Source organism: Lactuca saligna, chromosome 2 (assembly GCF_052625555.1).
Source record: "Lactuca saligna cultivar CGN05327 chromosome 2, ASM5262555v1, whole genome shotgun sequence".
NCBI classification, from domain to species: domain Eukaryota; kingdom Viridiplantae; phylum Streptophyta; class Magnoliopsida; order Asterales; family Asteraceae; genus Lactuca; species Lactuca saligna.
In genome coordinates this window covers 56,185,293-56,257,381 of record NC_136418.1, presented here as the reverse complement: position 1 = coordinate 56,257,381, position 72,089 = coordinate 56,185,293, and the positions used below count along the sequence as shown (strand labels likewise).

At 38.4% G+C, this 72,089-nt stretch overlaps 2 protein-coding genes and 1 long non-coding RNA gene across 10 annotated transcripts; 1 reads left to right on the top strand and 2 right to left on the bottom strand.

The window, feature by feature from the left end:
- Nucleotides 1-11,783: 11,783 nt before the first annotated feature.
- On the bottom strand, nucleotides 11,784-47,215 carry LOC145030990 (uncharacterized). Its single transcript, XM_078979422.1, has 8 exons — nucleotides 47,150-47,215; nucleotides 23,643-26,368; nucleotides 22,957-23,496; nucleotides 21,751-22,380; nucleotides 19,041-19,742; nucleotides 12,466-13,236; nucleotides 12,289-12,362; nucleotides 11,784-12,183 (listed from the first exon to the last, which is right to left on the bottom strand). Exons 2-7 carry the CDS (start codon nucleotides 26,337-26,339, stop codon nucleotides 12,348-12,350), a joined length of 5,355 nt encoding a protein of 1,784 aa, XP_078835548.1. The 5' UTR covers nucleotides 26,340-26,368; nucleotides 47,150-47,215; the 3' UTR covers nucleotides 11,784-12,183; nucleotides 12,289-12,347.
- Nucleotides 47,216-48,498: 1,283 nt separating this feature from the next.
- LOC145030989 (uncharacterized) lies at nucleotides 48,499-63,631 on the bottom strand. Its single transcript, XM_078979421.1, has 2 exons — nucleotides 57,628-63,631; nucleotides 48,499-48,683 (listed from the first exon to the last, which is right to left on the bottom strand). The coding sequence occupies exon 1, from the start codon at nucleotides 62,964-62,966 to the stop codon at nucleotides 61,818-61,820; it is 1,149 nt and encodes a 382-aa protein (XP_078835547.1). The 5' UTR covers nucleotides 62,967-63,631; the 3' UTR covers nucleotides 48,499-48,683; nucleotides 57,628-61,817.
- A 2,267-nt stretch (nucleotides 63,632-65,898) lies between these two features.
- LOC145030988 (uncharacterized) lies at nucleotides 65,899-71,749 on the top strand. Of its 8 annotated transcripts, none has more exons than XR_013676817.1 (9): nucleotides 65,899-66,159; nucleotides 67,142-67,365; nucleotides 67,750-67,819; nucleotides 68,639-68,740; nucleotides 68,844-68,883; nucleotides 69,119-69,204; nucleotides 70,086-70,189; nucleotides 70,966-71,478; nucleotides 71,588-71,749. It is a non-coding gene; the product is annotated as an uncharacterized LOC145030988 (long non-coding RNA). The 8 variants fall into 8 exon arrangements; XR_013676813.1 differs by having other exon boundaries at nucleotides 68,639-68,883; nucleotides 70,966-71,029; nucleotides 71,346-71,478; XR_013676812.1 differs by having other exon boundaries at nucleotides 68,639-68,883; nucleotides 70,966-71,029; nucleotides 71,276-71,478.
- Nucleotides 71,750-72,089: the final 340 nt, after the last annotated feature.

The following is a 72,089-nucleotide window of genomic DNA, read 5'->3' as shown; positions in this document are numbered from 1 at the left end:
CAAAATTGCATATCTTCTTCATACGAGATCCATTTTTGATGTTCATTATATCCATGCGTAATGATCGAAGCGATCTACAACTTTCATTTAGACTCCGTTATCAAATTTTTAATTTATGTAATTCACATAGTCTTAGACTTTTAAAGCACGTATAAAATGCGTAACTCTTTCTCCTGGTGTCCGTTTTTGAATGTCTTTATGTCGTTGAACTCCTATTAACGAGATCTTCAATTCTCATTTAGATCGTTTCGGCTCAAAATTGACCGATATAAAATTCGATTTCTGAGTTGTATATTGTTATGCTAAATCTTAGAAAAATCATAACTTCCTCTCACGAAGTCAGATTTGACGTTCTCTATATGCACACTCTCGGTTTAACGATGACTACGACTTTATTTTAGACCTCTTAGGCTAAAAAGTAATTTATCAAAAATTCATTTTTACGATACGCAGAGTCATGCCGATTTAATCGTGAAACTTAAAAGAAGCATAACTTCTTTATATGAAGTCGGATATTTTCGTTCTTTATATGTATGAAATCCTTGTCACATATACTATAAATTTTGTTAAGATTATTTGTCCTAAATAATCTTATATTAAAAATTCGCTTCAGCGCTTATTATATCTAAATTGACTAGCCCGAATTTACGGGCATTACAGGAGCCATATTGGCATTCAGGCTAGGACAGCTTTTGTCAGAAAGACTCTTGGTCGAAGTCTCATGTTACGGGCATGTGGGAGGCTGTTAGATTCAGTAATCAGTTGGAAGTCCTATATTTCAGTTAATTGGTAGGTAAGTATGAGGCAACGGAGATCTCGGTTAGACCGAAAATGTGATTATTAGAGATCAAGATGGGAGTGAAACATTGGTATGACACCAATGATTGAGACTTGTGTTGGGAGTCGCCTAGTTTTTGAGTGAAGGGTTCAATAGAAATGGATGGTTGGAATTCTATCTACTTTTCAGCAAGATAATTCAGGGTCGGAAAGGTTTCGTTTGGTTCATGTTGCGAAGTAGATTCATATTGATCGTGTTTTAGAATGGTTTTGTCTGTCGGGAAGTCAGACAGGGTTTTGGGTTCCTAGATTTCGAGTAGATTAGTGATCGTTATTCTTCATTGGTGAAAGTTAGTGGGTCAAGGATTCATTATACGTCAGGGTATGGGAGTTCCACTAAGTTTGGGTTTCGATTGTAGTATTAGAAGACCTTCGTATGTAAGAGTCGACTTATTAAGTCGAATCACAGTTTTGAAAAAAAATTGAACGAATCATCTGGGGTGCCTAGAATGTAGTAATAAGTGATTTCGAGGACGAAATCTACTTTAAGTAGGGGAGGGTTGTAACACACATGTTCCAGATTGGTTAAGCTTAGTTCTATCAAGGACCAAAGATGGAGTTGTGTAGGAAACTCTGTGTCACGATGTGGGGCAAGGATGCCCACGATGTGCCAATGATTAAATGATCACATTTTTTTTGGACCGCCACGACGTGGCCAAGGAAGGCCACGGCGTGGCAGCTGTTCTAGCTCAAACCCATGATCTTTTAGGTTTCCTTCGTATTTAAGCACCTCTAAGCAATTTTTAGGGTTCATTTCCAGCTTCTAATGCCCTTTCACTTTAGAAAAACACTAACCTTCATTCCTTACTTGATTCTTGACCTTTTTGGAGCATTTCTTGGCTTGAAGAAGAAGAGAACAACAAGAAGAAGGTGTTTTATTGGTTAAGCTTCCAAGGAAACATCATCATCATTTCATATTCTATTTGGACCCTTGTAAGTGTCAAATCTTCAACCATTATTGTTGTGTATGGCTAGATCTAAGTTTGTCCCATGTTCTTCATGTTTGAGCAAGTTTGGAAGGATGAGACTCATAAAGTTGGCAACTTTATGACTCTCTTAAGTCCGAAGAGCTTCATATGTTATAGATCTAGTTATTGGTTAAAGTTCTTATCATTTTCTTGAGATTTAGTCTTTCTAGTTCATTTTGACCAAAAATGGGTTCTAGACATGTTTTGGGCATACACGTCTTTAAATCTTTTAACTTTATGATGGATCTGGTATTATAAACCCTTCTGGAATGGTTGGATTAAGGAATTTTTCAGAATAAGGACTTAATGGTTAAGACATTGTGGTATATGGATTTATTTGGACCTAGGGTTAGAGTTCCTGATCTCTTTAGGTGTCTTAATGGATAAAGTTGGAAATTTTATGCATTTTGACCATAGAATGGACCAGATCTCAGATTTAGAGCTCTTAGAATCGAAGAAATCAACTTAATCCATTAAGCTGCTAGAAACCCAGCCCCCACGGCGTGGCGACTAGGAATTTCCCATTTGTTTGGTCGTATAAGGGCCACGTTGTGGCGGTTGGTTAAAGTCAATGATTGGTCGTTGGCTTTGACCATTGACTTTTGGCATGGGTTGACTTTTGGTCAAATTTCTATTTTTAGAAGGTAGGCTTAGGGATTATCATATGTGGATTGCTAGGAGGAGTAAACACCCGTCTTTTGGTGGTGAGCGTTGTTAGCTGTGGTTGGCGCGAGATTGAGTTGGGTTTAATTCGGCTTCGTGATTCAGGTGAGTCTCATCACTATACTTGTAGGTCGAACGTACCAATGTTGGCCCACTAGATTCTGTTATGTAGAAAGATTAGGTGGTAACACGTAACAATTGCATGAAAAACTTGGATATGGCTCCCGAAAAATTATATGCAAGACCAGGGTCTCGACATTGGTAGTTATCTGTAAACTGCTTGTTGTATTTGTGATACTTGCATGGAAAATCAAGAGGCAGCTCTTGTCTCTTATTTGTAAGACCACCCCCGGCTTGGCAAGGAAAGACCATGATATATACGGTTCATAGCATATTGACAATTGTAAGAATATGGTCGGCACATAGAAATCTCTATTGTATGTATTGTAACGACGTAAATTTCCAAAACAATTTTCCCTTTTTAAAACATACTTTTATTTACAAGATAATATCAAAACATAATGTATCCAATGTAATCATAACAAAACATATCCCAGAATCTCAAAACATAAAACTCCATAAGTGTGTACGGATCATGCCGGCGCCTTCCCGCGATCTTCGCTAGTACCTGAAACACATAACACAACCACTGTAAGCATAAATGCTTAGTGAGTTCCCCAAAATACCACATACAATACATACGCCACTCAAGGCCATAACTCATTGGTACCTTCCGGTCCAAGTGTCTCAGGGAACTTCCGTCCCGAAATCCTGGTAAACCTTCCGGTCTTACCCGTATCGACCTTCCGGTCCGTAACCTCCTGACCTTCCGGTCCATACCAACTTGACCTTTTGGTCCTTAACATACATAACACATATATCATATAACAGCATACAACACATACATCTCATAGCATATAAGACCTTCCGGTCACACATAGGTACCACTTCAGGTATAGTATAGTGAGAAGACTCACCTCGGATAGCTCAGTAAATCTCGAACTCGGAAATACTGATCTAGCCTCCGCCTAATCACATAAAATAATTACTCTAATCAATACGACTCTCAAAGGCTAGGCTATTCCCTCTCTAATTTCTCTTAGGAGGGTAAAAGACCATTTTACCCCTCCAACAGCTCAAAAATCCCAACATTGACTAGACCCTAAAAGTCAACGAAAGTCAACGGTCAACTTGACCAGACTCGTCGAGTGGGCATAGGCGACTCGGCGAGTCCAAGCATGTCCTCTGGGTCTATCTAAACCTCACTTGACTCGTCGAGCGAACCTTCCACTCGACGGGTTACCACTGGTCTTGAATCGCGGGGTAACCCGACTCGACTCGACGAGTCCCCTTATGGACTCGGCGGGTTCCTTCCATGGCAACACTCAAACGACCTTCTGAGGTCAGATCTGCTTCTCCAACTAGTAGATCTAACCTTCTAGCACTCAAAAGTCATGTAAAGGTTCGAACTTTAGGCCCATGCATCACACTATCATCTTTATATGCCAAAATAACTCTTAATATGATAACCTAGGCCCCAAACTCATAAAGGATTGCATAAAGCTGAAGAATAGGGACTCTCTGGACCTCTCAAGGTCCAGATCTGATAATATTGTCACAAAGGGGACATCACACACACTAGATCTCTTACCAAAAGTGAAGAGAAGAAACCCTAGATTCATGAAATCTATTACTCAAATGAAGATATACATGAATCCTTACCTCCCACAACAGCTCTGAATGAAATGATGGGAGATTTGAGTCCCACAAGTCAACCTAGCTTGAAATCCTTCCTTCCTTTTGCTAAAACACACCGAAGAATGATGAATTAGCCCTCCTCTTTCTCTACAAGCTTTTTCTCTGCTCTCTAGGGTTTCTCAGGGGTGTGGTGGCCGCAAATGAAGGCCATAAAGGCCTTTAAATAGGGCACAAGCCCAAAGATTTTGGGTTTCTGCCGCCAACACAGACTCGTCAAGTCACCTAGCTGACTCGTATACCTAGGAATCCGAATGTTACATTTCTCCCCCACTAGAATCAGACTTCGCCCTCGAAGTCTCGCTCTACAAACAACTCTGGATGCTGCTCCCGCATCTCCAACTCCGGCACCCAAGTCAGCTCGGATCCTCTCTGATGTTGCCACTGGACCTGAACCAGGGGCACCTCCTTGTTCCTCAGAACCTTTATCTTTTGATCCCGGATCGTGATCGGTCTCTCCACATAATTCAGGCTCGCATCCACCTGAATATCCTCTAGCGGCACCACCGCCGACTCATCGTCTATACACTTCCTCAACTGAGACACGTGGAAGGTATCATGTATCTGGCTCAACTCCACAGGTAGCTCCAAACGATATGCTACTCAGCCCACCCTTGCGGTCACCCGAAATGGACCAATGTACCGGGGTCCCAGATTGCCCCTTTTCCTGAATCGGATCACTCCTTTCCAAGGAGACACCTTCAGGAGAACGAAGTCTCCCACCTGGAACTCGAGCTCGGATCGTCGCCTATCCGTATAACTCTTCTGGTGACTCTAAGCTGTCAATAATCTATGTCTGACCTGCTGTATCTACTCTATCTTCTGAAGCACTATCTCGGTGCTACCCATCACTCGCTGCCCTACCTCTCCCCAGCAGATGGGAGTTCGACACCTCCTCCCATACAACAACTCAAAAGGAGGCATGACAATACTCGAATGGTGGCTGTTGTTATAGGAAAACTCAGCCAATGCCAGATACGTGTCCCAACTCCCTCCAAAGTCCAACACACATGCTCGAAGCATGTCCTCGAGTGTCTGAGTTGTTCGCTCACTCTGACCGTCCGTCTGTGGATGGAAGCGGTACTGAAATGAAGCCTTGTGCCCAAATCCTCATGGAACTTCTTCCAGAACCTGGAACTGAAACGTACATCTCGATCCGACACAATCAAGATCGGCACTCCATGCCGCAATACCACCTCCCTTACATACAACTCTGCCAACCTCTCAGCGGAAGAGCTCTCACTGATAGCAAGAAAGTGAGAGCTCTTCATCAGTCGGTCAACGATCACCCAAATTGCATCGACGCCCCTCGCGGTCCTCAGCAATTTAGAGATAAAATCCATGGAAATCTGTTCCCACTTCCACTGGGGAACCTCAAGTGGCTGCAACTTGCCATGCGGACGCTAGTGCTCAGCCTTAACCCTGCGACAGGTCAAGCACCTCTCAACAAACCATGCAACATCCCTCTTCATACAGGGCCACCAATAGTCTCTCTTTAGATCCAAATACATCTTAGTGGCCCCGGGATGGATCGAGAACCTCGATATGTGCGCCTCCTCCATCAGAATGCTACGTGCCCTGCCGACATACGACACCTAAACCCGACCTTGAAAGGTCATCAGCCCTCGGCTATCGGTAACGAACTCAGACACCTGCCCGATCACCCGCTCCCTCTTGCGGTTCTCTGGTATCACGGCCTCTGCCTGGGCCTCCCGAATGGTGTCCAATACCGAGGTCATCACTGTCAACCTCATACAAACATCTCGAATCGGGGCACCCTTTGCCCTACGGCTCAGAGCATCAACTACAACATTACCTTTGCCCGGGTGGTACAGGATCTCACAATCGTAATCCTTTACCACATCCAACCATCTCCTCTGGCGCATATTCAGGTTGGGCTGATCCATCAAATACTTCAAACTCTTGTGGTCCGTGTATATGGTACACCGAACCCCATACAAATAGTGACGCCAGATCTTGAGGGCGAACACCACTGCCCCCAACTTCAAATCGTGGGTGGGATACCTCGTCTCATAAGGTTTTAGCTGCCTCGATTCATACGCTATCACATGCCCTCTCTGCATAAGCACCGCACCCATCCCCGATATCGATGTGTCGTAGTACACCACAAAATCCTCCATTCCCTCTGGAAGGGATAACACCGGGGCTTCGCACAATATCTGGCGAAGAGTCTCAAACGAGGTCTGCTGCTCCGGACCCTACAAAAAAGTAACGCCCTTCCAGGTCAACCTGGTGAGAGGCATGACAATCTTGGAGAAATCCTTGATAAATCTCTAATAGTAGCCGGCCAACCCCAGAAAACTCCTGATCTAGGTGGGGGATCTCGGCACCACCCAACTCATCACAGCCTCAATCTTGGCCGGATCGACCAATATCCCATTTTGGTTAACGAGATGCCCCAAGAACTGGACCTCCTGTAACCAGAACTCGCACTTGGAGAATTTGGCATAGAGCCTCTCCAATCTCAAAACTCCGAGAATCTCTCTCAGATGCTCCTCATGCTGCTCTCTAGATCTCAAATACACCAGAATATTGTCGATGAATACAATCACCAACCGATCCAACATCAGTCTGCACACCCTGTTCATGAGATCCATGAACACTGCTAGTGCGTTGGTGAGCCCAAAAGGCATCACCATGAACTCGTAATACCCATAACGAGTCCTGAACGCCGTCTTCTGAATATCCTCATCACGTTCCCTCATCTGATGATATCCAGATCTCAAATCAATCTTGGAGAACCAAGACGCTCCCTGCAACTGATCGAACAGATCATCGATCCTCGGTAAGGGATAACGGTTCTTGACCGTCAACTTGTTCAACTCCCGGTAATCAATGCACATCCGGTGTGAACCATCCTTTTTCTTGATAAAAAGGATCGGCGCTCCCCACGGTGAGCTAGTTGGTCGAATAAACCCCTTCCCCAGCAGCTCCTGAAGCTGCGAGGATAACTCCTGCATCTCTGGCGGCGCAAGGCGATAGGGTGCCTTGGCAATAGGCACCGCTCCCGGAACTAAATTGATGCGAAACTCCACCTGCCTCTCGGGAGGCACACCTGGCAACTCCTCGGGGAAAATGTCCGGGAACTCTCGCACTATCGGTACATCATCAACCGAACATCGCCTCTCTGCGGCCACTCGGGTGTCCATCACATAGGCAACAAACCCACTACAGCCCTACTGTAGACTCTGTCTTGCTCTAGCGGCCAAACAAAATGCTGACCTAGAACGGGTACCCTCGCCATACACCGTAAGTACTCCCCCACTAGGGTCTCGTATCGTCACCAACTGTCGTTCGCAGTCTATAACAGCCCCAAATCGGCTCAACCAATCCATGCCCACTATGACACACACGTCCCCCATCGCAATCGGGACAAGATCTATCAGAAACTCAACACCAAAGATCTCGAGTACACATCCTCGAATCATATCCGTAGCATACACCGCTCGCTCGTTAGCTATGGAAACTCGTAGAGGTCGACTCAACGCCTCCCGCTAGATACTGATGTGCTGACTAAACGCTAAAGACACAAATGACCAACTCATACCCGAGTCAAATAACACCAAAGAAGATACAGAACTCACAAGAAAAGTACCTACGCATATCATAATATAAGCACAATATCTCAAACTCAGCATAAATAAATGAAAGAATACATACCAGCCACGACAACGGGCGCCGCGCAGACCTCCTCCGCTGTCAACTAGAAGGCTCTCCCGCGAGCCTTTGGTGCATCGGCCTGCACCGGCCGAACCTCAGTAGCTCGCACGGCAACAGGGGCAGATCCCCGCTGTGCTTCCTGTGTTGTCCACCGCAGCTGCGGACACTCGGCCTTCCAGTGTCCGGTTTGGTTGTAATGAAAGCAAACCATGAACCCCTTGGGGCAATCCTTAGCTATGTGCCTCTCCTTGCCACATTTGTAGCAAGCACCTGATCGATGAACCCCATCATGTCCCTTGCCGCACTTCCCACAAGTACAGCCCAGCCTCCAGATCTCGAATCGGCGGGCTTTGCCCGCTTGGCTGCCGGCTGAGGCTGTGCCGACCGCCGATCCTTCCCCTGAGACTCGGCCTCCTCCCGGGCCTGAGTCTCCATCTCAATCTCCCTCTTCCGGGCATTTTCCTGGAGCTCAGCAAATGTCCGGTATGACGAGTTCGTCACGAACTCCCTGATATCCCTCCTCAAAATGCTCAAGTACCGACTCATGCATGCCTGCTCAGACGACACGTGCTCAGGGCAAAACAACGCCCTCTCATGGAACATCCGTGTAATCACAGTCACTGACTCCGTCCCCTGCTTGAGAGACAAAAACTCTTGGGCTAAATGTTCCCTCTCCACAGGGGGAACATACTCATCTCGAAACATCGTGGTGAACCTCTCCCAGGTCACCGTAGTAAGCTCTGATGTAGTGAAGTCTGCTGTCACAAACTTCCACCAGCCCTTTGCTCCCAAGCGAAGTTGCAACATCCACAGCCTCAGTAACCGTTGTGTACCGCTCATCAAAGGTCTCAATCAATGTGGTCTTGATAGACCCAAACATCTCTGGAATCTCGGCTCGGATCGTTGCAACCACCTCATCGTGGATCATCTGACGAAGCTTCTCGTCACTCACGCCGCTCGTCTCAGGCCTGTGGCGTGTCCCAACCATGATGTCTCTGAAATACAACATAAAATATTAGAGACTCGCTCGATCATACTCGCACTCAATAACTCAACCCTACTTGTTCCTTAGTACCCTAAGGATTCTTACTTGGACTTCGTACTGATCCGGTGTTTCCAGTAGTACGGGCCCTTATACTACCGTCCACACCGCATAAGTATTCACCCCAATTCCTCATCCTAGGATCCCGGATCACAAGTACTCTATATCTCGCTAGCATAGGCTACCCTTCGGTAGACCCCACATAAGCTCCTCACTGCTACCTACTCACTCTCAAGCATCCCATAGCAGCAGAAATATTCCTAGGCTAAGGCACCACAAATCAGGCCACTCTAGTCCTAACATGAATACCTAGCCTACTCTAGCATGCATAACATATCATAACATATCTCGTCACACATAATGTAAGGGTATTTTGGGAAATCACCGTTCGGGCGTTGGCTGATCGTACACATTGCTTCCTTCTGATTTTCTCAAATTCTTTTACTTTTTAGAAAAACTATTTATTTTATGAAAACTTTCTCAAATCCTCAGTTTGAGTTTAAATACACCCGAAGGTGCATCCGAATCCCTCAAACCAAGGCTTTGATACCAACTTGTAACGACATAAATTTCCAAAACAATTTTTCATTTTTAAAACATACTTTTATTCACAAGATAATATCAAACAATAATGTATCCAGTGTTATCATAACAAAACATATCCCAGAATCTCAAAACATAAAAATCCACAAGTGTGTATGGATCATGTCGGCTCCTTCCCGCGATCCTCGCTAGTACCTGAAACACATAACACAACCGTTGTAAGCATAAATGCTTAGTGAGTTCCCCAAAATACCACATACAACACATACACCACTCAAGGCCATAACTCTATGGGACCTTCCAGTCCAAGTGTCTCAGGGAACTTCCATCTCGAAATCCTGGTAGACCTTCCGATCCTACCCGTATCGACCTTCCGGTCCATACCAATTTGACCTTCCGATCCTTAACATACATAACACATATATCATATAACAGCATACAACACATACATCTCATAGCATATAAGACCTTCCGGTCACACATAGGTACCACTCTAGGTACAATATAGTCAGAAGACTCACCTCGGATAACTCGGTAAATCTCGAACTCGGAAATACTGATCTACCCTCCGCCTAATAACATAAAATAATTACTCTAATCAATAGACTCTCAAAGGCTAGGCTATTCCCTCTCTAAGTTCTCTTAGGAGGGTAAAAGACCATTTTACCCCTCCAACGGCTCAAAAATCCCAACATTGACTAGACCCTAAAAGTCAACGAAAGTCAACGGTCAACTTGACCAGACTCGTCGAGTGCGCATAGGCGACTCGGCGGGTCCAAGCGTGTCCTCTGGGTCTATCTAAACCTCACTCGACTCGTCGAGCAAACCTTCCACTCGACGGGTTACCACTGGTCATGAATCCCGGGGCAACCCGACTCGACTCGGCGAGTTCCTTCCATGGCAACACTCAAACGACCTTCTGAGGTCAGATATGCTTCTCCAACTAGTAGATCTAACCTTCTAGCACTCAAAAGTCACGTAAAGGTTCGAACTTTAGGCCCATGCATCACACTATCATCTTTATATGCCAAAATAACTCTTAATATGATAACCTAGGCCCCAAACTCATAAAGGATTGCATAAAGCTAAAGAATAGGGACTCTCTGGACCTCTCAAGGTCCAGATCTGATAATATTGTCACAAAGGGGACATCACACACACTAGATCTCTTACCAAAAGTGAAGAGAATAAACCCTAGATTCATGAAATCTATTACTCAAATGAAGATAGACATGAATCCTTACCTCCCACAACAGCTCTGGATGAAATGATGGGAGATTTGAGTCCTACAAGTCAGCCTAGCTTGAAATCCTTCCTTCCCTTTGCTAAAACACACCAAAGAATGATGAATTAGCCCTCCTCTTTCTCTACAAGCTTTTTCTCTGCTCTCTAGGGTTTCTCAGGGGTGTGATGGCCGCAAATGAAGGCCATAAAGGCCTTTAAATAGGGCACAGTCCCAAAGATTTAGGGTTTCTGCCACCCGCACAGACTCGTCGAGTTACCTAGCCGACTCGTCGAGTCCAGTCATTAATCTAGTCAGCGAATCGCGATCCTACTCGATGAGTCTAGGCGTCAACTCGTCGAGTCCCTCTCTTTAACTCAAAATAAAAGGTTAAAATAAAACACCTGGGAATCCAGATGTTACATGTATGGTATATGGTTTTTTGGGAACTCAATAAGCTTTGTGCTTACGGTTTTATGTTTATGGTTTTAGGTACTTCTGGTTCTAAACGGAAGGGCCGAACGTGACCGCACTACATCCCATAGAGTTTCTGCTTTGACTACTTATGATTTTTAGTCTGATTTTTACATGATGTAATCACTTTGATTGGTTTTTGAACAACTTATTTGTATGGCTTATTGTTTTAAAAATGAAAATTTTACTCTGAAATTTTGGGACGTTACACGAACACGACACGACACGGTGTCGTTTTTTTAGCTAAAACGAAAACGAACTAACTAAAAAACGACAAACATGACATGACAAAGATAACATATTATAAAAATTAGTTTATTTAATTAATATTTAATCATACATAACACGAAAAACACGATGTACAAATGCTAAATCGTGTCAAATTCGTATCGAATTTTAAACATGAACACAACACAAAATAGTGTGTGCTAAGAAAGTTTCATCTTTAGATATGTGTTCAATTGAGGGCAATTTTATGTTATAGAAATTATTTCTTGCTTTTTTTTTCTTTCTTGTCTAGTGTGTGCTAAGAAATTTCATCTACAGATTATCATTCTATGCTCCTTCAGCCCCTTAATTTATGCACTTTTGAAAATAGTGGAGTATGCACAAACCATTGAAGAAAAAGTTGTGTAGTTATTGCTAATTTGGTCTTAACTTAATCAAATACAAGAAGTGGACACATCATACATGAGATTATTTGAAACTAGAAGTTCAATAACCCAGATTGAAAGAGTAAGCAAACAACCCTGACAAAAAGTCAATTCAATGATCAGATAAGCCTCATGGTTCAATTCAACTAGTCGGAGGCACACTACAGTTTTCCCTTCCCAAGGGTTTCTGGGGAATGGTGTCAAGTTCTATCCATGTCCAAAGCAGTGAAACCTCTTAATGGGAAACTGGGTCGCTAAGGATGTTGTTGTTATCTCTCCGGGGAGGGATAGAACCTGGGTTCGTTGGATGTTATGGCATACTGCCCTATCGGATGTCACTGCCCGCTGCACCAAACCGGTGTTCAAAAAAAATTCAGTGATCAGATAATTAAGGTGGAGAAACATGTACATGATTAGGATGAAGGAAACAAGTGTACGATGTAATCTTACCTATGCTATACAGCCAACTTCAAAATACACCAAACTGCACGTCTGAATTTGATGTTTCTCTAAAACTGCCATCCCTGTAGGAGATTTGAACAAGTTGTAAATCGGAAAGTAATGTAAACTTTTTGTTGGAGAAAACATTAATATGTTAATAACAACCGAACAGGAGACACCACATACCTCTTGTTGTTTGGTCTTTATAAAGGAGGTTGGATCTTCCGTAACATCACACAATCCGAAAGTTGTACTTATTAACTTCAGCTCCGGAGTAGTTGCTTGCCCATTTGTGAAAACTATTATTTGTGGACAATCTTTGATTTCCAAAGTATCTAATGATGGCCATTCAAAAGCCGACTTGCCCAGGCAAAATCCCTTGAGATTTGGAAGGTTGTTAAGTGTTATGGATTTTAGACAAGGGAACACAACTTCAGTCGGTGTAGTTTCGGAATCTTCAACTTGCTTGACAATCACATCCATACTCTCGCAGTCACTTATTTGTAGCTCTTGGAGATGCAATAGACTACCAACCATGCAACAAGTGAAAACGTGTCCAAGAAGTGAACAGTCATTAACAGACACCTTTGTAAGGTTTGGAAAGTTCAACACTATCCACCGATTGCTCTTCCACATATGCTTCATATTACTTATTCCAACCAAAATCACCTCTTTTAGCTTTGGAAATACCACAACAGATTGTGTTTCACTATCCACATCATCATTTGTTCCTTGTGCTACTTCAAATACCTCCTCTATTACAGAGTAATAAGCATTGGCAATAAAAAACTTTTCAAGATTCTTCAAATTAAGCAACTCGTTGCATGGAAAAATTATGCGGCTTTTCAACAATTTGTCACCATACTCATGTGCTTCTACTTCAACTAAATTTGAAAAAGACCAAGGCAACTGATGTAGCTTTATCATATCTGGAGTAGAGGACATAGGGAGTTGATTCTGCTAAGAAAAAACAAACATAAATCATCACAAACACGACAATTATAAAAGAGAAATACATTTAGTATACAAACATATTAAAGGGTTGCAAGTTCTATTATTCTTCAATGAGCCAACATGTATTTCTAATCAACAATTTAGATTTTATCTATAACTGTCGAATCTTTATATAAAATTTAAAAAAAAATCCTTTTTGTGTATGTGTGTGTGTGTGTGCGGGGGGGGGGGGGGGGGGGGGGGGGGTCAAAACGAAATAAAATGTAAAAGATAAGTGTTTTGGAATCTCCAAAAAGGTAATTTTCCATGTACTTGTTTAGTTCTAGTTGTGTTCATCTACTGAATATTTACTTCCGATTTTTGTAGTAAAAAAGATAATTATGTTATTGTATTTTTCATCTTTGGACATGGAAAAAAAACACCCACAATGCGGGAGTCAATTGGGCCTTTGTCTTTAGTTCATCTAACTTGATTTAAATATTAAGAGGTTAACTTCTGAATTAGTAAATATAACATCTTTCATAACATAAGAGACAACTTAATATCTTAGGAATGAAATATTAATTTATAATAAAAAATAAAATTGCATATTTTTACAACTTTTTATGGATATAAAAGGGAAGTGGTTATGTATCTTCATCAGGGTTTTTTGTTTCAGAATACACAGATGAGCCACCAAAATTTGTAAGCAAATAATATGTTGAATATCATATAACAACATGCCGACATGATTAAATGATGAAGTTATTGAGAGTTAATTCAGAGGTTGTTGCTCACGTGTTTTATTTTAATGTGGAATAAATCAAACTAGTGTTTGAAAGTCCTGGTCTTTAGCTTAGTGGAGTTAGTTCCTATTTTTATGTAAGTTTTTATTTTAAATAGACCTGCTATGTACGTGACTGATATGTCACTTTTCTCTGTTATGAAGTTCAATAAGAAAAGCCTCAAAAAGATTTGGTATGCTCTGTCCCCTGTTTAGTTTACCAAAAACTGTATAGTTTTTTTCCAATTTTGCCCTTCTAACTTTTTTCCCCTGTAAAGTTGCTTTCCTGTCCTTGTTTCTATTTTGGTGTAAAGTTTCTATTGGTGCTGCTAAAGTCCAACACTTGGTATCAGAGCAAAGACCTGGTGTATGCCAAAGTACCAACCACGCACAGAAATGACAGGAAACAATGGAAATGGTGAGAAGGAAGGCATGGTTACTCGCCACTATCCGATGCTGTCAAGACGTAACTATTCTGCTTGGGCCATCAAGATGAGGGTCTTCATGCAAGCCCAGGGAGTGTGGGATGCAATGGAACCCAGGACATCAAACACTGTGGTAGAAGTGAAGAAGGATAAGATGGCACTTGCAGCCATCTATCAAGGAATACCAGAAGACCTTTTACTATCCTTGGTTGAGAAGAAAACAGCCAAAGAAGCCTGGGAAGCATTAAAAACAATGTTCGTGGGAGCAGATAGAGTCAAGACTGTAAGAATTCAGACGTTGAAGACTGAATTTGAGGCATTGAGTATGAAGGAATCGGAAGGTGTTGATGAGTTTGCTGTGAAAGTGATCAACAAAGTGAGAACTTTGCGCACTTTAGGGGATACCATAGAAGAGTCCTATGTGGTGAAGAAACTACTAAGGGCTATGTCATCTAAGTTCCTTCAGATTGCCTCTACATTGGAGCAATGTGGAGACTTAGAAACAATGTCAGTTGAGGAAGTGATTGGAAGACTCAAAGTCCATGAAGAGAGGATGAAAGGTCACGGAGAGAGTGATGAAAAGAAACTTCTCTTGACTCATAAAGAATGGTCAGAGAGGAACAAGAAGAAAACAGATGGAGAATCCAAGCAAAAGTCAAATAGGGGCAATTTTGGAAACTTGCGTGGTCGAGGCAGGGGTAGAGGAAGATCAGGTGGTCGTGGAGGTCGTGGTAGAGGGGGGTTCATATCATCAAAAGGAAGGGAATCACCAAGAATCTAGTAGTCAAGACAAGAGTGGGATCCAATGCTACAACTGCCAAGAGTTTGGACACTATGCAGTTGAGTGTAAGAATCCCAGAAGAGAAAGAAATCAAGAAAACAATTTGATACAAGACCATCATGACAATGAACCTGCTTTGCTTCTATCAACTTTCGAACATGGTGAAGTATTTCTCAATGAAGAAAATGTGACCCCACAGTTAAGGACACAAGGTGACATCTTCAGTCAGTCAGGTATGTGGTATCTTGACACAGGGGCTAGTAACCACATGGCTGGAGATAAGGGCAAGTTTAGAAATCTGAATGAGTCAATTCAAGGATATGTGAAGTTTGGGAATGAAGCAAAAGTCCGTAGAGAAGGAAAGGGCTCAATTGTCTTTCAATGCAAGGATGGGAGTCAACGCAAGCTTGATGAGGTATACTATATCCCAGACTTATGCAGTAATATAATAAGTCTGGGACAACTAGCAGAGGGAGGAGATGAAATAAGAATTAAAGATCCATTTTTGTGGGTCCGCGATGTCACTGGGAAATTACTGATGAAGGTTAGAAGGTCCTCAAATAGACTCTATAAAATAGAGTTGGAAGAAGTCAAAGGAATATGCTTGATATCAAAATCTAATGACCCATCGTGGTTATGGCACATGAGAATGGGTCATGTTAACTTCAACTCAATGAAGTATATGCAGGAGAAGAAATTAATAAAAGGAATGCCTAAGATGTCCATTCCATCACAGCCATACGAAGGGTGCTTAGTGGGAAAGCAAGTAAGAAAACCATTTCCTTCACACTCTAATTATACAGCAAAGAAAAGGATGGAGCTAGTTCATGGTGATCTTTGTGGCCCTGTTTCACCTCCTACACCCTCAGGGAACCGTTACTTCATGCTAATTGTTGATGACTTTAGCAGAGTAATGTGGGTTTATTTGCTAAATTCAAAAGATGGGGCATTTGAGGTCTTTAATAACTTCAGAAGGAGAGTAGAAGTAGAGACTGGGGAGAAGTTGAAGATGTTTAGAACAGACCGTGGGGGTGAGTTCTTGTCAAATGAATTCACCCAATACTGCAATGAAACGGGTTTGGAAAGACATTATACAACACCATTCTCCCCACAGCAAAATGGTGTGGTGGAGAGACGGAACCGAAGAGTGCTCGAAATGGTTAGATGTAATCTGAAGACCATGAAGATGTCAGATGTTCTGTGGGGGGAAGCTATAACTCACTCAGTATATGTTCTGAACAGGGCACATACGAAAGCTTTAAGTGATACAACTCCCTACCAGAGGTGGACTGGAAGAAAACCGAATGTGGAACACCTTAGGGTGTTTGGTTGTATCGCTCACATGAGAATTGCAAAGAATCATCTGAAGAAGCTAGATGAGAGGAGCATACGACTTGTTCATCTAGGAATTGAAAAGGGAACAAAGGCGTATAGGTTGCTGGACCAGATACCGGGAAGATATACGTGAGTAGAGATGTAGTATTCGATGAACAGCAAGGTTGGGTGTGGGAGAAGTGTGTGAAAATTAAAATGGTACCAGGTATGAGTTTCACTGTTGAAGGTTTTAACCTAGACGAGGCTTATGATGATGAAGTCGACTGGGAGCCGGATACCTCACAACAAGAAATTGGGTCTCCTCTAAATAATGATGAGTGGGCTGAAGACTCCCATCCCATTAATTTTGAAGTCAAATCTCAGTCAAGCCCATTTATTGATACATCAGGTACGCCAAATTCACCTGGTACACCAAATACTCCAATTTTGATAGCAACTCCCAACACCGCCTCAAGCTCCACAGGCGGTGGAGCCTCGAAGCGCTATCGACTGCTCACCGAGCTGTACAAGAACACCGACGAAATCAACCTACCCCAGAAGAATTGTTGATGATCCGCAATGATGGAGAACCAACATCATACACAGAGGCGAGTAAGAGTAGCGAGTGGGTAGCTACTATGGATTCCGAATTGGCATCAATTGAAAAAAAAAAACAACACCTGGAAGTTAGTCGATCTTCCAAAGAATCGAAAACCCATAGGTTTAAAATGGGTGTACAAGTTGAAGCGAGACCCAACTGGGAAGATCATAAAGCACAAATCAAGGATTGTGGCAAAGGGGTACGTCCAAAAACACGGAATCGACTATGACGAGGTTTTCACTCCAGTGGCCAGAATTGAAACGGTACGCCTCATTCTAGCTTTAGCAGGAACTAATGGATGGTGGGTGCACCATCTTGATGTGAAATCAGCATTCCTTAATGGCGAATTAGAACAGGAGGTATACGTCTCACAACCTGAAGGTTACCAGAAAGAAGGAGAGACGAACAAGGTGTACAAACTGACTAAGGCTCTATATGGCTTAAAGCAGGCCCCGAGGGCCTGGAATGCGTGTTTGGATCGATACCTAAAACAATTGGGTTTTGCTCGTTGTGCTCATGAATATTCGGTATACACCAAGAAACACAATGGTGACATACTGATTGTTGGGGTATATGTAGATGACCTACTTGTAACTGGTAGCTGCCACAAGCAAGTTCAAGACTTCAAATGCGATATGAATACCAAGTTTGAGATGAGTGATCTTGGTCTCTTATCATATTACTTGGGCATTGAAGTAGTTCAACAGGATGGTGTGATTACACTAAAGCAAGAAGCCTATGCTAAGAATTTACTCATCAAGACCCGGATGTTAGATTGTAACCCCACCAAGAGCCCAATGGAACACAAGCTAAAGCTTCGCAGGGATGAATAAGGAGAGTTGGTGAATCCCACAGACTACAGAAGCATCGTTGGAGGACTCAGGTATCTGACCCATACCCATCCAGACATATCGTTTGCAGTTGGAGTAGTAAGCAGCTACATGGAAAGGCCAACTACAAAACACCTTCAAGCTGTTAAGGGAATACTCAGGTATGTGAAAGGCACCCTTGACTATGGTCTGAAGTACTCAAGAGGAAGAAAAGAAGTTGTGATTGCTGGATACACTGACAGTGATCTAGGGAATGATGTGAATGATAGGAGAAGTACAGGTGGAATGGCCATTTATGTGAATGGAAATTTGATTACATGGGCCTCACAAAAACAGAGATGTGTTGCCTTATCCTCCTGTGAAGCAGAGTTTATGGCAGCCACTCTAGCAGCTTGCCAAGGAATATGGCTTAGAAGACTCCTCAGGGAAATTAACAGGGCAAACTGTGCCACCTGTAACTCTGCTAGTTGATAATCGTTCATCACTTGACCTCTTGAAGAATCCAGTCTTTCATGGAAGGAGCAAGCACATAGATATAAGATTCCATTTTATCCGTGAATGCATAGAAAATGGGGAGATAACAGTGAGTCATGTAAGTAGCAAAGAGCAGAAGGCTGACATACTCACCAAGACACTGGGAAGAATTAAACATGAAGAAATGCGGAATCTTATTGGAGTCAAGAAGTTTTAAGCCTCTGAATTAAGGGGGAAAGTATTGAGAGTTAATTCAGAGGCTGCTGCTCACGTGTTTTATTTTAATGTGGAATAAATCAAACTAGTGTTTGAAAGTCCTGGTCTTTAGCTTAGTGGAATTAGTTCCTATTTTTATGTAAGTTTTTGTTTTAAATAGACCTGCTATGTACATGACTGATATGTCACTTTTCTCTGTTATGAAGTTCAATAAGAAAAGCCTCAAAAAGCTTTGGTATGCTCTGTCCCTGTTTAGTTTACCAAAAACTGCATAGTTTTTTTTCCAGTTTTGCCCTTCTAACTTTTGTCCCCTGTAAAGTTGCTTTCCTGTCCCTGTTTCTATTTTGGTGTAAAGTTTCTATTGGTGCTGCTAAAATCCAACAGAAGTAAAGTAACAACATACCTCATGTGTAACATTGGTCAAATGGAAGTTAAGGCCACATTCAAGACTATGTTTGCCTAATGCTGTGTGTATGTAGTTAAGCTTCGGAGCGTTTGAGTGACCAGATGTGAAAATCATCATTTGTGGGCAGCCATGCATCTCAACCTTTTCCAATACTTGCCACGTGAACTCATTCATCCCCAAAAAGAAACCCTTGAGATCTGGTAAATCTGCGAGTGTAAGGGACTTCAGACGAGGGAAGACTACAAATTTAGATGTTTTTGTGTGCTCTCTGTCTTCCTTCACAATCACTTGCACTGACTTGCATTCTGCTACAGTCAATTCTTTGAGTTGCTTGAGGCTTTCAAGCGTACAACTTGTGAATATATATTCCAAAAGTTCACAGTCATAGATTTTCAATATTGTTAGGTTGGGAAATTCAAGCAACGTCCTATTTGCCGACCATGGGATGGCCATTGTAGTACAAGTATCATCACTTCCATCACCAACATTACTAATACTATCAACACCATCATTATTGACTCTTTCACTTTCAAATAGCTCCACCATTGACTTACATTTTGATATTCTCAACTCTTCAAGCTTATTCAGTTGTCCCACTACATAGGACGGAAACACTCTTGACAAGGCATAACAATCACTTATAACAATCTTTTTGGAGTATTGGCATAAGAACCAAGAAGCAACACCGACTTGAGAACACTACAACAACACAAGAAAAATTATTGGAGCTGATTGAATTAAAAAAGCTTAGCTGTTTGCTACCCACATACACACTTTAATTTAGCACAATTTTTGTTTCTAGAAATGTGGTTACAAACAAAAGTGCTCCCCACAACTAAGGTAGTTAAGTAAAAACGTGGACAATGTAAGTTGAACTACAAAAGGGTAATATACAGGAACATCACTATATTTCGGCCATTTTTTTTTTGCAGTTAAAGAACTCCATTTCCATTTTTAGCTCATTAAACCTACCCAAGTTTGAAATTTCTTTCTATATTGACCACTTTGACCTACTATAGCAGGTTAAAGTGGTAATAATTGGAAAAGTTGTCAAAGTTTAGTTCAATTAATTTAGTAACGGCAATCAACTTTGACAATTTTGTATTGTGACCACTTTAACCTGCTATAGCAGGTCATAGTGGTCTGCATAGAATATAACTCCAAACTTGGGTGGCTTTCATGAGACAACTGAAATAGAGTGCCATGATTTATGAAGAGAAAATAAAAGGCATTAGACTTTTCACAAGTTCCAGGGAGTTACACCTCAGCAGAAACTTTTATATGGTTCTGGTGGTGCCAGGCAGAATCAAGAACATGAGGCGAGTGGAAGGAGCATAGGAAGCATATATACTTCAGAAAGACAAAATCAATCTGAATAGATTCAGCATAAGGATAGAAGACAACCTACGCCGCAGATGTGGGCCCACTTTTGAAAGATTCAAATGGTTTACAAGAGAAAGTTCATAGTTATGGTGAAAAAATGGATAAAAGGTCACATGCGAGAGATAAGTCTGTCATCTTCTGCTTCTCAATCTACATAAATCTACCGGATAGTACAGAAGCTTTGTCAAATGACCAAAATACCCTCGTTATATATATATATATATATATATATATATATATATATATATATATATATATATATATATATATATATATAACTACATAGAAGAAATCAGTTGTATGCTATGCTTATATTTTTTTTGGCAAAGTGAGAACTAGATGGTGGATGAAAGAAAAGGTATACTAAATAAATCATAAAAGTGGCCGTATATAGGCTTACAGGAAATTATGACCAGCTACAAAAAAAGAAAACAGAAACAAGAAAAATAAAACTGCCAAGGTGGTAATTAACACAGCTAATCAGCATTTATTCAAATTAAAACTTGAAAATGAAGAGACTTTGAAGCACTTTGATTGGCACTTAATCAACATATATTTCACGTGCAAATCAAAGTATGACAATGGAAGTGGACGTGGTGGTCATGATAATGGTTAGCCTCATCTTTGAAACTAAAAAAAGACAACAAATATGAGATATAAACACATGCAAACATGATATAAACCATAAAATATATAAATATTTCACCTATATTTATAACTATGAATTTTACTTGTGTGTACTGAAGAAGGGCATCCTAGTTTCATTTCTTTCTATTTCAGAAATGGAAATCCTTAACGACGTTGCTATAATTGGGTGGGTTTCTTAAAGTACAATGCTTTAATATGAAAAAATGAAAGTAAGATGCTTTTATAAGTAAATCAACGAAAGTAAATTGCTATTTCTAGAATTTTAGCCTTTAACAAATGACCCAAGACCACCATATATGTACTTTGGACTTTTCTTATCAGCTCATTGTAGCCACATATAATTGGGTATATTTTTCAAAGTATGATGCTATAATTGGATATACTTTAAAAAAATATATCAACAAAAAAGACATCAAGAAAGTCATTTTTATTCCATTTTTCATACATCTCTCTCTCTCTCTCTCTCTCTCTCTCTCTCTCTCTCTCTCTATATATATATATATATATATATATATATATATATATATAAAATTATATGTAGTTATTTATTTTATCTTTCCAGCGTCAGAAGAATTACCTTACTGTATTATCTAAAGCAGCTATTGGAGAAAAAAATATTATAAATAAATAAAGAAATAACCGAATATGTAAAGGATCCACTTAAAAGAAATGATACCTTGAATTGATCATGGATGGAAGTAGTTGTGATTGTAGTACCGCCATCGATACTCTTTAGGCGTGGCAGAGAACTGAGGACGAGGTCATCAAGAAGAGGAAAGGAAATGGTGTTTGTATGAGTAGATGTACCTGCCATTTCTTCATTTTCATCAATATCTCTATATGAAATAACTTCTTCAATACCATCACACCTATATATCTGAACCTCCTTTAAGTTGGGAAGAAGTTTGCCCATGAGAGGTGAAAATAAGTACTTTATGCTACTGCATCTAGTCATGTATATGATTGTGAGGTTGTGGAATGAGGTTTGTGATTGATTTTGAGGAATTAAAAGTTTCTTCCAATTGCACTTCCACACATCACTCATCCTCTCCATATCAAATAAATATAAATACTTGAGGGAGGGAAGTAGTAATGGTGGTTGATGATTATATTTATGCAGAGTTGTTGTGAAATCTGTGTTGCCGCTGCTGCTACCAGAACGCTCAATCTCAAACACCACTTCAACATCCTTACAGCCGTTTACTTGAAGCTGATGAAGAATAGGTTTGGGATGAATTGAGGATTCAACGTCAGGAATATTACCACACCCCTCTGAAATGATCCCTGCCTTGGATATAACATTAATCTGCAGATATCGCAACAACAAATATAATTAGAAATATCCTACGAGTAAATATGTAAACTACACGCACTTACACAAATACGTAAAAATGATATTTTTCACACGAAACTACAAAATTAGTCCCTGTGTTTCTATCTAATTTTTTTGGTTTAGGTCCATTAAATTGTTTTGGAATTTTGGTCCCCATTAACTTGCTTATAAATATGTTAATAATAGTATGAAGGTTAAAACAGATCCACACTTAGCAATGCGGGAAATATAGCCTATTTTTCCAATATTAAAAGTGTAGTAGTAATATAGGTAATTTGTCCGTGTTTCAAATTCGCAGTTTTAACTTTTTTTTTATCACATGTTTAAGTGTAAAAATTTAGAAATAACTTGTCAGGACTCATTTCTTCATGCAAGTTAATAATCTTAATGCACTTTAAAGTGTGAACACATCCAAAGAATTGTGTAGAATTGATTGATTTGTTGTAGTGTGATATGCATATACGTGTATGTATGTATAAAGACACATATACATAAGTGCTCTAACATCAAAATATAAATAAAAATAGAAAACTCAATGAAATCAAATACCTCCTGGCTTTTCCGAACCAATTTTATGTTTCTCCTGGTTTCTTCACAAGGTCTCCTACCATCTATACTCACATTCATAAGTGTTCTCACATCAGAATTGGTCACGGTCGGTGTGAATACGTTTACAAACCTCTCACAGTCATATATTTCTATACATTGAACAGATTGAAAGCTACTGATCAGGATATCAGAGCTACTTTCACCTTTCATCCTCCACAACTCTCTTAGCTTCCCCATATCACATACTTTAATGCGTCTCAAGTTGCTACTGTATTCTTCAGTTTCACCAACACAACTCATGTCGATGTTAAATAACACTTCAATGCTTCCACATTCAGAAACATCAAGCTCTTCCAGACGACCCAGAAAAGACATAGGATTGGTTGGAAACAGATTCACAAGATTATCACATTTCTTCACTTCAATCTTTCTCAACATGCAGGCATTAACTTCGTGGCTACTACTAAATTGATAAGGCCATATCTCTTTCAGCTTATCCATACTAAGAATTTTCAATATCTCTAACTTAGGAATCAGCATCTGCATAATAATTAAGACATGTTGATAATCAGTAGTGCAATCAAATTGAAAATAGTTTGCTTGGGAGATCAAAATCCAATCAATAGAGACTTTCATTACTAAGACAATCTGTGAAACTGTCAGCATAAATCCTAATATAGAGGTACCTCTTTGTTAAAGAAAGGTTGAATTGCAGAGATACTACTAGACATAGAAGATGTTCCAGAAGTTTTCTCAGGATAAATGCTACTGAAATTAGGAAGGCCATCAAGTATCCACTTCACCAGTTGTGGTAGCTCAATTAGATTAGCAGTGTTGCAAAGACCTGTCAACTTTGGTAGCCTATCCAAACTTAGAAACTTTAGCTTGTGAAACTTAATTGCCCCATCTCCACCATTCTCACTGTGTGCAAGAACTTCCAAAACAGAGCACTTTGAAACTGTGAGGCGCTCAAGCTTCACCAAACCATTTACAATAGGGACTGTGAAGAGGTATTTTAAATTTTTACACTTGAAAACATTAAGGACTCTTAGATTATTAAATGCCTGTCGAGGAAGATGGATTGATTCCAGTAAAACTTCTTCAAGATCATTCATACCATCCACCTCCAAATATAGCACCTCCGTTTTCTCAAACAACTCATTCATTCTAGATTCCAATAGCTTATCTTTGTTAGTGACCAACATCAATGTGTTTTCAAATGAGTGCATATTTTTGCCAGTATTGTCTTCTAAACTACGTCCCACAGAGATCCTGAACCTTTCAAGTTTCTTAAACAGCATGTTCTTGGGCATACCATTATTATCAAAGAACTCAACTTCTAGTGCAGAAAGGTGCTCTGAAAGTTCTGCTAATTCAGCATGATTACTGTCTGTGAACCCAATTGCCTTTTTATTATCAACTCTCATATAAAGCTCTTCAAGCTTAGCCAAATTTTTTAAGACACCATCATCAATGCGAAGATTGACACAACCCGACAAATCCAGTAGCTTTAACTCCTTCAAATTTCCGATTGCGGATGGTAAATTTGTGATGCCACAATGAGCAAAACTGAGCACTTCCAGATTCAAAAGTTCACCAATAAAAGAGAAATCAAACATCAATCGGCACTGATGGAGAATGAGTGTTTGTAGCTTGGTGGAGCACTGAAGTGATCTAGGAAGCAACGGATTATGCATTTTTTCATATGCTATAACTTCAATATTTTCTATTCTTTCATAAAAGTCTTCAGGAAACTTAAGAGACTTATCTCCATGCATAAGTCTCAAAAGTGATACATTCGGGTACCACACGTCTCTATGAATCTCAGACATACCCGTGCAAGTAACAGATACTCTTTTGCAAGAATCGCTCCTTCCAGCTGTACTCAACTTTGAAATATCACCATGATTAATCATCCATGGATCGTCACCTTTAGAAAATTTACCTAACACAAAAGCAAGCACAAGATCATGCATTTTTACACACCCAAGATAATCGCTATCCATCAACAAATTTGCACTTTTGAGATTCTGCACACACGTTTTTGTCCTGTTTCTTGCATCTCCCAAAGTAGAAACTTCACTTAGTAACTTTAGACCCCATGCATATCTTGTGAGTTCTTCTATTGGAATATCAAAGTCATCAGGAAACAAGCCACACAGAAGAAAAATCGCCTTTTCATCCTCTGTTTTTATATAATTATAGCTTATCTGAATAACTTCTTGCACATTCTCATCAAGATTGTTCTTCTTCAAACGTTGAAACGTATCTCTCCATACAAACACTTCTTGAGATTTAAGGGTTGTGGCAATGAGTTTAATAGCAAGGGGCAAAAAACCGCATCTTCTCACAATGTCACTTCCGATTTGATTGAGGTCCACATCATGTCGTTTTGAAACTCCTGTGATTTGACAAAAGAAATTCTGGGCTTCGAGCTCCTCCATCACATCCACTCTAACTAGTGTCAAATCCAAATCAGCTTCTACTGCAATTTTATTGCAAATATTTTGGTTTCGTGATGTCAGCAACAACTTGAAGCCATTGGGCAAAGGACTTAATCCGATATTTTTAAGTTCAATCGTCTCCCATACATCATCTAATATCATTAAAACATTTCTTCTACCCTCTGGGAGGTTCTCAAATGTTATACGCAGACGATCTGCTCTTGCAGTTTTACTGGTTTCAGTGAGGGATTGGCCCATGTATTCTGCCACAGCTTGTTGAATAGAAAACATGTTAAGTTGTTGACCAATAACCACCTTCACAATCCAATCAAACATTTTCTTATCTTCTGCAGTCTTCTTCAGTTGTTCCATCATAGTGGTTTTCCCCACACCACCCATTCCACATATGGCTATCACTTTGCTCATGTGATCTTGTTGGAGGGACTCCAAGGCTTTCTTAAAAGACTTCTCTCTTGATTTGAAGTGATTTTGGGCATCACCATCCGAAGGTGCAGAGCTGGATGCGATTTTCAAGTTCACTTTCCCAAGAGGTCTTTGAGCATCACTCCAAGTTATCTTATTATTTATATCAATAAGACTATCCATCTCCTCCATGATCTTGAATGCATTCCTTCCTGCTTTGTACCTCATTTTCATGTTAAAACATCCATTCCCAGTACTTGCAATGCTTTGAGCTTTTTCTTTAGTCTTTTCGACATCTGCCAACCACCCTGGTACACGAGCAGGTATTTCCAGATTGCTTATGTTGCTTGTTTCCATGTTCTTTTTGACATCAAGGATCATACCATGCAGTTGCTTCATTTTGGTATTCATGTTCCTAACAAGTTTTGTGGAGAAAAAAATATATCCCAGTTGTTTCTTGACAGGAGCAATGAAAGATTCAACAATAGGACTAATGATTGCACATACAACCTCCATTTTCCAATATCCTAGCTTTTTAGTGATACCTGCAAACCATGTGCAACATATTAGAAGAGGGGGTGAAATTGTTAAAAGTTTTCTATTAGCTTACTTTTTTGTCCGTTCATATTTTCATCAATGATTTGCAGAACTATCTTTTTTAAAATATCATCTACAAGCCATAAGTAAATAGTACTCAAAGTTTTTCCAGCAAGATGTAGATACGTTGTATGAGAAGAGGAATAGCATGCATAACCATGGATTGTAAATCATCTAATACACAAGGATTTTATTGTGTATTAGATGATTTTGGTTTTGGATTCCACCAATAAAGGCATGATTTTAGTTAACATATAAAAGTGCTAGCTCAGTGAGAATGGCACAGTTTGACTTACATTTTTTAGTTCATAAGTTCTTCTGGTTATCCAAATGAGTAAAGTTAATATAAAACAAAGCAAAATTTCAAAACATGTCAAGTGGCTTAAAAGTCACCCAAAGTGTATTCAAATGCATCCAATGTTTAGAATCGCTTGATTCATGAAATTAGATTGTTAGGGAAAATACAAGAATTAGCAACATACTTTCATTTTACTTATCTATGATTTCTTCCTATTATAGCATTTTAGTTTCAGTTTTTTCTTATTAAGCCATTTCACTTTAAAAATTCTATTAAATTATAGCATTGTACTTGCATATTTTTTTCTTATTAGAACAATATAGCATTGCTATAATTGGGTCGGTTTTTCAAAGTAGAATGCTGTAATAAGAAATTGAAAACTCTACCCAATTATATTTATAGCAGCGAAAATTGCTTTGTATATAGATGACATTCCTATAATAAAGAGATTTTGAAATCATATTCAACACATGAATCGTTTATAAAGTTGGAAAATTGAAAAAAGAAAACATTTCCAATTAAGCCTAAGCCATGACACAATTCCTAACTCCCAAATCAGAAATCAGAAAATGACAAATATACCCTGAATAATGATACATCAGGTATGAATCCATACTGTAAGTTTTCTGTCTTTTGATTATGTAATTTTTTTACTGTACATGTAAGATATGTAATCAAAAGGATGTGCTTCACACCTTGATCCTTGTGCACAACATAATGACAAAGTATAAACAGAGAATTAAGAAAGAACAGGAACAGGGGAATTGACAATTACTTGGAGCCTCCTAAGTATATTGTTTGAAATAAAATGAGTTCTTAATGAATTACAAGCCTTCTTTATACTAAGACCAAAAAGAGTTTGACCCAAACACAAATACCGGAAAGAAAACTAATATTTAAAAATTGTTCAGAAAATATCCCTCGTCCTAATTTTACTGAATTAACCCAACAAGATACAAACATTCAACTTAGGGGTGTTGTTGGGGTTTTCTTTTTTGGGTTTCAGGGTTTAAAATATAACCAATGCCCGAATTACAAATAAAAATAAAATGAAATAAAATATTTGCTAATAAGTTTATACTAACTGTTACTGGTATTAAAAAATGTTACCAGAGAATTTTATTTTTTTCACCTTGAAAAGCTTTATAAGCTTTAGTATGTATGTTCCTCCCCATATATACGAAGAAATGTTTTTCTTTAATATGTCATAAAGTGGAGCACTATCAAAAGCAAGATCTGTATAAGTATCTTCAATATAGTTTAAACTTCCCAAATATGGCTGTAATTGGGATTTATCTTTGTCCCCAACAAAAACAATAACCATTTGTCTTGGTTGAGACCTACCACAAAACTTCTTGAACCAAGTGATCTGATCCCTTCATTTTTTCACTACACGAAATAAGTCATATGCAGACGACTTAAGTCATTGTGTCATCTATACCGACGATATCTCATCAGTATAGAGCTGGCTAAATTTTTTTGACCTGACATTATATAGCGACCATAAGTCGTCGGTATACCTTAAGCGGGAAAGAAAATTTTTACGCGGTTTCCTCAATACGTTTACCGACGATATGTTGTCGGTATAGCTTATGCAAAATATAGTTTTTATTTATTTATATTCCATTTTGCAGAAAAAAGAAACGACATCGATTTGTGTGGGTTATACCGACGACAAGTCGTCAGTATAGAATGATAGCGATCCGCGTGATACTCCGTGTCGACACAGTACAGACGACTTGTCGTCTGGAAATACATTTTTTATTTATTTATTTTTTTAATTTACGAAAAGGAGAAAAGGACGTCCTGTGACTTAACTCTATACCAGCGACATGTCATCGGTATAGGGTTTTAAGTCATCTGCTTCCTTCGACCCCCTCTCATTTGCAGTGCTCACCAAAACCTCTCTCTCTCTCTCTCTCTCTCTCTCTCTCTCTCTCTCTCTCTCTCTCTCTCTCTCTCTCTCTCTCTCTCTCTCTCTCTCTCTCTCTCTCTCTCTCTCTCTCTCTCTCTCTCTCTCTCTCTCTCTCTCTCTCTCTCTCTGATAGTCCGTCCAAAGGACCTCCGGCCACTCGTCTTCACCGCCGACGACACAGGTAGGTAGCTAGTTCAGTATTTCTTTTCCGATTACCCTCTTTTTCCGGTTTAATTTTGAGATTTTGGGTTTTTTTTTCCTGTTTTTGATTTGTGTCTCGGTAGGGTTGTCACCGGAGGTTTGACCACCTGCAACGACGTCTATTGCGACGTACGACCAACACATTATCCGTTCCAGGTAAGGTTTTTTGATTTTTGATTTTTTTTTAATGCTGATACGGTTGTTTTCTGGTGAACACAGCCACCATGTCAACTTCCCACATCCGATCACTACCGACTTACTACTTCCGGCAACCACACCACCCACCAACACAGAAAATGTAAGGGTTTTTTTTTTTTTTTTTTTGGTTGGATATTAATGTATGAAAATGTGGAATTTGATATATGTTGTTTGATTCCATGTTTATAATTCTTTGAAAATTCCTACTATGATGAATGATGAAATTTGTTGGGCATGATTTGTTTGATTTCGTATTTCGATTTGTACATATTTGTATGAAATTGGAATTGGATGTCTTGTATGCTTAATTGTATGAAATTTGAATATCAAAGTGGTAATGATGTCTAAAATGAAATGGAAATTGGAATTGAATGTATTATATACATATATGATTATGTGATATTTAGGTTTAATAGTTTGAATGTATATAAGATAGGGGTGTGCGTTGTGCGGTTTGGTGCGGTTTAGAGTCAAAACCGCAAACTGCACCGCATATGCGGTTTGAATATTTTAGAAACCGCAAACCCCACCACAAATGTTCAAAACCGCGTTATGCGGTGCGGTTTGATGCGGGCGGTTTATGCGGTTTGGTTGCGGTTTGTGCGGTTTGATGAGTTGTTCAACATTAAATCTATCAAAAAACCAAAAAACTGACCCGGTTAAAAAAATTGATTGCTTTTATTTTATAAAAACAAATACAATTTTCAAGTTAAATCATTTTTAATAAATTGTGATTCATGCTACTATAGTTTTGTAAGTGTCACTGTTATTGCTTTATATTGCCGTTATAATTGTTATATTCTTGTAAACGGTGGGATCTTGATCTAATAGTGATTTAATGTTACGTTATAGATATTTGATTATTGTAAGAAATATATTTAAATACATCGTTTCTAAATCGTGATTTGAAGTTATAACAAAGTAAAGAAAAAAAGTGTGTATATATATATATATATATATATATATATATATATATATATATATATATATATATATATATATATATATATATAACATGCGGTGCGGTTTGAACCACGATTTTATAAATACAAACCGCAAACCACACCGCATAGTGCGGTTTGATAAAATTACGAACCGCAAACCGCACCACAAAATTCTAAACCGCATTTTACGGTGCGGTGTGGACGGTTTGTGCGGTTTGTGCGGTTTTTTGCACACCCCTAATATAAGATCAAGTGATGTATGATTGTATTAGATGTTTATTATGTTTTTATTTTCTTGTTAATATCGTTTCAAAGTGCTTAATTTTGTTAATTATTTAATGTTGGTCATTACGACTTTAGCTTAATTAGGTTATTAATAGCAATGTACTTCTATTAATTTCAAATTAAGTTAGTTTTAAAATTAAACTAAATTAATTATAAAATCAAATCAAATTAAATTAATTATAAAATCAAATTAATATTAATATTAATTTCAAATAAAATTAATTATAAAGCCCATTTATTTAATTAAAAAAACTAATAGTAATAAAAAAGAAAATATTAAATTAATTTTAAAATCAAAATAAGATAACTTTAAAATCAAATTAAATTAATTATAAAATCAAATTAAAATAATAATAAAATCAAATTAAATTAATTATAAAATCAAATTAAATTAATTATAAAATCAAATTAAAATTAATAATGAAATAAAGTAAATTTAATTATAAAATTAAATTAAATTAATTTAATAAAAATAACTAATAACAAAAAAGAAAATATTAAATTAATTATAAAATTAAGTTAAGTTAAATTTAAAATCAAATTAAATTAATTATAAAATCAAATTAAATTAATTATAAAATCAAATTAAATGGTATATTTTTTTAAACCATAATATTATCTAATATAATATTAAAAGTACGATGCTAAAATAGAAAATAAACAAAAGTATGATGTTATAATTAACAAAATTATGATATTTTTGTTAATTATAACATTATACTTTTGTTTATTTTCTATCATAACATTGTAGTTTTAAAATTATGGTTTTAATAATGTACCATTTAATATGATTTTCTTATTAAAACATGTTGAATCATTGATTTTTAGTTTAAGTTTATTCTTCATAATCATCAAGTGCCTAGAAATATCCGTCTTAAATTGATTTAGAAATTAATTTCGGGCTATCCCTATTTTGGGACTGCTTTTTTAATATTTTATCTCATATAGAATGAGAATGTGTATTGCATGATTTTTTGTTTAAGAAAAATTTGGTTGTCATTTTCTCTTTGCTCTTTGGGTATATATTATTTTATATACTTGGGAACCAAGGGGAAATGTTGCCGAATTTTTCTCAAACAAACATTCATGCAATATACATTCACATATGAGATAAGGTATTCAAAAAGTGGGTTTAGAAACCTACCATTATGAATACTCTATCCATTCCATCCGATTTTTACTTCTCAAGTATATATTTCCTTATATACTTGTGAATACTCTATCCATTCTCGGGTATATATTTCTTTATATAGCCCAAATACAGTCTAAATTCGATAATTATATATACAATATAATTTTTAACAATGAAACAGCAATCATGATCGATAAGAGTTGGATTGGAGAGAACCGAATGTCTTCAAAATACTTGGAAGGTCTTAAAAACTTTATGAAGATTACTAAGAAACATGTCAACTTTAAAGTCAAAGTGAATTGCCCGTGCAAAACATGTGTGAATTCGTATCGACATGTTTTGCCTAAGGTTTATGCCCACTTACATGACATTAGGCTTCTAGAAACATATACTACATGAATTCATCACAGTAAGAAACATGTTGGTTCTTCAGATTTAGGCTACAATTCAACTCCAAGAATAAACACTCCAGTAAACACGCCCGCAAGTAATGAGATGTTTGATGTAATTGATGATGTTATGGCGGAACAAAATACAAATGAAGAAAATATAGACGAGGAGAGACAAGGTATAGACCCGGAATTTGATGATTTGTTTGAGGAGCTCAATACCAAGTTATACCCTTGATGTAGTGATATGTATGCCTTAAACTTTTTACAAAGTTTTTGCATATTAAAGTGATCAATAGATGGACAAATAGTTCGTTTGACCAACTTGTAGAGTTACTAAGAGCTACTTTCCCGAAGAGCAAGATTGCAGCCTCACACTATGAAGCTAAAAAGAAGTTAAGAAAGATATTGTTAGGATATCAATCGATCCACGCTTGCAAAAATGATTGTGCTTTGTTTTGGAAGGATAATGGTTCCATGCAGAATTGTCCGATTTGTAAGGAGAGTAGATGGGTGGACGAAACTACAAAGGGGAAGAAAGTACCATAAAAAGTGTTGTGGTACTTTCCTTTGAGTCCAAGACTTCGACGAATGTATAACTCCATATTCACAGCTAAAGATATGAGTTGGCATAATACTGGACTCTCAATAGATGGTATGATGTATCATGATTGATGGGAAGTCATGACAAGATTTTGATCAGAGATATCCAGGGTTTGCTAAAGAACCTAGAAATGTTCGTCTAGGTTTGGCTACTGATGGCTTCAATCCATTCGGCAACTTTAATAGTATTTATAGTACTTGTCCGGTTGTATTGACTACTTATAATACACCACCATAGATATGTATGAAATAGTCTTCTTTCATGCTAACTTTGTTGATTCATGGCCCTAAAATCACCCTCAAAGGACATTGATGTTTTCTTGAGGCCTCTGCTGGATGAGTTGAAAATGTTGTGGGGCGAAGGAGTCCAAATGAGAGATGCATCAACCAACACTGTATTCAACATACGTGCGATGTTGTTATAGACTATCAATGATTTTATAGCACGTGGAAGTTTTTCTACATTGAGTGGTCAAGGTTATTTAGCATGCCCTACTTGTAACGCTGACACATCTTCCATTCATGTGCCCAACAGGATGTCTTATGTTGGTCATAGACAATTCTTTCATATGAACCATAGGTGGAGGCAAAGTTTATTACTTAATGGTCAATCCAAGAGAAGACCACATCCAAGACGATTTAGTAATACAACTATATTAAAGCAACTGGCTCGTCTCCGTAATAGTATTCCAAGGAAACATCATGAGCACGGGGGGTGAAGGCATGGTGATGTAACAAGAAAAAGAGAGTTGAATTGAACAAAATGTCGTATCTTTTATGAGCTTGAGTATTGGTCTTCCCTCGAGCTAAAACACAATATAGATTTTATGCATGTGGAGACAAATGTGGATGAGAGTGTTTTAAATACTGCACTGATGAATAAAAAAACCAAATACACAAAAAGAAGAAAGAGGAGACTTGAAAAATATGGGCATTCGGCCAGATCAATGGCCAAAAGAAAAAGTCAACAAGAGGAAGAAAGTGAACAAGAAGAATGAAGCCAACAACAAGAATAAAGTAATACTACCACATGTTGATTACTCTTTCAAACTAATTAATCAACAATGTTTCTGTCAACTCATTAAAGGAGTGAGGCTACCTGATTTTTGGATCGAACTTTAAGAAGAATGTGAATGATATTGCATCAAATTTGGTTGGGCTAAAGTCCCACGATAATCACATCCTCATGCAACGATTGTTGGCTATAAATTAGGATCCTGGCCTTCCAAAAAGGCAATTTTCTGTGTTCTCATCACAATGTCGACTGATGTCCACTAAGAAGCCTGTTGAACTTTGTAAAGAGGCCAAAAAATCATTGCATTTGCTTCAAGAACATCGTTCATGGGTCGAACTTAGTTCACGGCCGTGAACCCTTCAAACTTTCATATTTGCTTCAAGAACACCGTTCACGGCGGTAAACCATTCAAGGGGCTATTCACAGCCGTAAACCATTCAAGAGGCTGTTCATGGCCAAGAACAGTTCACGGCCGCAAACATCTCCAAGTCATGAACTTGGTTGAAAACTCGCTTTTTCCAAGTGAATCGAGTCCCGGTAACATTCCTAAACCAAAAGAAAGTGTTTTCCAACACTATAATTAATGGTTTCACTAATATTACGCGTATATCTATTTAATTGTTATTACGATCCCGTTAAGTGCCGCGTACATCAACCCGAGGGTCTTCATTTCCTGTTTCGTTGTCCGACACTTTCACGCAACTAACTATGAGTTCATACCCCTATGCTTTTACTATTTTTAACGTTTTCAGTGGGAATACAAGCCAAACACAATGATTTTGTGAACTTATACAAAAGAATTTCAACCTGTTTAAAACTTATGCAATTGAAACGACCAAACGATTTCCACATTTTTATAAAATATTTAGATATTGTATCCCTTTTGTAACATGCTGGGCATAAGGGATGTTTTCAAATTACAATCCTAATTGCATAGTTTTCAGATCAATACACGAACCAAGTACAAAACATTCATGCGAACTATAATGGGTATAGTTTGGGATTTCAATACACGGATTTACATTAACAGGCATATAAACTATGACTGACTTAGTTTATGATATTCAATGCTATACTTCAGATAACAGGAATACATTACTAAATAATTATTTAAGTATAATTATTACTCTACAAAGTATACAAATGAATTCAAATACAAGGGAACAATACAGAACCACACGTAAACTAGTTAATACAAGATTGTGAGACATCTCTTCAATTGTCCCCTTCGGGGTACGGAATAAATCCTATCATTTAGTGTAACCAGAATCTCCTGGGGGGAGAGCGTGAGATTTATGAATAGATCTATTCGGGACTGACAATCCCACACCTGAACTGCTAGCTATAGTTAGGCAGGTATGCCTGGGATGACAAATATCATACCGTCCGACGCCTGAAGAACGTCGCAGAGGTCATCAGTCATATCAAGCATGGTTATACGACTCACAATAGTATAAACTAACCTTTGTAAACGGGATTTCATTTCTTCATTATTTTTATTTTAATTAATAGAACTATTATACACTACATTGGAGGATTCATGGAATACAATTCATGGTTTTATTTTAAGTAATGAAACTACTATACATACTGGTGGTAACCAGGGTTTTCAAAACAAAACCTTTATACATTACTGGTGGTAGCCAGGGTTTTCATAAAAAAAGGTTTTCATTCAAAACAATATTATACAATATAACTGGTGGTAATCAGGCATACGAGCTAATACTTTATGGATCACAGTAACAAACTCTTATGTTAGAAAATATTGGATTTTCTTGGGAAGCATACAAACACTCTTTTGAAAACTCAATGATAGGATTTCATTACAAAAACATTCTTATGAACTCACCAGCTTAATGCTGATACTCTTTCAAAATCGCTTGTATTCTTAGGAAATCAGTAGACAGGTACTCCCACAGGCTTTTGAGAAGACGGAGTGTATAGAGTCACATCTTTTATATTTTCTATACTTTGGATGTATACAAACTATGTATCAAACTGATGTAAATACCTATATTTTCAATGTAATGGTTGTGTTTATTTTGATTACTATGATGCAATTGTTGTGATACTGTACATGACGTCCTCCACCCCCGAACGTTTCCGCCGTTTTTGTTTGGGGTGTGACAGATTGGTATCAAAGCCATTGTTTATAGTAAAGATGCACACTCAAACCGGATTCGGGTATAGGATCCAATCCGATCCGGAAACCGGATTTAGTCAAAACCGGTTCGGATTAATCCGGTGACCCGATTCAAACCGGATTGAAGCTTCGAACCTTACTTCAGATTCGACCCCGGATTCCCCTCAAACCGGATTTTTTGTAACCGTTAGAAAACGAGCATTTTCATTTTTTTTGTAGCCGTTGGAAAACCTAAAAAACGGCTAGTTTGACTTTTGTTGACATTTTGGCCCTTCTAAACACATATAAATACATCCATTTGCTACATTTCCATTTTACACAAACTTCTACTACTTTATACTTCTATTTTCATAATCCTCCAAAAAATTAGCTCGAGAAATTCTGCCACGGGTCAAGATTCGTATGCAACGGTGGTTAAAATTTTACCAACCTCTCGGAATAAAGAAGTGTGGGAACATTATGATTTGTGTTTGTTGTCGAATGGGAAGGAAAAAGCAAGGTGCAAGCAATGCGGGAAGTTTTTGGAAAAAGATGGCAATAATACGTTGAGGAGTCATACAGCAAAAACTTGTCCGGTTGTAAAAGGTCAAGGCGATCCGGATCAACCAAATATTACTCCCGATGGGTCGATATTTATTTACAACAATGATGACATTCGTGAAAACTTTTGCAAGTTCATGATTCAAGAGGGCTTGCCTTTGAACCACTTCGACAACCCACGATTAACAAGGATTTTGCGGTAAAAAATGCAACCACGATACCAACAAGTAAGTCGCGCTTCTCTTAGACGTGATGCTTTAAAGTATTGGGATATAGCCAAAAAAGATATGCAATTGGGATTTTTAAATATAAAAACCGGTGTTTCTTTAACTTGTGATGTTTGGTCCTCCACCGGAAGTTGTCCGAAAAGCTATCTTGCCGTCATGGCACATTGGATAGATCCCTCTACTTGGGTAATGAACAAACGAGTTATTGCTTTTGAACTTTTTGAGAATCCTTACACGGGGGCATGATTATTTGCAATTTTAGTAAGCGTTATAGAGACTTATAATTTACGCGACAAAATCTTCTCTACTTCATTTGACAATGCAAGTAACAATACCGTCGCCGCAAAAAGATTAATTGCAAAATATAAACCTATTTTGGATGGTTCGTTTTTTCATACTAGATATGTTTGTCACATTATTAATCTTGCGGTACAAGATGGTTTAAAAATGATTGATTCGATGATTGAAAAATTCAAAACTGTGTTAAATAGAGTTTTTGGAAAATATAAAGCTACAATAGAAAAATATTGAAAGTTTGTCATTTCCATTAACGTAACTCCATATAGTCCTCATTGGGATGTTGACACTAGATGGAGTTCGACGTGCATGATGTTTGAAAGTTTAACACGTCAAAGAATCGTTTTGCAATTATTTTACGATACAATTTCAAAAGGAAAAAACCCGGTTTCGGATTTTGGTTGGGATTTGGTGGAAGAGTTTGTGGAAATGTTAAAAAATTTTAAACAATCAACCACTTTTGTATCGGGCGTGTATTACCCTACAAGTCCGTTGTTACCAAATGAATTATGGTTGATGTCCGCACAATTGGAGCGTTTCAAACAAAGAAATGAAATATTTGTTTTGGTTACGAGACCAATGAGACAAAAACTAGTCAAATATTTCAAAGAAATGTCACCACTTTTTACTTGTGTCGCAGCATTAAACCTACGTATCAATGTTACGGGTGTAGAGGCTTTGTTTACCAAAATTTCTATGTCTTTAAATTTGCACAAAGATGACTCAAACTACATCCGTAACCAAATACACACTTTTAATAATACTTTTACTAATTTGTTTGACATTTATGCTACAAAATATGGCAATATGTCAAACACTTTTGCAAGTGTAACCGACTCTACTAGTGGTGCATCGGGTAGTGGTGGGGTTTGAATGGATTTTCATATCGACCTCTATAACTACCTTTTGGAGGAACAAACAAAAGAGCACGCACATTAACTCCTAGTAGCGAACTTGGAATTTATATGGGGTCAAACTTTTTAAAATTCATGAGTGCACCACAATTTAAAATTTTGGATCTTTTGGCTTGGTGGAGAGAAAAGAAAGCACAATTTCCTATTCTCTCTGTCATGGCCTGCGATTTACTAACCGTCCAAGCTTCCACGGTAGCTTCGGAATCCACTTTTTCTTTTAGTGGTAAAGTTTTATCAAAGTTGAGGACGAATCTTACCCCGGTTGCGATAGAGGTTTGCGTTTGCTTGAAGGATTACTTGGATTCGGTGGAACGTATACAACACTTGGCATCACTAGAAGGCCCACTAGGAGAAAATGTTGAATTGGAGATCATGGATGAAGAATAAGCACAAGGCTTATAAACACCTCCGGAAGACAAAGACGATGACGATGAAGACAAAGACGAAGATGAAGAATATGGTATTTATGAGACCCTAACTATTTACGTGGCGGTTGAAGAATATTTTAGTGAACGCGACAAGAAGTGGAAGACCACAAAAACTATGTCTATTTGGCTAAATGTTATAACCCCACTTTATTATTATTATTATTAGTTAACTAGTTTGAAAACTCTTTCTAATTCGACGTTTCATGTATGTTTTAACTATTTTAATGAACCTATGTTGCATTTAGTGTTATATATAAGTTCCAAAGTATGTTTTTATTTAAATGGCAAAAATTGGATCGGATCCAAACCGAATCGGATTAAACCGATTCGGACTCGGGGGAGGAAAAACCGGTCAAACCGGTTTGAAACCGGATCGGATCTGGGCTAAATTTGGATGTGCTTTGACGTCACGGATCCGGATCGGATCGGATCCGAGGTTTGTGCCTCTCTAGTTTATAGTGAACTAAGTATACCGAACCTTACATGATATACAACTATAAACACTACAGGGCCGAAGGGCTCTGAACTAAAAGTATACTTTTTAAAATATAAGTATCTTATATGAAGTATAAAAGTATACATACATACCAGAAACAGTACCGCAAGTAGAACAAAACAAAAGTATTTGGATGTTGGACATTGCAGTTAAACCTAGATAGTTATGTAATCATGTCTGGAATCAATATAGCCTGATCAACTATATTTATTTGAGACACGACCAACATGTGTTTGGGAGTAATTGTGGTGTTGCAACAAGCCTAAAACTTACCAAACTATATACAAAAAGAGATCGACATAACAAAACATACCACTTTAAAATACCATAGGAGTATTTTATCTAGAGCCGAATTTAGTGTAGAAATTCATTCCAAGTGTTGCTACTTATTTCTTTCTAGCGATAGTGCACTTGTATTGGTAACTTTTCTTTGTATATTGCTTAGTAGAACAATTTATCCATCAGGTTGAGATATGTCTTGTTCCATATCACTTGATTCAAAAGTCTAGGGGACTTACTATCCTCTTCTTCTTGATTCTTCTAGAGTAAGTCTCTGAGGAAGGGACCCAATAGTAAGAACAACAATCCCCCGACAGATCCAACGCCGCCACCTCCTCGGTACGACCCAACTGTCTTCCAAGCAGCTTTGACAGCCGACGTAGTTGTTGCAATGTCCCAGATCAATGCCAGTGGTATAAGTGGGGCGGGTAGTGGTGCCCCAATGTCCAATCTCGGTGACAGCCATGGTCACACCAAGGAATGTACATATAAGGACTTTTTGAATGCTAAGTCACGGTCCTTCGATGGCACTGGAGGTGTCATTGCCTTAACTCGATGGTTCAAGAAGACGGAGTCGATCTTTGAGATATGTGTTTGCCCAGAATCCAGCAAGGTGAAGTTTGCAGTGTGCACCTTCACCGACAGAGCACTAACTTGGTGGAATGGCCAAGTTAAATCCCTAACTCTTCCGGTGGCTAATTCCATGAGTTGGGAGGATCTAAAAGAACTGATGCTCGTTGAGTACTACCCACAAGGAAAGATGCAGAAGCTGGAGGAGGAACTCTGGAATTTAAAGATGAAAGGCTCCGACATTGCTACTTACACTGAGATATTCAGTGATCTTGCTGTGCTCTGCCCGGGAATGGTCACCCCGGAGAACAAGAAAGTAGAAAGATACATCTATGGATTAACACCCCCAACTCAGGGGAATGTCTTGGCTGCAAGACCGATGACGTTTGATAGTGCCAAATGATTAGCGCATACTTTGATAAATCATGGAGGTCGTCAGGATCCCATGCCAGCTGCCTAGGAACCACCCAAGGAGAGTGGTGGAAAGAAAAAGTTCTGGAATAAGCACAAGGGTAAGTCTTCGCATGAGCCCTCCAAGAAGCAGCAAATACTGGCAGTTCATGTCGCTACTACTCATGTCACTGCCCCCACAACTCAAGTACCTTCCAGTAGATATGTTGGTACCCTCCCAAGGTACGACAAGTGTAACTTCCACCATCACGGGCTGTGCCATGAAATGTTGTGCAACATTTGTGGAAAGAAGGGGGCACACAGCTCGTTTTTGCAAGGCACAAGCCCAACCAACCAATCAGGCTTCTGGAGCGGGAGTTGGTCAAGCCTGCTATGGACGTGGTGAGACCGGGCACTTCAAGAGAAATTGCCCAAAGGCAACAACTGGCAACACAAGGAGAGAGCTAGCTATGGGCCAGGAGGAGGCTGTCGCAGATCCCACCGTAGTTACGGGTACGTTCCTCCTCAACAACTCTTATGCATGCATCCTTTTTTATTCTGGTGCGGAGAGAAGTTTTGTTAGTCATGCATTTAAGCATCTACTCAAGCATAAATCCCAACCTCTAACCGAAACATTTACCGTCGAGATGGATAACAGTAAGAAAGAGAGCACTGACAACGTATTCATAAGCTGTACCCTTACCTTAAATGATTATTCCTTTCCCATCGACCTCATGTCAGATTCCATAAAAAGCTTTGAGGTCATTATCGGCATGGACCGGTTAAGTCTTCATCATGCCGATATCCTCTGTTTCGAGAAAGTCATCCACCTAAATCTGCCTAATGGCGAAGCCCTCATCATTTATGGTGATAAACTCAGCAAAAACCTTCGTATCATATCATGAATCAAAGCCCAGAAATATCTTCGAAATGAGTGCCAAGCGTTCCAAGCCCATGTCGTTAATGAAAAGCAGGAAGTTAAGGATCTCGAGACCATCCCCGAGGTCTGAAACTTTCCTGATATCTTCCCCGAAGATCTCCCTGGAAACCCTCCCGAACACCATGTCGAGTTCAGAATTGACTTAATCCCCGGAGCCACTCCTATAGCCAAATCCCCTTACCATCTAGCGCCGGCAGAAATGCAAGAGTTATCCAGCCAACTCAATGAACTGCTCAAAAAAGGATTCACTAGACCAAGCTTCTCACCCTGGGGAGCCCCGATCTTATTTGTGAAAAAGAAGGATTTATCCTTCCGGATGTGCATAGATTATCACAGACTGAACAAGCTCACCATCAAAAACCGTTACCCTCTTCCCCGAATCGACGACCTCTTCAATCAACTTCAGGGAGCCAGCTACTTCTCAAATATAGACCTGAGATCAGGGTACCATCAGTTGCGAGTCCATGAGGGTGATATTCCCAAGACAGTATTTCAGACTTGATATGGTCACTACGAGTTTGTAGTGATGCCCTTTGGTCTGACCAACGCACCGGCGGTATTCATGGATCTGATGAATCGGGTGTGCCGCCCCTTCCTAGACAAATTCGTGATAGTATTCATTGATGATATATTTGTCTATTCTCGAAGCAAGGAAGTTCATAGACAACACTTAAGGCTGGTGCTAGAAACCTTGTGGGCGGAGAAACTGTATGCAAAAATCTCTAAATGCGAATTCTAGATCAGAAAACTAACTTTCCTCGGTCACGTGGTCAGCAAGGAAGGCATACACACGGACCCTTCCAAAATCAAGGCGTTTGAGAATTGGTCAGCACCGAAGACGCCCACAGAAATCCGTCAATTCCTGGGTGTCGTTGGCTACTATCGTAGGTTTATCCAGAATTTCTCCAGGATTGCTAATCCTTTGACCACCCTAACTCAGAAAGGTGTACCCTTTAGTTGGGGAGAAAAGCAAGACATTGCGTTTCAAGCATTAAAGTGGGCCTTATGTAGCGCACCTATCTTGTCTCTGCACGAAAGGACGGAGGATTTTGTTATCTATTGCGATGCGTCTAATCAGGGCCTAGGCTGTGTGCTTATGCAGAGAGAAAAAGTTATTGCTTATGCCTCGAGACAGCTGAAAGCACACGAAGTCAATTATACAACTCACAACCTGGAGTTGGGAGCAGTGGTCTTTGCATTAAAGATATGGAGACATTATCTCTACGGAACCAAGTGCACTATTTTCACCGACCATAAGAGTCTGCAACACATTTTCGATCAGAAGGAATTGAACATGAGGTAGCGGCGATGGGTGGAGCTACTCAATGATTATGAGTGTGAGATACACTATCATCCAGGCAAGGCCAATGTGGTAGCAGACGCCCTCTGCTGGAAAGAGTACTCAGGTCGCAGAGTGAAGGCACTAACAATGACCATCCATTCCCATCTATACGCTCAGATCAGAGAGGCTCAGCTGGAAGCCTTGAAACCAGAGAACATGTCGAATGAAGCTTTGAGGGGAATGGAAAAGAACTTAGAGATCAAGGGAGACGGAGTCTATTATTTCATGAACCGGATTTGGACCCCAAAGTTCGATGGTTACAGAGAGGTTGTCATGAACGAAACTCACAAGTCTAGGTACTCCATTCACCCAGGTTCGGATAAGATGTATCTAGATCCCAAAAAGCTCTATTGGTGGCCAAACATGAAAGCAGAGATCGCTACCTTCATGGGCAAGTGCCTGAATTGCGCCAAGGTGAAGGTAGAATAACAAAAGCCCTCAGGTCTACTTCAACAACCAGAAATACCTTAGTGGAAGTAGGAAAGGATTGAGATGGATTTCATCACTAAGTTGCCCAAGTATCCGAGTGGGTACGATACCATCTGGGTAATTTTCGATCGATTGACTAAATCTGCCCACTTCCTGCCAATCAAAGAAACCTTCAAGATAGAGAGACTGGAACGAATCTATATTCAAGAGATAGTATGTATGTATGGTGTACCTGTGTCCATTATCTCTGATCGGGATAGCAGATTCACCTTGAGATTTTGGCAGTCACTACAGAAGGCTCTTAGAACTAAACTGGATATGAGCACAGCTTACCATCCGCAAACCGATGGGCAAAGTGAGAGGACCATTCAAACATTGGAAGACATGTTGAGAGCATGTTTTATAGATTTTAGTAAGTCGTAGGACACCCATTTTCCCTTATTTGAGTTCTCCTACAAGAACTGTTATCATACCAGTATCAAGGTTGCGCCGTTTGAAGCCCTTTATTGCCGTAAGTGTAGATCCCCTCTGTGTTGGGCTGAGGTGGGTGACACGCAACTAGCTAAGGGTCAAGTCCCCAACAGCACTCTCATAGTCCTAGAAATTATTCACGAAACCACCAAGAAGATCGTACAAATCAGGGAACGACTGAAAGTCTCCAAGGATAGACAAAAGAGCTATGCTGACAAACGACGAAAACCCTTGGAATTCCAGGTTGGTGACCGTGTTATGTTGAAGGTCTCACCCTGGAAGGGTGTGATACATTTTGGGAAGCATGGAAAGTTGAATCCGAGATACATTGGTTCGTTCGAGATTCTCGCTAGGATCGGTCCCGTTACATACAAACTTCATTTACCCCAAGAGCTTTGCAACATTCATCCTGACTTCCACGTGTCGAACCTTAAAAAGTGTATGTATGACGAAACCCTTGTGATCCCTCTTGATGAGATCGAGATCAACGAGAACCTAAATTTCATGGAATAACCAGTCGAAATCATGGATCGGGAAGTCAAACGAACAAAGCAAAGTCGCATACTGATAGTGAAGGTCCACTGGAATGCCAAGCGGGGACCTGAATTCACTTGGGAGCAAGCAGATTCAATGCAACAGAAGTACCCTCATCTTTTTCCTAGTCCATAATTTGTATTCTATGTTAGAATTTCGGGACGAAATTCCCTTTATCGGGGGGATGATGTGACAACCCGAACCTTTTTCTGTTAAGGTTAGCCAATTCCGTTAATTAAATATTGAATTTTTATTTAGTTCCGACAAATTCCTATGGTTTGGAAAATCATTTAAGTTATATAAATGAATTTTATATATGAGTCTGAATCAAAATCGTGCGGAAACCCGAGCTACTTCGAAAATCAGCGAAAGCCGGCCTGACCGGTGTTCACGGCCGTGAACCCGATCACAGCCGTAAACCCGTTCACGTCTGGTGGAACCCCCACCGACCATGAACCCAACGTATAAATATGTGTTCCTGTCCCTCATTTACACTTTTCTGGCCAAAAACTCCTCCATTCTCTCTCTAACCTCTCAACCGCAAACCCTTCAAATCTTCAAGGGCCGAAATCAGTTCACCGCCGTGAACCCTTCAAACCTTCATATTTTCTTCAAGAACACCGTTCATGGCCGTAAACCATGCAAGGGGATGTTCACCGCCGTAAACCACTCAAGGGGCTGTTCATGGCCGAGAACAGTTCACAGCCGCAAACATCTCCAAGTCGTAAACATGGCTGAAAACCCGCTTTTTCCAAGTCAATCGAGTCCCTGTAACATTCCTAAAACAAAAGCAAGTGTTTTCCAGCACTATAATTAATGGTTTCGCTAATATTACATGTATATGTATTTAATTGTTATTAGGATCCTGTTAAGTGTCGCATACATCAACCCGAGGGTCTTCATTTCCAGTTTCGTTGTCCGACACTTTCACGCATCTAACTGTGAGTTCATACCCCTATGCTTTTACTATTTTTAACGTTTTCAATGAGAATACAAGCCAAACACAATGATTTTGTGAACTTATACAAAAGAATTTCAACCTGTTTAAAACTTATGCAATTGAAACGACCAAACGATTTCCACATTTTTATAAAATATTTAGATATTGTATCCCTTTTGTAACATGTTGAGCATAAGGGATGTTTTCAAATTACAATCATAATTGCATAGCTTTTAGATCAATACACGAACCAAGTACAAAACATTCATGCAAACTATAATGGGTATAGTTTTAGATTTCAATACACGGATTTACATTAACAGTCATATAAACTATGACTGACTTAGTTTATGATATTCAATGCTATATTTCGGATAACAGGAATACATTACTAAATAATTATTTAAGTATAATTATTACTCTACAAAGTATACAAACGAATTCAAATACAAGGGAACAATACAGAACCACACGTAAACTAGTTAATACAGAATTGTAAGACATCTCTTCAAATGTACCATTCGGGGTACGAAATAAATCCTATCATTTAGTGTAACCAGAGTCTCCTGGAGGGAGAGCATAAGATTTGTGAATAGATCTATTTTGGGCTGACAATACCACACCTAAATTGCTAGCTACAGTTAGGCAGGCATGTCTGGGGTGACAAATATCATACCGTCCAACGCCTAAAGAACGTCGTAGATGTCATCAATCATATCAAGCATGGTTATGCGACTCATAATAGTATAAACTAACCTTTGTTTACGGGATTTCATTTCTTCATTAGTTTTATTTTAATTAATAGAACTATTATACACTACACTAGAGGATTCCAGAGAATAAAATTCATGGTTTTATTTTAAGTAATGAAACTACTATACATACTGGTGGTACCGGGGTTTTCAAATGGAACCTTTTATACATTACTGGTGGTAGTCATGGTTTTCATAAAAAGGGTATTCATTTAAAACAATATTATAGAATATAGCTGATATTAATCAGACATACAAGCTAACACTTTATGGATCATAATAACAAAGTCGGGGCTGTGTACACCGCAAGCAGAAGTAGCTTGGGTAAGTAATAAACAAAGTTAATACGTTATTCGATAAATTTATTATTATTATTATTATTATTATTTTAGTGTATAAATTTAATTATTTGTTTTTAATTAATGTATGTTTATTGTTTTCTTTATTTTAGGAAAACATTCAACGATAGAAGATGTTGATTCAATCAGAGCTCGGGAGAACGAAAAGTTAAATGAAGAATTGTCTAGTGAGAGACGCAAGCATATTCGCAGAGTTGGAAGGAAACCAAGCATCGGCAATAATTATTTTCAAACGAACATACCAAACATTCCAAAGCTTCCACATCACACTCTTCACAAAATCCCTAAGTTGTTGTATCAACCGAACACATGCAATACATGCAACAACCAATGCTACAAATGCAACAAACGTATAATAACACTTTCGCATCCATCATTCCTAACTTCCAACCACAACCAATTCCACAATTCCAACACAAAATATGCCCGAAACAACCAACGACCTCGAGGACCACGACGATGATGATGATGATGATGATGATGATGATGATGATGATGATGATGATGATGATGATGATGAGGAGGAGGAGGAGGAGGAGGAGGAGAACTAGAATGATAGTGAGAACAATGTTTGTTGAAGTCTTTTTTTTAGTAGTAGAATTTGAATTTGGATTTTAATAGTATATTATGCTTATTAAGTGTTTGATATTATTCTGCATATATATTTCTTGTATTTGTTTTAAAAAATACATTTGGTATATATAACAAAATTTGTGAAAAATAATAAAAAAAAAAAGATTATACCGACCACATGTCGTCGGTATAGCTTTATATCTTTAAAAACGGTTTCACCAATCCCAACAACAAATCGTATGTATTACTACAACGGAAGTAATTGTCTCCCACCAACTTTTCCCAACGACAAGTTGTCGGTATTGGTATCCCTTTGCCCGACGACAAGTTGTCGGTATTGTTGGCACCTTTCCTGACGAGAAGTTGTCAGGATAGGTTCAAAATAAATTTTTTTTTTCTCGAAAATCAATCCCGACGACCCTATGAAGACGACATGTCGTCGGCATTGGTGAATCTGTACCGATGACTTTTTCAATTTTTACCGACAGAGCTATGCTGACGACTTTTTATAGACGACATATCGTCTCCATAACCTTTCCCGACGACATATCATCAGTATAGTGTCTAGAAATGTCGTCTGCATAGGCCTCGACCCTTGTGGTGTTTTCTGCATGAAACTCTCTCTAAGCTGGAACTACATGTTTCCTTTGTATCTTGATCTTAATTTTTTTTTAATATGTTATCGCCTTAAACCATGCAATTCTTTGTAAGTTGTTAAGTTGTTGTTGTGTGTGTATTTTAGTTGTATGAAACAACTGGTATATAAATAAACTGGTTGACTTTTAACGTCTATAACCCAGAACCAAAGGAGACATCGTTGACTTTAATATCCATGATCTCGCTAGCGGATCTATTAGGACTGGAACTGATTTCCAAATGGATGCACCCATCATAAGAAAATCATTCCTCCATAACGCTGTTAAATATTAAAACCCACGAAACTAAAAACGGAATGTCGATTCATTACAACATTTCAGTTGATTTTAACTAAACAACATACACCAACAATCCAACAACAAGAAGCAAAGCAAACGTGATTTCCAGATCGATAGATTTAAAACGAAAAACAACGAAAACTTTGGATAGATTCGTATACATAGAGAAAAAATGTTAATAAAAACGTACCAGGCTCTTCTCTATGGCTGCTGCTTCTTTGTTTTGACTTTTGATCAAACGATTCAGTGTGAACTGCCAAAGACCATAAAGATGCGTCTATATAGCTACACGGTACACTTTTATAATAACCTTGTTTCATTTACATTAAAAAAAGTTTGGATCTATTTCTCTCTTTCTTTAATTTTCATTTTATATCTTTATCAATTATGATATTTTTCATTTATAAATAATAAATTTTACTCAGATCTATAGCTTTTTTAACTTTTCTAAAACCATATTATTTTAACTTATAAATTTAAGTCATTAAAAATATGTAAATATATGCTATTATTAATAATAGAGAAATTAAATATCCTCCATACAATTTGTTCCTACTTTTCCTCCTACCATATCAAATGTTGACAAGTGGATTAAATGATTATTAATTTTATTAAATGTCTAATTAAATGTCACACATGTCAACATTTGATATGGTAGGAGGATAATAGTAATAATATGTAAAAGGATATTTAATTTCTCATTAATAATATTGTTGAAAAATATAAACTAACCTATATTTCGGATATGTTATAAGGTTTTTTTTGGCATAAAAAAGTATTTTTTTTAATTAACATAAATTTATTTTTTAAACCGACAAAAAAGTAGGTGGAAAACACAAAAAGAATATAAAGATACTTTTGGTTTGTGAACAAAACCAATTAGTGAGTCACTGGAAAACACAAGAATTTTAAAAACTTATTTATATTTATTCATTTACTAGAAATTGTGTCATTCCCGGTTCACAGTAGATTTTTTTTTTTTTTGAACAGCGAAATTTATTAAAGAGTGACCAGCGGGTAGCTGGACCACCAAAGAGTACATGGAAACAAAAACGAAAGAAACAGAAAAAAACAAACAAAATTACAAAAGTTAAACTAAAGCGAGAATGAAGAAGATGATGTTAAACATAACAAAAGAGCAAATGAAAACGAAAGGAGAGGGAAGACCAGTAGAATCCGAAAGTCCAATACTTCAAAGACTCAGTCACCAACATCAGTTAGCCAAGAAGGGTAATTACATTCCACCTCAATACTGCGGCAAAAGCATTATCCATAGAGCAAAATGAGGGCAGATCCGATAGCAAACATTAGGTCTTACTATGCGATCTCAGACACAAATATCAGAGATCCAACAAATCGGAAACACTCAACGATCAACACCAATATCTTCCATCCATGGGTATAATCGATCAACAATTTACATTGTTTGTAAATATGAATTTCGTCAAGTTATGACAGCAACCCAATACAAAGGGATTCAATTGACCACCAAAATGATATCCATACTATAAAAAAAAACACTGTAACATCCCAAAAACACAGTCTGAAAATTTCGTTTAATTTAATAATAAAAACCATAGTCGATAAACCTCATATAAAATCATAAGTTATGTATCTCAAAATATAATACAACTGTCAAGTATATCAGAGTATAAACATCCCAGGCTGAACAAATGGTGTGTGCACTGCAATCTTCCCAAGCTCCTCTTTTGAAAACTGAGTACCTGAAACCAAAACTGAAAACCGTAAGCACGAAGCTTAGTGAGCTCCCCCGAACTACCACATACCATACAATAACATATAAAGAATCTACTGGGCCTTGCCCACTGCATCGGACCGAAGTCCGAAAACTAACCAGGGCCTTGCCCTCTGCATCGGACCGAAGTCCGGAAACTGCATCGAACTGGAGTCCGGAACTAACCAGGGCCTTGCCCTCTGCATCGGACCGAAGTCTGGAACTAACTGCATCGGACCGGAGTCCGGAACTAACCAGGGCCTTGCCCTCTGCATCGGACCAAAGTCCGGAAACTGCATCGAACTGGAGTCCGGAACTAACCAGGGCCTTGCCCTCTGCATCGGACCGAAGTCCGGAACTAACTGCATCGGACCGGAGTCCGGAACTAACCAGGGCCTTGCCCTCTACATCGGACCGAAGTCCGAAACTAACTGCATCGGACCGAAGTCCGGAACTGATTGGGACCTTGTCCCCTGCATCGGAACGAAGTCCGGAACTGACTGAACATAACATAGCATAAACATATCAACTAGCATGAATACATATACTGCATACTGCATCGGAACAGAGTCCGAAACACATAACACAAAACATGCTTGAATCACAAAGACATCAAGCACTCTAACTACTGCATCGGACCGAGGTCCGGAACTAACTGAACATAGCATAACATAATCGTAGCATATAATATACACATATACTGCATACTGCATCGGACCATAGTCCGGAACACATAACTCATACCATGTCTGTATCACAAAGACACCAAGCATACTGAACTACTACATCGGACTGAAGTCCGAAACTACTACTAATTAAACGGGCCGGCATTGTGGCCGTAGACCCGTTCCTACCGGAAGGAAACTCACCTCACACTACTGACGTCCCGTAGACACAATCTCATACTGCTGAAGTCCCGCAAACTCAACCTTGGCTGCTGGTTGACAGATTCCCGAACTGTCAACACCAAAATAACACCCAATTAATAATTGGGTTCTAACACATAACTATAAATTCATACTTTGGGTAATTACTACATTACCCCTAGCTTGGCTTACCCAAGCCCATGGCCCAATCCATAGGCCCAAAGTATTACTTAGCATTATTTTATAATATATATATATATATATATATATATATATATATATATATATATATATATATATATATATATTTGATGACTGCTAGCCTTTAACAATAACCCGCCTTGTATAATCAATATAATGAATAAAATCTTCCATATTTCTAATTCGATCATACATTTTAAACATGGTTTTGCCTATAACTCAATAATCAATCATTTTGCCAAAACATTTAACTTTATAACTTTTATCCAAAACTCTTTGAGTACTCTAACTGATTTTATTACAATTAGCTTGGATTGGGCCAAAAGGAATTCCTAATCCATATACATTGCTTAGACTAGCCCAAAATAGGGTCAACCCAATAACTCCATGAAATTAGGCCCAAGCCACGATTGACCTAAGGGAGTATACAGAGGGCCGATAGATGATACATGTGACCTTCATCTTCAATTCACCAAATGTTGACCTTGGCTACCTCTGGCTACGGATTCATCACCAACGATGCTAACTTTCCTCGCCAAAAGTCTGTTACTTCCTCCGGTCATAGAAGTCGGGCCCTGCCCTTGCTCGAGTAGTTCCGTCAAGAGGCTGATTATTGCATCATCCCTTCACCGGAGTTTCAAGACTTCTCATATTCTTCCCTGTATCTCCGTTCTTTGGTCGACGGAACCACCAACCCATCGATTTATCTTTACCAACAAAGTCTAGCATATAACCTGGAAGTCTTAGCTGCCACCGATGATGTCTTCTTCGGAGATTAACTCGCTTCCCAGACCCATCTAAATTATCTTGCTGTTACACTTACAGAAACCATAACTCTAAAAAGAAGGTGTAGAGATATTGGCATACATACCGGTGATGAACTCGGACCAGGCACAACACAGAGGCATCGAGAAATATGGGAAGTGGGTTGCCTTATCAGAAAAATACTAGTCTTGGGGAGAGCTTTAATCACCGATACAAGAGCATCCTTCACTGCAAAATTGCATACACACGGCGCCATGGTCACCGGAGACCTATGACTGTCATCTCCATCTTTAATTTCGCTCAATGGAGATGCGAAACAGTTGTCGGAAGGGTAACTAACTATGCAAAACCCACATATACCCTCTTGGCGGCCATTGCGACTATTCTTCCCAACCCTAATGATTCTAACTATAGGATTATATATATATATGTGTTCGGGAAATGTTGGCTTGGGTTGGAAAACTAGTGGAGAAATCGGTAGTGGCGTCCCCAAAAGAATTCTTTGCTGCTGCGTTTTGCTGAGGAAGAGGGCACACTCTTTTCATTTCGAATTTGGCAGCATAGGTCCTTAGACTTTAGTTCATTGGCGAAAATACCCCCCGCTCTTGATTTCCTTATCATATAAGATTTCTGAAATTACCAATAAACCCTTAAGCCTTCAAATATTTTCAATTTAAGTCCATTAATTACCAAACGCACCTTGACTTCTGTAATTATGACTTTTAACTCCTCAAAACTAATGCCTCGCTCAATTATTATTCCTTTTAGGGCTTTTATACATTTATTTATTTATTTATTTATAAATGGAGTGTTACAACTCTCCCCCACTTAAATTAGATTTCGTCCTCGAAATCATTCCTTATCATACCTTACACGCTAACTACTCAAGTAACATGGCCATAATCCTGGGTACACCCTAGCCTTCTCAGGGTACTTTTGACCAAACATCGCAAAACCCTAAGATATGCAGGCGAACCAATTCCTCGCAACAAGATCACATCTACTTCATCTGAATTCTGCTGTCTCAAGGTGGTCTGAATCCCTAACAGACCACTCTTACTGGGTCATTACTGTCGAATCCAGTCCTCTTACATAGACAACCCGCCACCTTACCAATCCTTCTAGGTTGCCACTAGGAAAATGGAATCACAGATCCTCTTATCCCTGTGATTCACTTATACTTGGCCAAAACTCTGATAATCCTGTTGTAAGTGACTAGCATAACCCAATCTATATGTGGCTCTAACCATACATGAAATCCTCAAATATCATTACTGCTGGAGACCTAAAACTGTCTTAAACACTGATCTGCATGAAACACTAAACTGCTTGAAACATTGAACTGCCTGAACACTGAACTGCTTGAACACTGAACTGCCTGAAACACTGAACTGCCTGAAGCAGTATGCTACCACATGGTTGTTTCCTGACGTCTACCGAGACCTACCTGGTCTCAATTTTCCGCCAATCATCTGAAATATCGGTTTCCAGCCCAACTACAGAGCCAAAGGACTCCCTACTTAGCCGCCTCACACGACTTCTGAACGAAATCCTTCTATGGATCTAGCTGCTACTAGTTAGCTCATCACTGTGGCCCTAACGGCCTTCTGCTCTAACTGATTGGTTCCATGCGTCGAATCCTGACGTCACCAAACCCAACGCTAAACGCGATTGCTACATCACCAATTGTAGCCTTATGTCATAAATGACCTTAAGCAGTCCATTGCTTCCTTGCTCTCATCTCTATAGCGACGCTTCTACAATCTTATCACTGGCTTAACCAGGTATCATCCGTCTGGGAAATTCCGAAATCCAATCTGTGGATTTCCATTTCCTCACTGCTATACCCGAACTGGTGGGTACTACTGACCTTTCCGCGTCCTAACAACGCACTCATGCTATCTACCAACCTAGTGAATGCTACGGTTATACCCGTAGAATCACCACACTCTATCACTGTCTGGCTGCTCGTGAATGCTACGGCTACCCCCGTAGACTTACATTACTTCCCTCACTAACTCGCTGCTGGGGAATGCTGCGGCTATTCCGCAGTCCTGCTACACTCTCCATTCTAACTCTACACCACCTACTAATCTGAAAGCATCCCGTGCCAGACCTTCACTAAATCTGCATCTTGACTTACTCGAATCCTGTCGGCGATCCTCCAACCTGGTTTTTCCGAACCAGCTATCGTCTAACGTGATTACTATGATCATCATGTAGCCTCGCTACACTTCCCGTACTGTCTACCTACTGGTGAATGCTACGGCTATCCCGTAGTCTTACATCCTAACTAATATCACGTCCTGTCGAGAAAATCTTCAACCTGGTTTCCCAAACCAATCATCTACTAATCGCTATTACACGCACTTAATATTGGGGAGTTTCCCAACTCCCAACTCACGCGTTTCTCAATCCGATCAGTCACTCGGACTACTATCCTGCTCAACAAAGTTGCGAACTCATCCCAGCTTCGTACTCTCTTCCGTTCCTGACTATACGAGGGTTCCTCCCCTACTTCGATTCAACTAGCTCCTTACAGTTCACTGTCTGGAAAGGATTCCTGATCCTTCTTACAGTTCACTACTCCTGCTAGAACCACGCTTACCCTTTCTAGTGTTTTCAACACCAGCTAATCCAAAAGATCACCCAACTTCTAAAAAACTTCCGAATAAATCTCCGGTAATAACCCGCTAGACCTAGGAAGCTCCGAATCTCAATTGGAGACCTCGGAATCTCCCACTGCATCATGGCCTCTAACTTGGCCGGATCGACTAGAATATCCTTCTGATTGACGAGGTACCCAAAGAAATTGCACCCCGCGCAACCAGAACTCACGATTAAAGAACCTTGCGAAAATTCTCTTCCTCCTCAAAGTCTCTAGCACCTCTCTCAGGTGTTTCTCGTGCTGCTCCTTAGTCTTGGAATAAACCAATATGACATTGTACTTCCCAATCCCGCAAGTGTTGCACCGAATATGGTCCTGCTGGTCTCTCGAAAGCTAATCTAAAATCTACGGTCTCCTCCCGAGACCCCTCACTATAAGCAACTGATTTGGTTCCCTCTACCAATGTGCTCTAAGTCAATATCCCGCTCTCGAGCTCTAGAAGTCATATCATTCAGGGTCTTGCACCCCGAGATACTCACAATCTCCCTGCTATCCTTCTACAATATGTTCTGATAACTTACCTTCTTCATTTCCTCATCTGCTGCATACTGTGGTACCATATAAGCTCTTTCCCGAGGCTTGGCAGTGATCTCTGCCACAGTCTCAGTCTTCTGGTGGAGATCTAACAACCATTGTGCCAACTGCTGCAACTCAAACTCCTAGGCACACTCTGCCCAGAATTTGGTCTAAAAGTCATCCCATGACCTAGCATTAACCGCATCATCACACAACTCACTACCGACCTCTTCCTATCAATCTCGTGCTCTATCCCTCAGGTGACAGGAAGTAACTCAGATCTTGTCTCCTTTCAAGACAATGTCTGGTACGAAAAGTGTTGGCAACATCTGCCAACCATCTACTGCTAACAACGGGGTCCCTAACCCCCATGACAATCTAAAGCCTCACAAACTCTGAATTCTCGAAACATCAACGTACGGGTTTCTATCATGACTGCTATCTCAGTGCAGAATGCACTCGTCCTCTCATCACAAATCTCTATAATGCCCTCCTTGATCACACTAAGGATCATAGGAGTTTGGTCAATGATATTGCGCGAAATTCTCAGAGGAAATGAACTCCCTCATCTGAACATCAATCAGCCCCGCTCCAGAGTCCGAGCCTGATCCCCTATCGACACCAGAACCACCATCTGGTCTACCACGCAGCGTCACTATACTCGGCAACATGTCATCACTAACATCACAGTACTCATCCAAACTCAAGGGATCTCACACACTACAAGTTCCCTGGATTCATCTCAGCCTTCCTTCATTCGAGTACGGATCCTCTGCTTTCAGTAGTACGGGCCCATACTACCTTCCACATCTATCCGTACTTTCCTCAAGAACTGCCTCGACTCCACCAAGTCACTCTACTGCTACTGATCTCTGCTTCTACCTTCCTAGGCTTTCCCTAGGGAACTTCTGACTCCACCAAAACCAGTCCTCAGCTGCTGAAGGCCTCCTTGTAATGCCAATTAGCCACCACCTGAATGCCATCACATGCAATGAAGCTCGGATAATCCTTCGAGTAAAAGTCTCGTCCCTACAACGGTTAGACTCAAACGAGAGCTGCGCAGTAGGGCCAAATCCAGCACTCTGAGATTATTCAACCCTGATCACATGTGATGTGACGTATTCACCTAATGGCTAACTCCCATCACTCAGAGTCCCACAAAGCACAAAGCAAGCAACATTCGGATAAAGGAAACATACTTAGGCAAAACTGTTCTCATAACAAGAAATTGTACTAGCATACAATGCTAAGCTCATACTATCAGGCATAACCTACACAGGCTATCCTACTACTGTCTACTCAATACTAGCATGAAATTCTCAATAAGTTGGTACACATATAACAGGCACATAAGGCATCCTCCCTGGATCCTTAGCCCTAACTAGCATGCTGTTCTACTGAAACGGAAACTGAAACTGGAACTAAAACTGAAACTGAAACTAATGATCATAATCTTGTATAGGTAATTTGGGAGTACTTACTTGAGCTCGGCTAATTGCATGCACCACACCCTTTTTCTCTTTTCAAAACTCTTTTCGCTTTTTCTAAAACTCTTTTCTTTATAATTTTTCTAAAATTGTTTTCTTTTCTCAAATTCTTTTGTAACCATGGTTTTTCTCTTGAAAACTTTATACCTCTTCCTTAGTTTGAGTTCAGACACACTCGGGAGTGCGCCCGAATCCCTCAAACCAAGGCTCTGATACCAACTTGTAACATCCCAAAAACACAGTCTGAAAATTTCGTTTAATTTAATAATAAAAACCATAGTCGATAAACCTCATATAAAATCATAATTTATATATCTCAAAATATCATACAACTGTTAAGTATATCAGAGTATAAACATCCCAGGCTGAATAAATGGTGTGTGCACTGCAATCTTCCCGAGCTCCTCTTTTGATGACTGCTAGCCTTTAACAATAACCCGCCTTGTATAATCAATATAATGAATAAAATCTTCCATATTTCTAATTCGATCATACATTTTAAACATGGTTTTGCCTATAACTCAATAATCAATCATTTTGCCAAAACATTTAACTTTATAACTTTTATCCAAAACTCTTTGAGTACTCTAACTGATTTTATTACAATTAGCTTGGATTGGGCCAAAAGGAATTCCTAATCCATATACATTGCTTAGACTAGCCCAAAATAGGGTCAACCCAATAACTCCATGAAATTAGGCCCAAGCCACGATTGACCTAAGGGAGTATACAGAGGGTCGATAGATGATACCTGTGACCTTTATCTTCAATTCACCAAATGTTGACCTTGGCTACCTCTGGCTACGGATTCATCACCAACGATGCTAACTTTCCTCGCCAAAAGTCTGTTACTTCCTCCGGTCATAGAAGTCGGGCCCTGCCCTTGCTCGAGTAGTTCCGTTAAGAGGCTGATTATTGCATCATCCCTTCATCGGAGTTTCAATACTTCTCATATTCTTCCCTGTATCTCCGTTCTTTGGTCGACGGAACCACCAACCCATCGATTTATCTTTACCAACAAAGTCTAGCATATAACCTGGAAGTCCTAGCTGCCACCAATGATGTCTTCTTCGGAGATTAACTCGCTTCCCAGACCCATCTAAATTATCTTGCTGTTACACTTACAGAAACCATAACTCTAAAAAGAAGGTGTAGAGATATTGGCATACATACTGGTGATGAACTCGGACCAGGCACAACACAGAGTCATCGAGAAATATGGGAAGTGGGTTGCCTTATCAGAAAAATACTAGTCTTGGGGAGAGCTTTAATCACCGATACAAGAGCATCCTTCATTGCAAAATTGCATACACACGGCGCCTTGGTCACCAGAGACCTATGACTGTCATCTCCATCTTTAATTTCGCTCAATGGAGATGGGAAACAGTTGCCGGAAGGGTAACTAACTATGCAAAACCCACATATACCCTCTTGGCGGCCATTGCGACTATTCTTCCCAACCCTAATGATTCTAACTATAGGATTATATATGTGTGTTCGGGAAATGTTGGCTTGGGTTGGAAAACTAGTGGAGAAATCGGTAGTGGCGTCCCCAAAAGAAGTCTCTGCTGCTGCGTTTTGCTGAGGAAGAGGGCACACTCTTTTCATTTCGAATTTGGCAGCAAAGGTCCTTAGACTTTAGTTCATTGGTGAAAGTACCCCCCGCTCTTGATTTCCTTATCATATAAGATTTCTGAAATTACCAATAAACCCTTAAGCCTTCAAATATTTTCAATTTAAGTCCATTAATTACCAAACGCACCCTGACTTCTGTAATTATGACTTTTAACTCCTCAAAACTAATGTCTCGCTCAATTATTATTCCTTTTAGGGCTTCTATACATTTATTTATTTATTTATTTATAAATGGGGTGTTACAAACACACGCCAACACCAAGTGTAAACCCCTCCCACCCAAACCCAATGAACACAAAAGAACACACCCCAAAGAAATGTTTAAACTGCAGCAAAAGCCTATATTATATCTACCCAATGAACTGATACACACACCAAACTCACACTTGTTGCAGTAAACATAACGCCAAGTGATACCAAGCTTCCCAGCCCCCACCCACCTAACAACCAACTACTGAAGCATGAATGGGAAAGAATTCCATTTTTCCCAGATTACAGAGAATCCTCTGCCTCTATTTTTTATCAAAGCGTTTGCTTTTATTTCATATACAACCTGAACTGGTGATGATATCATCGATTTGAAGATACTTCCATTTCTTGCCTTCTAGATGAACCATAAAGTGGTCATAATTATGCCATGCGTGATTTTCTTTTGTAACGGGGATTGTAAATAAGCATGTGATATAGATAAGAGCTGATCCAGAGAGTTAATCTCATTGACCCTTAATTCACACCAAATCTCCAATAAAGCCCAAATTTCTTTTACCTAGCAACACTGCAAAAATAAATGGGTACCTGTTTCTTCCGCGCTTTCACAAAGAGCACAATGTGTGGAAGGTACAACAATCCCACGTTTAGCTATCTCAACCTTGTAAGGTAAGCGATCGAGCGCCGCATGCCAACCAACAAAATTAATTTTTATAGGGACCAAGTTGTTCCAAAAATGCTTGTATGGTAAGTCCTCACATGAATATGATTCCCAAAGCTGCCGAAGGTAGCGGACCGAGAATGAACCTGAGTTATCAGCCAACCAAATCCACCTATCACTCAAGGAGTTAGGAATTATTTCTTGAAGAATTAAGGTGCAACATGATAGTTCAATTTTCTCAATATCTGATGTTGGTGATCTCTTCCAATCCACGTCCATTCAATTGTGTCACCAAATTTTGTATATCTATCAGAAATTGTACAATGCTTTCTTGATTCCAGCTTGAACAAATCTGGGAAGATATCTTTGAAGACGCCACTCCCTGACCAATCCTCGAACCAGAAAGACGTCATGTTGCCCCGACCCAATTCTTTTTTGAACAACTCATGGAAGTGAATGTTACACACAACAAAGTCTTTGGTAATGCTTACGATGTTTTTCCAAACACCAGTGAATTCCAATCGAACCGGGAAGAGTTTCCAAACCCGCTCAGATTTATGAAGTGCCAGGATTAACTTAGCCCATAGGGATGTCGAATCATCTTTTAATCTCCAAAGCCATTTGCCAAGAAGGGATAAATTAGCTCCTCTGAGGCTGATGACACCAAGACCTCCTTTAGACTTTGGAGTGAGAACTTTATCCCAACTAATCCAACAAATTTTCGATTTTTGGGAGCCATCACCCCATAAAAACCTTCTTCTGATTCCTTCTAATTCATCAATGATCCTGAGAGGGGCTTTAAATAAGGAAAAATAAAAGATTGGCAGACTTCCAAGCACCGATTTTATGAGGGTGTTCCAACCTCCAAAAGATAAAGTTTTGGCTTTCCATGAAGAGAGACAGGATTGGAATCTATCCACCACTGGCTTCTAGTGTTTTATAAGAGACATATTCGCCCCCACTGGTAACCAAAGATAAGTTAAAGGAAAGTTGGCAGACTGACAGTTTAGGATTCAGGAGAAAAATGGGACATCAGAGGCATCCACTCCAACCCCAAAGACTTTACTTTTTGTAAAGTTTACACCAAGCCCAGAAGCCAAGTTAAAACATCGAAGAATCCTTTCAAGGTTTAAGAGATTAATATGAGACCACTCCCCAACAAATAAAGCATCATCCGCATAAAATAAGTGGGATATCGTCGGACCCATATTAGGAGTACAAATACCCTTAAAAATCCCCACATTGCAATGCTTTATACATGACAACATTAAGAGCCTCCATGACAATTACAAATAGAAAAGGAGATAATGGGTCGCCTTGTCTAACACCTTTACTCACCATGAATTCCTTGGTGGGAGCACCATTTACCAAAACTGAGGTTCTTGACGATTGAAGGCAACCCATGATCCATTGGTTCCAACTGATGGGCTATGGACAAACAATTCTATGTGTGCATGCAACCCTAATTTGGATCTATGTTTTCACTATTAGATACACAACATTATGAACACATGGATAAAACCCTAATGTAGCATGTTATTTTCGAAATTCATATATAAGGTTAGATCACATATCTCTTGCTGTTATATTGCAATAACAACTTAAATCTTCAAACCCTTAGTCTTGAAAGCAAGCACCACAAGTGTGGTGCCTCTAATGGCTCACAAACACCACAAGCAATTGGAGAGGCTATAAAGAGAGAAGGGAGGTGGTAGATATCGTCCTTAGATGCTCTAGGGATCAAGTGCACGAAATCCTAAGGCCTTAGGGATCTTTATATAGGGTTGGGATTAGGGTTTCAGTCCTTATCCTTATCCAGTTACTTGCCCACCAAGCAACCACAAGAGAGAAGGGAGGAGGTAGATATCGTCCATCCTTTAACAAGGATAACCATTGCCCTATTTTTCAACTATCACATAATTACAATTCAGCCCCTCTAGTTTAATTAATTACACTTGATCATAAAATTAATTCCTAAATTATTGACCAATATTAATTAAACAAATATGATTTCTCCTTTAATATATTATTCTTATAATATATTAATAAATCATAATAACCTCTTTCTCTATTTATTTCTCCAGTCAAGTTGTTTTGGTGAAGGCAACCCAAAAGAACCATGCACAACCGGGTCAAGTATTTACCAAATATAGTTACGGGCTTAGACACTAATCCAACACCAACGTGGCGGGAAACCTAATTGCTCCATGATAGAGACAAGAAAACACCAATTCAGCGAGTCAAAGGCCTTATTGAAGTCGACTTTAAAAAGCAGTGCCTTCCTGTTTGTCTTCTTCAACCACGATACCAATTCATTGATCATAAGGGGTCCGTCAAGGATATTTCTTCCGGCAATAAATGCATTTTGGGTCTCATCAATCACAAATCCAATGTCAACTTTTAATCTATTTGCAAGGACTTTTGAGATCACTTTATAAATGCAACCGATTAAGTTGATGGGGCAGTAATCAGGCACAATGGGTCACTGGTTTTGGGTATAAGAGTTATGAATGAAGAGTTGCAACCCGGGTTGATAATGCCATATGTGTGAAAATGAGAAAGAATGTCAAGGAAATTTGCTTCAAATGAGGACCAAAATTTTTTGAGGAATTTAAATGAGAAACCATCAGGTCCAAGTGCACGATCATTACCACACTCCCAAACAGCTACTTTGATTTCAGTTGCACTGAAGGGTTCAACCAATAATGATGCGTCAGGTATAGATAAAGTTTTGTTAAAATTGCAAGAAAGGGAGGGTCTGGAGTTCATAGTTTCAGAAAATTTATCCTTGAAGAAAGAAAAAATCTCGTTTTTAATTGCCTCCGGATCAGTTAACCAAACATCATTTATCGAGAGACCATTTATCCTGTTATTTGAGAGATTACGATTGATAATACCATGGAAAAAAACGAGAGTTTTCATCTCCATCAATTGCCCACCGAATTCTAGCTTTTTGTTTGAGGTCCATGCTCCGACGATGCTCCAGTTCGAGTATTTTCCTTTTCCATTCAATACGATTTTTCCAATTCGGCACTGGACAGGGGTCTTGATTCTGCAATTATATTTAAGTCACATACCCACTGTTTGAGTCTCATGATATCCCCTGCTTCATTTTCCTTAACCTGCACCCTCCATGTTTTAACGACTTCTTTTATTTTCCGTAGTTTGGTTGCTAGAGATTTATCCGGAGGCCCGATAAAATGGAAGGATGAGACGGTATCCAAGATTAGCTCAGAGAAACCTAGGTATGATAGCCAACTGTTGAAAAAACAAAAAGGAGAAGGACCAAAGTCAATTGATGTCGTTTGTAAAACCAGAGGGCAGTGATCCGAGTATTCACGAGGCAACGCCGTGAGGGCTGCATTTGGCCACCTGTGCATAAACCTTGGGTTTACGAGTATTCGATCAATTTTACTCAGCTTTTCCCACCATCCGTCATATAGGTGTATTTCCTACCCCCCATGGAATATTCCATCAGATTTGCGATGGATATGAATTCGTTGAACTTTCTTGCACCAAGTTTACAAAAAGTTGAATTAAGTCTTTCCTCCGGGGATCTTACCTCGTTAAAATCCCCCAATAAGATCCAAAGACCATTCAAACTGTTGACTAGAGAAGTGAGATCAGCCCATAGTATGTTTTTTCAGATTGCCCTTGTGGAGCATATACATTGGCGATAATTAAGTCATCTCTACACCCTTGCAAAGAGCCTACAACCACCATGAAATGTTGTCTACGAATAATCGATTTCTGCCTGAAGAGCATCGGGTTCCAAATACAAAAAACTCCCCCGGATTTACCAATTACATCGATTGCAGCAAAGTCAAAAGCCGAGGCGTCCCAAAAATTACGAAATTGGATGAGAGATGAATCCGTGAACTGAGTATCCACTCCATCTTAGGGGTACCTCCAGCACTACGAATGTTAATGGATAAGAAATTCATTGAGGAACTGTGTTGACGCCATTCTCCAATACCAAAGATTTCACTTGATCTTCAAATCCATCCAGATTAAAGCCCAAACAATTGCCAATAACCAAAGTGTCATTTACCTCCACATCTGCCTGATTAAGGATGGGGGGCAGCTGAATCTGGGGTTATGAGGTGATTGTGGTGGTCTAGATGAGGTTGATTGAGAAAAACATGGCATCCATATAGTATCTTTCAATTTGAGGGAGTGTGGTGGTCGGAAAGGGGTTTTGAGAGGGAATTTTTTTTCGAGGTCTTTGATTGGCTTCCGCAAATTTACTGTTTAGAGAATCAGAGGCGGAAACAGATCTATTTAAATCAGGAATGGGGGGAGGATCCGAAATACCAGCCCTGTTTTCCAAGTCGGATGGAGTAGACACCGGATTATCCATGCAACCTGGTGTTTGGTTCCCACTGTTATTTTCCACTAAATGATTCATGTGTTGGTCCCGATCATGTGAATCCAATAAAATATTACCCTCCTTGTTTCCAGTATCACCAAGATAAGTAGGAACATAAGCATTTAAATTGGCATTATTGTCGTCATCAGAGTCAAAACGAGATTCCATGACCACAGACGCCACATCACCCCCCACATGGTCCGAGAGGATCTCCGTCGGCAAAGGTGATGGAGAGTTAAGGAAATTATCACCGGTATGCATTTTGATCGGAGACTCCTCAACACCTTCATCTTCTTCTACATCATCATCAGAGAGATAATTATTGGGTTGGAATTCCCCATCTTCTAGCGATCCCTCATCTTCAGGGTCATTAATATCATCCACAGTATTGCCAAAAAACTTCCTTTCATCCTCATCAGAGAGGGTTTCAGGATCAGAATCAACAAAGTTTGGTACCCTCGGCCATAAGTCTTCACATACAAATATCTTGTATCTGTTTTCCCGCCACATAACATCCACCATTTCTTCAATTCTCTCTAACGAATTGACCAGAACGCACATGCATCCAGCAGACAAATCCATAGTTTCAAGTGGAGAATCCGCATGTGATATGACCCTACCAAAAAGTCCTCCAATCGATTCAAAGCATTGGCTATCCCAAGCATTAAATGGAAGTCCATCTATTTTTAACCAAGCAGCACGTTGATACTCAATATCTTGCCCATTCCATATGTCGAGATAGGTGAACCAATTAGACCAAATGGGTTTACCATTGGCCAAGAAATTATTAGCATCCGTCTCATTCTTGAAGATAACCAAAACCCGTAGGCCACCCAAGAATTTTATAGAAATGTCTGTGACTCCATCCGCCTTTAAACCCACCACCAAGTTGTCCATTTTTTCATATTACATACCTCACCAATTAAGGAACGGTCTTTCCATAACCCATATTGAACGCCAAATTCAGGGGAAATGGTAATCGATTTCAAAGGTTTTGAGTCGTTCGGAGGTTGTGCGAGAAAGGATCCACGAAGGGCATCCTTATAGCATCTACCGCTAGTTCTATTTGAATTGGGATTAAGAGTGTGATTATGTACCTTATGATTAAATCTAGGAACATTCTTAGGGAAGGCGGCACCAATGTTTCTTTCATGCGAGTTCCAGATTCGGTTCCCATTTTTGTCATATTTTGCAACATTAGCCGCAATTTTTGCCCCATCAATCTTCACCGAGTTAAGATTATCCACCAACCGATTATAGTCTTTGACTTTCAGAAACCGAATGAAAGCAAAAAAAATTCCCCACCTTGTCTTTCTGTTGTGGGATGTACGCATCTAACATGTGACCGAAGGATTTGAATATCTTCCATAATAGGTTACTTGTGCAACCCTCAGGGAGATTAGAGATGAAGATTGTGGTTTCCTGGGCTACCCCCTTATCCGATGATCGATTCCGGCGATGTGTGACCTTTTGCCAGCCGCCGATGTCCCCAGGAGGTTTTGGACGGTTCATCTTACGCACAAGATGATTACTAAAATGACCGAATTGAGAGAGGTGGTTCACAGTAGATGAAAGCAAAATGTTTGTTTCATATTCCACACAAATGAAAAGTACTATTATTAACCGTTTTATCGTTTTGTGTGTATTGTTTTGGGTGGACCAAACTTGCCGACATAGGAAATGTAAATAGCAAACTTGCAAATTTTCTTTAAATTAATGAGACAATTTTTATAATTTTCTTAAACATACGGACCGATTCAGTAAAAAAATACACAGTTAGATTTTCTATAAATTACAAGGGAAATTTTTGTAATTTATTTTTTACATCGGAGCCAAACCTTCCAACATACAAATATCGTAAACATATGGACTGTTGTATGAACTAAATCTAACAAAATGTAAAATCTTTGTTGCATTAACTAAATCTGCCAAAATGTAAAACTTTTGTGTCATAACTCCAAAATTGAAAAACATTTACTGTTCATTACCGCTTTGCTTTTTATTATATATAGAGTAACTAGGTAAAAACTTGTGGAACCCATAGATGTTAATTTTAAATAGAATTTAAAATTTAATTATGTAATAAAATAATATATCACTAATTTAGAAAACTTATGAATTGTAATATTGTAATTTTTATTAACTTTTTAAATTGTGTAAGTATTTAATTACACAAATGCTTACGTGCACCACATGCTCAAGATTTTCTTCTGGCTATCCCTATAGATGAGTTTGGTCAACACATGTCTCCCGTGGAGTATCGTACTATTCTCAAATATCGACTCATGATTCCCATTTTCCCAGCTGACGAGATATGTTCTGTGTGTCGCAAGGCATGTTTGGACTCTTTGGAGAGCATACAGTTCACTGTAAAGAACTATCGGGGTTCAAATACAGGAACGATATGGTTAGGGATGTTTTGTTTGACATATTTAAGCGTGCCGGTGTTTCCGCTAAGAAAGAGACACCTGTTAATTTATTGACTGACCCGACAGAAGGAAGGTCAACCCTCAGACCGGCTGTCATTTTAATTTTTGGATGGGTCGGAGGGAAACACGTATGTGTGGATCTTACCGGGGTATCCCCTCTCGTGGGCCTGAGGACTGGGGATTTCACAGCAGGACATGCTGCTTTAAAAGCAGCCACAGACAAAGTCACCAAACATGAGAGATCGTGCATGGAAAATCAACACGTGTTCATACCATTTACATTTGATACGCTTGGTTTCCTCGCACCGGATGCGGTAGAGCTTCTTAAAAGAGTACAACGAATCATGCATAGTAATGTTATATCCCCTAGATCTTCGGATATAGTCTTTAAAAGAATTAGCTTTACCATTCAAAAAGGCTTAGCGACACAGCTTGTTGCCCATTTGTCATCTCACTCATTGTACGATAACAATTAAAATACAACACATGAGTAATTAGATCAAAATAATAAATCAAAAGTCAAATAATTATGTTAGTTATTCATAGATGTATACAGTCGAAACCACGGGTGAAATAAAAAAAAATCATAATTCGAAATTGTAATGAATACTTAAATATTTGTAAAAAAATTATTAATTTTCAAAAATAAAAGTTTGTCCGTAAGTTTATAATTTTATTCTAAAATAAATATATACACTGTTTTAAATTTCCATTCACATTTTATAAATTTAGATGTTTGATAAAATCATAAATTTAAATGATACAGCATACATATGCTACGTTTATTGATCTATGTTAAACATAAGATTAGAAGAATATCATATCTAAAAAAGATCAACTACAACCTACTGTTAGTAGAAATTGACAACATACAAAATTTTAAAAAACCAATTCAAATAGCTAACTTTTAGTCTTAAATATAACAATAGATCAAATTTTATTTAAATTAATAGGAATTAGTTAATTATAATTTTAGTTATACTTTATGGAACGTTTACAGTTATATAATTTATATAAGTATATGTATTTTCTATTAAGAGATACTAAATAAGTAATCGATAACATGAGTTATAAAAAAATAAAAAAAATAAAAAAAAAATAAAAAAAAAAAAAAACTAAAATTAGGTGGTTTGGATAGAAAAAAAAAAGGGTGTTTATTGTTTATTGTTTATTCTCATTTTAAGTTGAAGTGTTTTGATATAAATCCTTAAAAATCAGTTTATTGTGTTAGAAATAAGCTAAATAAACTTATTTTAATAAGCATCTCCCAATTTGTTTATTATTTATTGCTTATTCTCACCACAAATAAAATAATAAACTATAAACTAATTTATCCAAAAAGCCACTTATACTATAACTGTATTTGTAATCAAATTAGATAAAGAGGAAAAGAAAATATATATCAATAATAGAATAACATATCGTGGGAAAGTTGAAGGTCGGCTAATGGTAAGGGATGAATCAGGCGACATCGGCAACTGATTAAGTGTGTGAAGTGAAGTTTCAATGACACATCCGACGGTGGATGTGTTTTGCGCTTTCAAAATCAAGAAACGTTAGTAGGTGTCGGAAAAGGAGGTAGTAGAGATGGAAATGCAATCAGTCCGTTGACGATTCTGAAACCATCGACAAATCTGGCTCTGGCGGTGTGTTATTTTTGGGTGAGCCACTAATTTTCCCGAATGATGATTGTTTAATCTAGGGTTTACTAAATTTAAAAAAAAAAATTGTAAATGAGTTTTATATTAGTATACTTCGATGGGTTTGTTTTAGACACATACTAATCAATTTTTGAAAACGAAACCATTATATTGAAATGTGGACCATGCCTGGCAACATATTGAAGGAAACAAAGCCTAAGTCATGAAGGGGCGAAAATGTTAAACATTTAAGGAAAATACTTCATTCAGAACATGTTTATTTTCTTATACTTCATTCAGAACATATTTTTATTAAGTTTATATCTTTATTTAAAACTTAAAATAGTGCAATTTGTCATAATTCTTAGTATAGAAACTGTTTTTTCTATTCTAGCTTTATAACACTTAAGAGAATCACCTTGCAATATATTGTTTTGACTTTTTTTTTTGTTACACATAATTTTGAGCAGGGGAATCACATACACATGAGATAAGAAGTTTTATAATTCAAACCCTTACTTAAAAAGCATAAAGTGAGCCCATTTGCCCATAGAATACCCTACACAAGATGAACAAAAATTTCCACAAATATAATACATTACATGTCCTTTTTATAATTTTCCATGATGAATTGCAAATCATGCAGACAGACAAGGGACATGTAATTTTTATAATAAGCTATCTCATGTAATATATTGTCTATGATTTTCAGTTTTACATTGTGGCTCAAAGTTTAGTATTAGTGTTCTTTAAGAGTACAATGTTATAAATGGATCGAAATAGTTAAGGGACACAGATCTTTGTCGCACACACAAAGAGATACATATACAAACATAAACATGCAAAAAAGATGTTCTTTTGATGATGGGCAAAAAACCCAAGAAACACATGTATACAAAATTGAATACACATAAAACATTAAATAGCATTGGAATTTCGTGCCACAAACAATGATTGTTTGATTGATTGTTAAGGATCACTAACATAATCTGAATCAATACAGGAGAAGACCGGAGACAATGAGGCATAAATAGAGTGAGAGTGGAAGAGAAGAAGGAGATACACTCATATGAAGTACATATATAGATACAGATTTAAAGGTAGAAATGGAGAAGAAGGGCATACACAGATATTAAGTATCAAATTGAATTGAAAGTTTGTGTTACTTTCTTGTGTTTCTGCAATGGATTTGTGAAAAATGTATGTGTGATGGGATTATTGAGAAAGGTAAAGACTATTTATAATTTGAAGTATAATCCCTGATTTTTGTTATATTGGATATGGAAACGATACAGTTTTTATGAATGTTTAATTTTTAATTAATGGAATTGAACTAAATATCCTAAATAATGGGATTAAACCGGTGAGTATATAGTTTCCTTATTTATTGAGAATGATTCATATTCAAATTCAAATGTTTCTAACTTTAAATAGCTAAAACTGAGGAATCTAGATCTGAATCATGCAGGGGACGGATATAAAGGGTTTGAGATATATAGTAGTTGAAGGGAAATATAGGAATTGATAAGCATTTGACCTATTTGAAAGATTTAATATTCGTTTTATAAATAAATGATGATTATTGAGTTTCCGTTTTTTTAAATTTTGTAGGGAATAAAGTAATTAACTTGCAAACATTAAGGGTGCTGACGAATGGTGACAGAATCGAAGGGCAAAACCGGTAAGTAAATTTATTGTAGAAAGGAAATGAAGTTTCAATAATAATTACTTGTAATACAAATTGGATCCATTGCTAAAATGAATAGTATAAGTATAAGTAAGTGAATAGTAGAGGTAATATGGTGGTAATTTTTTAATTTAATTTAATATGGTACCAATTTAATCATAGATTAGACGCCGAAGAATAGAAAGATGAAGATGAATAACAGATACATATACACACACAAACATCTATATATACACACGCTAACAGATACATATACAAATATTTTTGCCTTGCATTTTTGTTGTATGTTTGTGAATGAAAGATAGAATAACAAAAAAGAAAATAGAGAAAAAAACATAAAAATAGAATAAAAAAAAGTATGTTGTTAATGATTATAAGTTGTGCAGCCAATAAAAGACTAAAAATGGAATAAATAAAAAAAATTAATAAGTAACCATTATACCCCTGGAAACATAAGTATGTTGCTAATCATTGTAAGTTGTAGTAAATTAAGAAAAGTAAAACAGAACCACGATTAGGTGAGCATCAAAAAACAATTACCAAGTTGCCAGTGTACTTTGATTCATGCATAATAAACAGATACATATACACTGAAAAACAAATATATATACACACACAAACGGATAGATATACACACACATAGATTAGAAGCCGAAGAATAGAAAGATGAAGATGAATAACAAATACATATACACACAAACAGGTTTTACATCGAATAATTCAACTAATGTATACAAAATTGAATACACATATCACATTAAATAGCACTGGAATTTCGTGCCATAAACAATGATTGTTTGATTGATTGTTAAGGAACACTAACATAGTCAGAATCAATACAAGAGAAGACCGAAGACAATGATGAAAAAATAGAGTGAGTGGAAGAGAAGAAGGACATACACTCATGAAGTACATGTATAGATACATATTTAAAGGGAGAAAGGGAGAAAATGACATACATAGATATTAAGTATCAAATTGAATTGAAAGTTGATGTTACTTTCTTATGTTTCTGCAGTGGATTTGTGAAAAATGTACGTGTGACGGGATTGAGAAAGGTAAAGACTATTTATAATTTGAAATGTAATCCCTGATTTTTGTTATGTTGGATATGGAAACGATACAGTTTTTATGAATGTTTAATTTTTAATTAGAGATTAAACTAAATATCCTAAAATAATGGGTTAAACTTGTGAGTATATAGTTTCCTGATTTGTAGGAGAATGATTCAATAAATTAGCACTTTATATATTTGAAATGATTATTGAGTTCCCGTTTTATTAAATGTTGCAGGAAATAAAGTAACTAAGTTGCAAAACTTAAGGATGTGACAATAGTTACCTGGTGATTGAAAGTGATTGAATCGAAGGGTAATAGAGGTAATTCACTTTATAAAAAAGAGTGGGAAAATTCGATTGGCGTGGGGCTAATTGAATGTCACGTGTACTAAATCTACTTATTTATTAGATTAGGGGATATGTTTTAGATATACTTTTCTTATATATATATATATATATATATATATATATATATATATATATATATATATATATATATATATATGGCTGAGATTCAATAGAGAACCATAATTAACCAAGAAACCTAAGAACCAATCTTTTTTTCAACTTCTAGAACTTATTTTTTATCAAAAAAACAACTAAAAATACAGAAATTCATAACTTTTTATCCTTTTTCCAATGATATCAAATTCCAAAAAAATCGTCAAATTCACAATGTGAATCTAAATTCACACAGTGAATCCGAAAAAAAATATATTTAACATTCACAATGTTATGTTATGAATTTAGATATTTTTAGTTTTTTTTTTTCAATAAAGAATAAGCTCTAGAACTTAAAAAAAAAATCGGTTCCTTGGGGAACCAATAATTATGGTTCTCTATTGAACTTTTCCTTATATATATATATATATATATATATATATATATATATATATATATATATATATATATATATTGTAGCGCCCCGACTCTCAGGTAGTACTTTAAATATAATATTTTTGGGTTTTGGCCCTACTCGACGAGTTGGTTGCCCTACTCGTCGAGTAGCAGCGGGTTGGATCGCGAGTTAAGTGATCAACTCGGCGAGTTCTTTGTGGGACTCGGCGAGTAGGAGCTGGAAAATGAAACCCTAATTCCCGAGGTTGCACCCCCTATTTAAAGAAGCTCAAGCCTCTTTCAGTTCCTTGGCAGCCCCTTTTGCATCTCTAACTCGTGTGTGTATGTGCCTTTGTGTGTTGAAGCTTTGAGAGAAGATTTTGGTGTAGAAGTTTGGGGAAAACAAGCGATTGAGGCAAGGAGCTTGGAGGAGATCCGAATTCTTCTATTGTAGACCTCTCTTGGGAAGGTATTAAACCTTTACCCTCAGTTATTTCAGTCTAGACCTTATCTTTGAATGAGTTTAGGGGTTTTATGAGGGTATCAAGTTGGTATGACAATCTATGGGCTAGATCTGAAGTTGTAACTTCAGATCTGGACCCTCCTTGGAGCATACAAGCATAAAGTTCCAGCTTTAGTCAAGATTAAGGTTCCCTTGGTCCATGAACACCCATTAAAAGTTTGGTTTTGGCATTAGGAGCTTGTGAAGCAATGCATGCACGTAAAGTTTGCAACTTTATGTGATAAGCAGGCCTAAGGAAGTTGGATCTACAATTTGGGGCCTTGCCATGGCTTAAAGACGTCTGCATGTTAAAATGACTGAAAGGAATCGGCGATTCATATGAAGATGTGCATTGAACTCGACGAGTTGGATGAACAACTCGGCGAGTCAGATGAAGGAAACAGTGGACTCGACGAGTTGTTTGAACAACTCGGCGAGTTAGATAAAGATGGCCATGAAACTCGACGAGTTGAAGAAAAACTCGGCGAGTCGGATGAGTTTAACCAAGGATATGGTTGTGTGTATACCCGTCGAGTTGCAAGGAGGAAACTCGACGGGCGGCCTTAAGGATTGATCGGGATTCGAATGAACTCGACGAGTCACCCCGATGACTCGGCGAGTTGAGGTCAACATGGACTGTTGACCTTGACCGAGGACTTTGACCTTGAAAAGGAATTTACTAGGGGGTTACGGAGTGCCTTATAAGGGTAAGGACTTATGAGTATATTGTGCTATGGTTATAGGTGGTGGAGCCTGTGTCAAGTAATCCGATAGTTGGAGTTTACCTTTCGAGTCGACATCGGCGAGGTGAGTTATCCTCACTATATCGGTAGGGTCTACGGCACCAAGGCCGACCCTTAGAGTGTTATTGTTATGGTATGCTGCATGTGATTGTGATCTGTTCGATTGGAATCAGAGTATACAGTATGATATGCTCTTATGATCCTTAGGGATTGGTATGTTAGTGACCTGTTAGGTCGATGCTCTAGTTACGAGTGAACTCTATGATTGATGGTCTGTGAGATAGATATGTTTGCTATTTGTATATGCCAGTATATGATAGTATGAGTACATGGTTATTTGCTTGTTGGTTGGGTTGAGGCGGTCCTGCTTTGTGCTGAAGGCCAACACACCCTCTGAGCGGTCCGGGAAGACTATAGGCCCACGTGGCGGACCAGTCATGCCGAAGGCTCAGGATAGATCCAGTCAGATTGTAGGCCCAGTAGGGCGAACCAGTCCGGCCGATGGCCCAGTATGTATGTTGTTTGATTTATCGTTATGGTTATGGTTTCTGCCAGCGTGGTATTGGTATTTTGGGGGTAGCTCACTGCCCTCGGGCTTACAGTTTTCAGTTTATTGTTTCAGGTACTTCAGGTGATCGAGGGAAGGCGAAGGCGTGACCGTACCGCTCCTCATCCTCATGATCTGTTTTGGGACACTCTGATGATAAATGAATTGGAAATGTTTTGTAAAAACAATTACTATTTGACTCTTTTGTTAGTATTAAAAGTTTAAATTTAGCGTAAATTTTATGGGTTATATATATATATATATATATATATATATATATATATATATATATATATATATATATATATATACACACAAATAAAATAACACCTAATTAGAATTAGTAATATACAAATAATTAATTTGGTTACAATTTTAAAAATATTATATTTTATAGAGTTTTTATACAAAAATGCAAATAAATAAGTAAAAATCTAATAAGTTGAAAGGTATTTTTGACAACCTATATAAATAAATTAAAAAAAAAGTATTGTATGGTATATATTTTTAGGTGTTAAAAATAATGTAGGTGGGAGATGATATATTATTTGGAGGGTGACACAATAAAGAAGAAAGT

Coding starts and splice junctions, on each gene's coding strand:
- LOC145030990 (XM_078979422.1), bottom strand. CDS start 26,339: ATGGAGGTTGTATGTGCAATCATTAGTCCTATTGTTGAATCTTTCATT. Junction 23,497..23,642: donor AACCTTTCTTTAACAAAGAG/GTACCTCTATAT, acceptor ATTATTATGCAG/ATGCTGATTCCTAAGTTAGA. Junction 19,743..21,750: donor CCATCCATGATCAATTCAAG/GTATCATTTCTT, acceptor GTGTTGTTGTAG/TGTTCTCAAGTCGGTGTTGC.
- LOC145030989 (XM_078979421.1), bottom strand. CDS start 62,966: ATGGACAACTTGGTGGTGGGTTTAAAGGCGGATGGAGTCACAGACATT.